The sequence below is a fragment of the Chenopodium album genome, chromosome 24 (genome assembly GCF_948465745.1).
Source record: "Chenopodium album chromosome 24, dcCheAlbu1.1, whole genome shotgun sequence".
Taxonomy (NCBI): domain Eukaryota; kingdom Viridiplantae; phylum Streptophyta; class Magnoliopsida; order Caryophyllales; family Amaranthaceae; genus Chenopodium; species Chenopodium album.
Window position 1 is genome coordinate 24401944 of NC_137857.1, and position 72089 is coordinate 24474032.

At 34.3% G+C, this 72089-nt stretch overlaps 3 protein-coding genes and 1 non-coding gene across 5 annotated transcripts; 2 read left to right on the top strand and 2 right to left on the bottom strand.

Annotated features, from left to right (window-relative positions):
• Positions 1-1578: 1578 nt before the first annotated feature.
• LOC145611676 (putative 3-hydroxyisobutyrate dehydrogenase, mitochondrial) lies at positions 1579-20628 on the bottom strand. 2 transcript variants are annotated; one of them, XM_081667025.1, is made up of 11 exons: positions 20468-20628; positions 18587-18609; positions 17806-17894; positions 17022-17136; positions 15921-16071; positions 13111-13193; positions 12010-12105; positions 10896-11038; positions 7832-7916; positions 7548-7627; positions 1579-2058 (listed from the first exon to the last, which is right to left on the bottom strand). In XM_081667025.1, the coding sequence occupies exons 1-11, from the start codon at positions 20580-20582 to the stop codon at positions 1962-1964; spliced, it is 1077 nt and encodes a 358-aa protein (XP_081523151.1). In that variant the 5' UTR covers positions 20583-20628; the 3' UTR covers positions 1579-1961. The 2 variants fall into 2 exon arrangements, with proteins under 2 accessions (XP_081523151.1, XP_081523152.1); XM_081667026.1 differs by lacking the exon at positions 18587-18609 and having other exon boundaries at positions 1580-2058; positions 20468-20610.
• Positions 20629-37304: 16676 nt separating this feature from the next.
• LOC145610682 (protein FAR1-RELATED SEQUENCE 5-like) lies at positions 37305-38420 on the bottom strand. Its single transcript, XM_081665982.1, has 2 exons — positions 38381-38420; positions 37305-37681 (listed from the first exon to the last, which is right to left on the bottom strand). Exons 1-2 carry the CDS (start codon positions 38418-38420, stop codon positions 37305-37307), a joined length of 417 nt encoding a protein of 138 aa, XP_081522108.1.
• Positions 38421-56096: 17676 nt separating this feature from the next.
• On the top strand, positions 56097-56203 carry LOC145612792 (small nucleolar RNA R71). The gene has a single exon (XR_014106715.1). It is a non-coding gene; the product is annotated as a small nucleolar RNA R71 (small nucleolar RNA).
• Positions 56204-67576: 11373 nt separating this feature from the next.
• LOC145611306 (uncharacterized) lies at positions 67577-71123 on the top strand. Its single transcript, XM_081666625.1, has 2 exons — positions 67577-68139; positions 69184-71123. Exons 1-2 carry the CDS (start codon positions 67740-67742, stop codon positions 70779-70781), a joined length of 1998 nt encoding a protein of 665 aa, XP_081522751.1. The 5' UTR covers positions 67577-67739; the 3' UTR covers positions 70782-71123.
• Positions 71124-72089: the final 966 nt, after the last annotated feature.

Consider the following 72089-nt stretch of genomic DNA (forward strand, 5'->3'; position numbering starts at 1 on the left):
TTAGCCTCCCCGCCCTAGTTGATCGGTTGATCCCTACTTTTTGGTCTAAAATCCGCCAAATTAGTTAACAACCAATTTTCCACATTTGTTACTTTTCCTACCCGTGGGTTATATTACTCCGTAAGCAAGTTAATCAACAACAATCATAAACTTACCGTAAATTAATGGTTTTCATTAAAACTAGCAAAAGCTGAAGTCCTACATACATGTTTAATTTCATAATGAAAATAATAATTGAACCAATTTTATAATATAAAAACAAAATCAAATCAAAGCTGTTATTCAGATATGGTTGTTATCTAAAAAGTTAGTACAATAAGCTGATAATCAGAAGTTTCTTTACTATCTAAACACCATAAAGTGGGACAAACACTAACAATAAGCAGTTTTGATATTGGAGCTTTTTGTGCAACATTATACACTTGTATTTGTATCTTTATTAAGCAGCAATCTTGTCCATAGAAAAAATATACCAAACTTAATTAAGAAATAATTATGACATAATTTTATACAAACTTTCTGAAACATTGTATACATGTTAGGGTCCTCCCCTCATGTGAGATGTTTGTGGTCCTATTGTCTAAAGACTTAAAAGACAGAGTGGTGTCTTTTAAACTGCTATCTAAGTTATAAACATCAAGTGTTAAATAAGGTATTATTTTCAGTTAATGCTAATTGGTTGGGATTCAATTTAAAATTGTGATATAATTGCTTGCCGGTCTACAAGGACGATTTGGTACGATTTTTGTGAAGGAAATGTGTCCTTCGAATAAGTGTATTACTCAAGTAGGTTATAGGTGGTTAAGATAAGTATGGGTCTAATTACTCCATAATATTAAGTATCTTGTGTTACTAATTAGTTGGGACTTAAATTAAAAATTTATTATAATTTCTTAATAGGATAGGAGCACAATTTGGTATGATTTTTGGACTAGAATTTGGTTTAGGCGCCAATAATTTTATTTTATTTATTTATTTATTTGAAATAAGGCACCAATAATCTTTTTAAAGAACTACGAGTAGTATTTCTTCATTCTTCGTTTTTGGCTTCATATTGACAGATAACCTTTTCAATGAAACATTATTTTTTTTGTGGTTTTCATTTTTTTAGAAGTAAAATCATAAATTAGAATTAGTTTTTCTTTATTTGTTTCATCGAGAGAAAAATTACTAGTATATAGTAAAGGGAAATGGAAGCAGAAGGCCAGGGAGATGAAAGATGGGAGGATGAAAAAGTGAACATAAGGAGGACAGATAATGTGGCTTCCCTTTTTTTATTAAAAGAAAAAAGTTTTTCCAAATAGAGTTTTTCTTCACCATTAGAAACGTAAATTTAACAAACCCAATAAATGAAAACCATTAAAAATGAGAAAATCAATTTCATGTTTTACATTTTGCACCTAAAGAATAATACCTTTCTTAGTGAGAATGAGGATAGCTTAAGTGGTTAAAGCTTCCCTCCCAATTTAAAACCACACACACTTGATTTGCAAACCTTTAAATAACCCTTGAAATAGGCTTTATAGTTGGATAACCTCATACGGAGTAACCCTTTAAATAAACTTAACGACGATACATCAGTCCAATACCAAATTTTTAATAATGAGATATAGAGTAATACACTACAATCCAACCCAAAATCTAACAATCTTGAACTATTTTGAACATATCTTAATATTTACAAACGACAGTGATTCGATTCTAATTGTATTGGACAGACTTTAGTGCTTTCCAACGATAAATTATATGCCCTGCCCTAACATATGAGTTCAGGATCAAAAGTAACAAAGCAAGATTTAGGCTATACATCAATTCTAGAGTAATAATATATCGTTGGAAAGTTTTAAAGTCTGCTCTAATATATACACATAACTATAGGTGAGAGAAGTGCTGTACTTACAATTCTGAGCAAATTTACTGACATGCGATACAAATAATCACCAACAGATTCAGACTTAAGGTTACTCCTTGACTGGTTCATCCTTTCCACCATAATAATGGCGGAAGACACAGGAGAAATCCTTAGCAGAATTATTCTCACTGCACAGTTCGTGGTATCTGGAAAAACAAAAGAAAAATATATCAGCATTACAGAAGCAGGATATCTTAAACAAGCACGCCAATAGGCCAATCACTTTATACTCCACAATCATAAGTAGCTAAAGAAAGAAAAGATACGGTACAAGTATGTGAACCAAAGAATCATCGTTGTGTTTTTCATCAATCACCTCCCTTAGTCGATAAATTGATAAATGACCAGACATTGTTGAAACCACTATAACGAAATACCATCCAAAAAGGGACAGACCATGAATCTACTAATAGTAAAGTTCATCATACTAGAGTGGCTTGTGCTTAAGGACATCAGGAAGCATATGTAAATGTTATATAACAGAGCCAGGAGAAAAGAGGCAAAAACAACTTATAATAGCTCTGCCATGGGCATTACATGAATAAATCAGTACCAAAATAAAACTGGATCCGAACAATTCAGATTTCAAAAAGACAAAAATGAAATAACAAATTGTCTTACAAACTGCAACAAACTGATAGCATTGAATCTTTTGTTGATAGTTTTGAAGTTGATAATTTTGAAAATCTGAGATCTATTATGCTGCAAAATAATCTGTGTTTGCCTGAGAACTTCCTGCTGGAAAGCTTCATTGGAGGCCTTAAACCTGGTCTCAGACCCTTTGACAGAGCTTTCAAACCCCAGACTATTGCAGCAGCTATTGAGTATACCAAGTTGCAAGATGAGTCAATCCTAGCTAACTCACAAAAAACCTACAAATCGAACACAACATACCAGAAGCCTTACCAAACTCCTAGCCATACTTCCAAACAACCACACTTACTGCTTACACCTCCAACCCCACTCTTTTCCTTTCCCAAACCCAACTCTAAATTTTACCAGAAGCCAGAGTATGTCCCTGCTGATATTAGAACTGAAAAGATAGCCAAGGGTTTGTGCTACTATTGTGATGCCCCATATGATAGAAATCATTAATGCCAATTTAAGGAACCCCAGCTGTTTACTGTTGAGATTCCTGGTTTGGATGAGGTGGATGCTGTTGTAGTGCAGTGAGAAGAACAGGAGGTGGAGCAGGAGATTGATCCCTGTATTTCTTGCAGTGCTTTTAGTGGTGGTCAAAGTTTTCATACCATGAGGGTTAAATCCATGGTGGGTGGAACTCCCCTACATACCTTGATTGATTCCAGGAGTACACACAATTTTTTGGACATTCACTTGGCTGATAAGCTTGGGTGTAAGAGTGAACCAATAGAGGGTCAAGCTATCATGATTGCTGATGGTAATTATGTAAGTCTATATGCAGAGAGTTTACTTGGTCTATTGGAGGGCATGATTATGTTGTTGATGTTATGCTCATTCCTCTTGTGATATGGTTCTTGGTATTCAGTGGTTAAGCACTCTAGGTTCCATCCTTGGAACTTCAAACAGCTTACCATGAAGTTTCAGATGAATGATGATGATATTGAACTTCAGGGAATTCCTACCAAGAAGCTAAAGGTTTTGACCATGAAAGCTAAAGGTTTTGACAGCCGGTCCGTCACAGGAATTATTAACTGTGCTTCTCAGATTTGTTTTGATACATGTCTCTGATGTTTCCATGCCTATCAGCTCTTGTATAGTGTAGGTGTATAATGAGAATATTGAACACTTTGAGTTGCATAATGAGAATATCGAACACTTTGAGTTGCAGAACTTAAAGCACAAATTAACCGGAAGGATGTAGGGGTGTCTTTGATCATAGAATTTACATAGAACAAGGAGTGGGAGCAGTGAACATCGGCCATATAGATATCCATTGAAGCAAAAGGATATCATTGAGCAATTGGTGTAGGAAATGTTGGATAGAGGAATTATTCAAATTAGCACCAGTCCATTTGTTTCTCCTTTTTTTTTATGGGAAAGAAATATGGCACTTGGAGACTCTGTGTGGACTACAGGGAATTGAACAAAAGAACTGTTAAGAGCAAGATTCCTATTCCTGTATTAGAGGAGCTAATTGATGAATTATATGGGGCAGTGGTCTTCAGCAAACTGAATATAAGAGCAGGATACCACCAGTTAAGAATACATCCAAATGATGTGTTCAAAACTGCTTTCAAAACTCATGAAGGGCCTTATGAGTTCTTAGTTATGCCCTTGGCTTAACTAATGCCCCTTCCTCTTTTCAAAACTGGATGAATGCTGTGTAACTGTGTTCAAGCCCTTATTGAGGAAATGTGTGCTAGTTTTCTTTGATGACATCCTTACTTACAGCAAAAGTATGGCAAGGCAGCACTTGGAACAAGTCTTCAATTTGATGACTGAACATTATTCGTATGCAAAACTAAGCAAGTGTGCTTTTGCAACAACAAGGGTAGAATACTTGGGACACTTTATCTCTGAAAGGGGAGAAACTAATCGAAGCAAAATTGATGTTGTTCGTTCTTGGCCATGTCCTAAATCTGTCAAAGAACTCAAAAGTTTTTTTTTGTGGGATTAGATGGTTATTACAGGAAGTTAAGGGGTTATGCTAATCTGAGTAAGCCTCTCACTGATTTGCTAAAAAAGGTGCATTTGAATGGAATAACCAGGCCCAAATTGCCTTTAAGCAATTGAAAACTGTTTTGGTCAATGTTAGTTTGTGGTGGAAACTAATGCCTCCAAAACAGGTATAGGAGCAGTTTTCATTAGCAGGAATTTAGGAAATGGCAGAAGCTCCCAGTCTATGAGAAAGAACTCTTAGCCATGGTTTTTGCTGTGCAAAAATAGGAACAATATTTGATAGGTGCCCCTTTTATTGTCAGAACTGATCAAAAGAGTCTAATGGCTATTACAACAAAAGATCTCAACCCCATTTCAGCAATTCTGGCTTTCAAAACTCATGGGTTTCACTTATGAAATTCAATTTAAGGCAGGCAAAGACAATTCTTCTGCAGAACCTGATGCACTAAGGTTTAGAAATTTTGCTTATGGCAATTTCAGTAATCGACTCTGATCTTAGTCATATTATCAGTTAGTTATGATAAGGATGACCATACTAAATCCTTGTTTCAGAAATTCAGCCAAGGTGATGATGTTACTGATTTCAGTTTGGTGGATGGCCCGATTGGAAGGCATGGGAAGATTGTGATTGGACCTGATATTGGTCTTAAGTGCAAGCTGATATCCTGGGATCATGCTTCTATGAAAGGAGGGCATTCTGGCACAGACAAAACAGTCAAGAGAATGCAAGGATTGTTCTATTGGAAAAAATGGCTAGAGACATTAGTTAGTTTGTTAGGAAGTGTGGTGTGTCAAGCTTCTAAATATGACACTTCAGCTAAACATATCTGGACTGATATATCTATGGATTTCATCACTGATTTGCCCATGTCTATGGGAATGGATGTCATCTTTGTTAAATAGAGCAAATATGCTCATTTCATGGCACTTGGGCACCCTTTCAATGCAATAGAGGTAGCGCAAGTCTATCTTGATTATGTCTTTAAGCTCCATGGCGCCTAGAAGCATTGTCAGTGATAGGGATTCAATCTTTCTAAGTCAATTCTAGAAGGGTTATTTACTCTACAAGGGACAAAATTTATGCTTTCTTCTGCTTACCATCCAAAAACTGATGGCGGCCAAACTGAGGTGGTCAATAGGTACCTTGAGACTTATTTAAGGTGCATGACTAGTGATAGGCCTAAGGACTGGTGTAAGTACCTTCCTATGGCTGAGTGGTGGTATAATACTCACTTTCACTCTGCAGCAGGGATGTCGCCCTAAGCTGTGTACCTCATTTGCCTGGAGAGTCAAGTAATGCAATGGTGGATTGTTGTAATGCAGCAGGGGAATTGGTGTTGAAAATACTCAAGGATAACCTGGTCAAGGCACAAAATCGAATGAAAATGCAGGCTGATAAGAGAAGGTCAGAAAGGCAATTTGCTGTGAATGATTGTGTTTGGCTAAAACTACATAACTATAGGCAGCATTCTGTCTCTTACAGAAGTAACAACAAGCTGGTAGCCAAGTATTTTGGGCCATTCAAGGTTACTGCAGTCATTGGGAAAGTGGCGTATAAGTTGCAGCTACCAAGTTCTGCAAAGATACACAATGTTTTTTTCATGTGTCTCAGGGGTGTTGCCTGCTACTTCTGTGGTTCCACCTGATACACCTCAAGATGTTCACGCTCCTTTCCTTCTGCTGCCATCCTTGACACCAGAACTAGAACTATCCAGCTGGCTGGCGCAACTCAGGATCAAGTCTTGTTTCAATGGCAGAATAAACCTGCTCATGAAGCTTCTTGGTTGGAGAAGAGTGATTTTGAAGCTTGTTTTTCCACTTTCTCTTCCATTTTGCCTTGAGGACAAGCCTTTTGAAGGGGGAGGGTATGATACAGGATAGAATTCATACTCTAGATTTGGCGGGAAAGTTTGTTAGACAATTTGTTATTTCATTTTTACAGCTGGATTAGGGAATCTTTCTGTTAAGTAAGCATGCTTTATTAATGCACATTTGGTTGTAATTTGGGGGTTATGCAATGAATTACAACTTCTCTCTCTAATCTTCTCTCTCTTCTCTTTCTCTCTCTATTCTGTTATTTTCTCTGTTCTTCTTCTTCTATCACCTTCGTCTGGAATTTCTGGAGCTAAATTCTTAGCTCAGTCAGGTGTATAAGGTTTATATCTTATCAATTGCCAATACTTCAAACATGAAAGAAGAGGGTATTAAAAACTGAGTATTTGAAAATCAGTTTACAGTACATTGGGTGCTTATGTAAGCAAGCACAGAATGAACACATTGCTAACTGGAAAGTTGAAATAAACAGATAAAAACTAAGAATACTATAGAGTAAGAGACCAAGGAATATATTCATGGTATAGATCCCGTCTAGATTAAATAAAAAAACAATAAAAATAAATAAAATAAAAAAAGGAATCTCCAACAAGCATAGCACCAATCCAGGAAATAATTACTTCAAAAATTTAGCATAGCCATCTTAAAATTACATAAAGGCATTGATACACATAAAGACAGGGAGTAATAAATTCTGCTGAGTAAGAAGAAAGATAACATTAAGGCAGTGACAATTTAGAAAAAAAGCTTTTCTAACTTATTAATCCCATGAATTACACAGGCAAACACACAGAGAATACTCACTCTACTTTCACCTTAACAATTCTTTCTCCACTTCAGGATATAAATCAGCTTAAAAATGTTCATGACCACTTAAAAAGGAAAACCATAGCTTACATTAAAGAATGTGACGCCTTAAGGACAGCATTTTTTGGGGTCAGTCATTTCTGAAATAGTGTCTTGAAAGAAAAATATCTTACTAAGAGAGCAGAAAAAAGACCAGAAATATAACTACAGAATAGCATTATTTTATGGTTTTTTATGCAGAGAAAATAGCACAATTTAGATATTCATTGTTGGGAAATATAAACAGAAGATCCAGCAAAACCCAAATTATATTGCAAACTAAGAACTTGATCACTGCTTTTGTCATATGAGCAACATAAGAACTGAAGCTAACACAAGTTATAATAAGACATACATTTCTTGTGCTTGGATAGTCAATGGATGTTTGACACCTGCCTCTTTTGCTGAAACAGCGGCAAGATCCAAGTCCTTTGCCTGCAATAATAGTCAAAATTTTACCACCTCTTTAAGCAATCTATAAAATGATTAGGGATTCAATAATAAGTCCATTTGGTCAATGATTGTGCACAAGTTTATTTTTGCACATGAAAATCATATGGATCGCTCAATAAGAACAAAGAACATAATTAAAGATTGAGAACGTAATGTAGAACAATTAGCTTATCTATATCTACATACCATGAGCTTAGATGCAAAACCCCCTTGATAATTTCTCGACGAAGGTACCCCATCCATCACCCCGGGCACTGGGTTGTAAGTATCACTGTAAATAGCCCATGTTAGCCATATTGTATGTGAAGACGTGACGTCTTTTGCCAATTTAAACTTAAGATTACAATTGAATCTAACATTATGGGGTTTGAAGATGCTTGAAAAGGATCGGAAACATGAATTCATATTACAAAACTAAGCATCAATCAATAGCTAATTACAATAACATCACACATGAAACAATAAAACAGAAGCTTAAAATATTCTATGATTCATATAAGAAAATTACTTAAGTATTTTAATCAAAAAGTTTCAGGGATTACCAGAAAGGAAAAATATTTCTCACATAGTGAATAGAAACTTATTCAGATACTCAACAAAGCCAAGTAAATTTTATTCTTCTAAGTTCATACGTACAAGCCTTTAAGAAATATGAAACCCCACTTACACCACGTCCACTTCTTTAAAAACTAAACTCGACAGCTAAGATAACATGAAAGACAACAACGCGGTGAGAGTAGTGTGCTAGTGCAGAGAATATAATATAAGTACTGCTAAATGTAGGATTTCCGCAAGGCAGTGCATTCATGCACTGTGCACCTGTGCAAGGTGTGTTATCTGCTGCCGGAAATCTGATTTGTGGGTCTGCACAGGTCTAAAGTTCTTCAGTTGCAGCAGTTAAAGGCATAGAAGGGATGCACCTTGCTGATCCATTATTGGTAAAAATCTATTCAAAGTTTAAGAGAAGCTCGATGCTATAATATTTCTTATTAAGACATCAAGAACTATGTTTCTTTCCATAGAATTCAATTCAAAACAATTGTGAGAATAGTTATGTGGGATGGCTGAGAGGAAATCCCGATTATTTCTATAACCAAACAATTGGCCACTACGATGGAACAGACACGGATTTTCTCATTACCATGCAAAGCACAACAAAAGAAGTTGGAAAGTCGAAAATTATCGCCACTAGTGAATCTATTTGAGGAAATTCAAGAAAGAAAAAAAAAAGAGAGAGAGAGAGATAGATTGAGTCATGGATCTACCTGAATTTAGATTGAGTCATGGATCTACCTGAATTTGATGGAAAAAGGTATTTGACTTATAATTTATACTTATGTTGTATAAAAGTTGTCAAGGTAAGCATCTTACTAGCATGAGTGTTGTCTAAGGTAAAGAGATAGAGAAAATAAAGGTAGGGTTAAACCTTGTACTGAATAAAAGAATAAATTGCAAAATAGATTGTTCCGCAGACTAATAAATAACAATTGTTCATATATCATATTTCATGCAAATAGATAGTTTATCTAAGTCTAACAAAGATAACATTGGGGGATTTGAAAATTATACATGGCTTGTGGTTGTACAGATGAGTAATAACAAATATGATCAACATATATTTCAATTATGCAACCACCCTTTTCGTTCAATGAAGCTTGTGTTCCTCGTTTTTTTACTTACAAGGAATTACACCATAGTCACAAATTATATGGTGTTTTAACACACAAATTTAGTATCAGATCTTCTTCTGCCTTAGAATCCCAAATGCATACCCAAATGAATAATTGAGTGTCATATAGGCTTCCTAGGCTTTATGTTCACTAGAATCCTAAATTATTCAAACAAAAAAAATAATGTTTTGAGGCGAGAGCTCCAAGCACATGGTACCCTCGTGTGCACTATCTAAAATGTGAATGCTGATGAGTGCAGAGGGATATGAGGAATTGAAAAAATTAAGTATGGATTAAGGAAGGGGATAAGTTTCTTTCCCTTTCATGAAAAACCCAAACCAAATGGCCCCTCAACAGTTATTAGTAAAGCATGAGTATCAAGAAAGAATTTATTGGAAGCTCTCGCATCTCCAAACGGCTATCCCTAGGCTAGATTTAGACACTACGGCGCAGTGGAGGATATGGCTGAGAGAGTGCTGGCATAGTGGGTATGGAAACCTTGAGAGAAGGCAGACCCAAGATGTAAAAAACAAGTTGGCATAATGACACTGCAATTAGCCAAGGACTAGGAATGTTGGAGGGGCATTCTTCAATCTGGATTTGATGTGGGAATTATGACACAGCAATCAGCTAAGGACTAGGAATGTTGGAGTGGCAACCTTTAACTGTATTTAATGTGGCAATTCCATGATATGCCAGACTTTTTTTCTTGAAGTGTGTGGAAACTTCTGCCTAGACAGATACAAGTGACAATCTGTGCCACAACCGGAAACGAAATGATTATTTTTTTTCTTTCAGAACACACCTTTTTCAATCACCAACCAAAACAGTTTCCCACAGGGATATGCAGAAAAACTTCAGTAGTTTGCATGCAAGTCTACCTCTGAATTATTTCGCACTAACATAGTTCTAAAGCATCAGTCCATTGACATAAGATGAAGGATTCAGGCAGCAATTTTGTAATGAACTGTGTTCGGTCACCCAGTAAAGATCAATATAACAGCATGAAATTCTGATTTTAACTAGAAAATTAATAAAGGTGAAAGCTTTAAATTGATTGATAATGGTGGAAGAGTTACAAACGATAATTTAATAGCTTAAGGCTATCAATCTTCGTTAGTGAGTTTAGCTCACAGCTCTCCAATAATGGCTTTAGGCCATAACTCTCCAAAAGGTTCTCACCAAATTTCTGCCTACCTATTTCCTTCCCTTCCCTCTCTATTTATACTAAGGACTATTAACCCTAATAAACTAATATTACTAAAATACCTATACTACCCCTCCAAGCTAGTCTATTACAAATTTGTCTAGTCATTATAGTGCTCACTGCTCAGATGATTGGAAAATAAATATATAATTAATAGAGGTATCACTGAAGTTGAGGGTTTTACTTTTACACAAAACAGTAACAAGAAATACAATAATTGTCAATTCATTTAAACATCAATTGGAAAAATCCTACATTGGTTATTTATCTTCCTGCATTTGAAAATTATACAACACAAACAATTAAGAGATATTTATTATGGACCTATACTTGTTAGTAGCCATGACCAATACACATTCAAGAGATTTAATACCTGCTCCAGCAACGAGCACTTGAACAGTTGAATATACTCGACAGAGTACTCGCAGCAATTCCCTGAGACTGACCAATGGCAAGGGCTTCTGACACTCCAATCATGCTAATAGCCATTGCGAGGTTATTGCATATCTTTGCGACCTATTAAGAAATGGGATTAATATTTTTTTTATTTTTATATTGTGTATGAACACTAAGCCGAAAAAGAGTAATGCTGTAGAGGGAATCGATAGATGTATTAATTGATGTTATGAAGTCACCAATGATGAATACGACTTATGTAGAGAGAGAATCAAAATACAGAACACTTAAGAGTCAATATTACACTTTCCTACAACTTCCTCATTTATAGGACCAGCTCAGACAATTCAGAATACTCCCCTCACATAAATGTAATTCCTCACTCCTTGCCCAAGGCATCCTTCCCTAAATTTTGCAGACACTTTATGCTGCAATCTAAAAAATTTCCTTCTTACGCCTGGCATATATCATTCTCACATGTGGATTAAGTAGATAATCTGGTGCATTACATTATAGTGTAACACCCCAAAATTTTGTAAAATAATTTTAGATTTTAAATGACAATGTAATATAAAACAGCAGAAGTACAAGAAGTGTAATGCCATACTCGAGAGAGTACAAGCCATGTACAAATCATCCAAAATAGAGTTTGCAAAAAAAAAAACGTTTAATTTAAAAAGGATACAAATAAGTTTTCGTAAAAAAAAAAAATAGTTAAATGAAATCAGAATGATAGATAAAATCACCAAAGACAGTTCTAACTATGGTGTTATCCCCATCATGCATCATCATTCATATCAGTCTCATAATTACTTGTGGAAGACGTGAAAACAAATAGTGAGCAACTGATCAGTGAAAGATTACTCTAGCACGTAAAATATAGTTATTTAAAATGGTTTAATTCAAATAAACTTATTTTGTCACAAAAATAAAACAATATATGTCACGATCTAAACACCACATTCACACATAAATTGTTTAATCCCTAAATATTAGCATAACGAAGATCAAAGAGATACTCCAAAGAAGAGGAGGAGACATTGTGCCAATAAAAAATAGACTAAAGGAGAAGAGCTTATAAAAGAACCTACTGAACCATTTCCTGCTCCACCACAATAGATTGAGGCTCTGCCCATGGAATGAAACAATGGTTCTGCTGCCAGGTAGGCTTCCTCAGTGCCTCCTACCTGAATCCATTTTCTATACTTCGTCAATATAATGAAAGAAAAAATTATCAACAAGTTTACCAAGAAAATGAAAGCTATTGTAGCTTGAGTGAAAAAACCAATCGCTGAAGCTGCTAAAAGCCTAAAATAAATTATGAAGAAAAGGAAATAGAATTGTGATGTAGAGCATTTTTGGTACAGTGTCACAAGTGATGGGAATGGTGTAAGAGGCAGGGTAACACACTTTGATACCAAGGGCAACCATTACCAACCACACATTACTTGTCCTAACAAAATTGCTAGCCTCATCAATCACCAATATGATACAAGGAATTCCTTTCCTTAATTGTAACAAACAATTAATACTGGTAGCAGTTAACATCGCCCTAACCCTCACTATTTCCGTTGCAGAAATCATACCAAACATGAACCTAATATGATCAAGATGAAAACCTTAATTAACAGTTCAAACTTAATCCTTTCCTTGCTTATTTTGTACTGTTTTTATTACTTATCAATATGCATGCAAGAAGTTTGTCAGCAAAGCGTGATATTCAGGCTCCTTTTTTACTACTTGTATATATGATTGATTTAATCTTGTCTTCTATTGCTATATGTTGAAAATAGGTTTTTGTGCCATCCGGCTTCTACTATATATATTGTTGAAAAGAAAAACAACCCTAATCACTGCCTTAAACCCTTAAACAGGAGATAGGAAAGAAACACATCATTCCCCCAACCCTAAACCCCTACACAAGAACATAATCCTTAACCGGTAGTAAGGATAGACTGCACAGGGAAGAAATGATGCCACATGAACTAATAACCAAAACCTTTACCAGATAGCGGATTGAACAACAATGACAATAAAACAAGATCATGTTCTCAAGTCCAGGAAATACAAAGAGATTCAACTACTCAAGGACCAAAAGGCCCAAATCATGAGGCCATTAAAGCTCCTTTACCAAGATTTTCAGCAGCACCCATAGCAAATGAAGCATAGATGTTGGTAGGAAGTAAATTTACCATGAAGGTCAATGATCCAGCTTCTGCAGCAAGTATACCACCAGAAACAGGTGCATCTAACATAAATGGCTTCTCCTGGCAACCTACAATAAATTGAAGGAATAACGACAACCGGACACAAGAACACAGAATTACAAACATCCAAACGTAATTAATAAGGAATATTAAGCCACTTATATAGATTGGCATCATCTTATACCAAATTGAATAAATTTATACGGAGTTCATAGTCTTTGACCATAAGCTCAACTTTTTTTTTATTTCCTAGTAATAGAATAAGCTAAACTTATCAGCGTAATTGCATAATACATAAATCAGGCAGACCATGTCATTTTATTCCAAAATAATTTGGAGAAAATGAAAGGAATTAGTATTACTCTAAGAACACTACATAAAGCAACAAAAGTCCAAAAGCCTAATTGACCCAACAAAGTACAACTTTAGATAATCTCAACTTACTTATTTTAAATAAAACCTCTTTTTATTACAGACTACATAAAAAGAATTTAACCAATGAACAGTAAGATCTCTAGTTCTGCCAAAAAGGGCAGCAAGATATGAGGAAGCTGTTGCATGGAAATATGCCAAGATAGCCAATGATAAAGTTAAATTTGCCTAAGGTTATAGTTAGATAAGAGCAGCTTCAATACGAGAATACACCATATTTATGCAGACATGACGGAGATCAAGAAAAAACAAATATTGTTACATTCAGAAATTATTTGTTTAATCATTATCATTACATGTATCTACCATGCTGCTTTGGTTAGTTGTCAAAAGGAGAAATATCATCGGGGGGCATTCTTCTTAAATGCTCAGAAGTCTCACCAAAAATTACGCCCTACCTGAGGTTTAATTAAGGGATGGAAACAGAATACTCTTTAGGAAGACGTTTCGACAGGAGTGTGGTGTGGTTCCAGCATAAATTGATACTTTAATTAGAGAGGAATTAAAATAAAACCTTGGAACTTTTGACAATAAAAGAGACGAGATTTTAGTGGTTTATCAGCTCTTTTCATCAATGGATTAACAATGGATGACAGAGAAGCATTAGGTGTCTATCAAAGAAAAAAAAAAATTGATAATTTAGAGCATAATATAAAGATAAAAGCAATACATGAAAAATATAGTACTACCTCTGTTTCATAAAATCTGCAACAAAGGGCCTTGCACAATTCCCAAGGCAAAATTTCTTAAGCAAAGATTAGTAAACAAAAGGGCATGTGATTAATTGGATGAGAGAGAAAATAACCCCACCACAACCACCCAAAACCCAACCAGCACACCACCACCAGACCACTGCACCAGACCACCAACACCACAACAGACCACCAACACCACCAGACCACCAACGCACAAACCAACCTCACCACCACCAATCACCTCACATAACCACCCAAAACCCATCCAACCGACTTGCACCACCACAAACAACCCACCCAACCACCAACGAACCAAGACCCCAACTCACCACCAAAGAACCAAAACCCCCACTTACCACCACCAACGAACCCATCCAACCAAATTGCAAACCCCCTAATCGCAAACTAATCGCAGACCCCCCCCCAAATCGCAGACCTCCGAATCGCAACCTAATCGCAGGCCCCCAAATCGCAGACCTCCCTAATCGCACGACCCCCAAATCGCCTCGAACTGGCAGGATGACGCGAAAGGGGTGAACAACGACAACTTTGAACGGGGAAACAGAGGCAGCGGTTTCGTGGTGGTGGTGGTTTCGTGGTTGTGAGTGAAGAGAGAGACTTGAACTGAGTGGTGGTGTCGTGCTGTTGGTGGTGGTGTCGTGCTGTTGGTGGTGGTTCATAGGGAGGAGAGAGAAAAAATGGTGACGTTGGTGGTGGATGTGGTTGTGAGGGTGGAGAGAGAATGTGGGTTAGGGTTTTAATTAAGGATAAATTAATTTGGGTTAAAGAGTTAATATGTTATTTATTGTAGTTAAGTATAATTTAGTAAGGGTATGGTGGTAATTTTACACAAAAAAATTTACTAACAGGGGAAACTTTTGGTTTGTTGCACATAATGTGTAGTTTCCGTTTTAGGAAATTGTTGCAGATTTTATGAAACGGAGGTAGTATTACATACAGTAATAGGATGATACTATGACACTGACAAACTAAGTATTTCTTAGTGCTTTGCTGCAGCTACCTTAATATATGTATAATACCAAAGGAAGGTAAGGGATGAGTAAAAAGAGGATTGTATGATGAAAGCTGTAAGAGAAACATTTTGTTTTTCTACAATTACAATTAAGAACGGTTTTATTAACATCTTTTAAACTTATAATTAATGTTCCTGTGTTTTACTATTTATACTATGTGTGTTTCCTATTTTGTGCATAGCTCACAAGATGTATGGAGCTTTTCCCAAAAAAAGACGTACAAAAAAGTCTGCACCTACCACTTAAATGAAGGAGGAATACAGAAAAGTTACAAGTGAAGTGACTATGAGAGAATGAAATTAAAAAAGGAATGCTTTTATCCTTGATATTTGACTTAATAGGGAAAAAATAAATACTACATAATATTCTGAAAGTCAGACACCATTCCCCCCCCCCCTTCCTTTTTGATGGTCCACACCAAAGAGACCATAGGAGAATAAAGAGTTCAGGGAAGAAACGCAAGACTGAAGATGTATGAGTCATAGAAGATAACTAGAAACAAACAGGTCGACCAAAATCCTAAGACCTGAATGTTACTTTCATAAGTATTCATTAAGTCTTCAAAACCCTTATATCTACACAAGTTTATATAAAATGTTTTTTAAGAATTATATAATAGTTTAACTTAAAGTACCTAACTTTTCCTTCAAGGCACAGCCAGAAACAGACAGGGAGAGTTTTCTTGATGTCAGCGGATCAATTGTAGAGGAATCAATAAATAACCAAGGTCGTAGGGAACTGCTACTATGAAGCAAGCCATTTGGCCCCGTATAAACATCCATAACCTGAACAAGGCATAGAATAACCTTGGTAAATTTCCAATGTATGCACATAAAGATTATTTGGACACAAAAAAGTTGGAGATTGGGAAAAACAAAAATTTTGCTACAATTTAGAGCAAGAAGGAATTTATACCGTCAAAAATTTAGTGAAATCAGAGTCATGATTAGCATGAACACAGATGGGTGTAAAAATGAAAACAAACTCAAATATTTCTCAAATTGTGATGACGATCTCCAAAATGAATTAAGAATTAATGGTAAGCCATTCAACCCATCATACAGGTGAGATAAATTAATATCATGTTTGGGTATGCTCTGCAGGAAAACAATGTGCACCTTTCCTAACGCCTTGATATCCACCTCACTTACTCCCTAATTTTAGTTGAAAATACTATGTTGATCCTTCAGACCAAGGAAGGCACAATTAATCTCAGCAGCAACAGCAGCAGCAGCAGCAGCAGCGTAGTAGTAGTAGTAGTAGTAGAGGATTAACTACATTGCTAAATCAATCCATTGTCAAAAAAGTAACATCGGCTTAAAACTTCAGTTAGAAATTATTCATAGTATTAAATAGAAGAATGGCTGCGATGAAAAAAGACATCAAATATCTTTGAAATCAACAAGATAATTAACAAAGACATTTTTCTGCCTTTTAAGCAAGTAAATCGATTAATAATAAAGCAAGATTACATGGGACAGGGTTCGAGATAGAACTCATAGAAGCAACACAAGCAACCTTTGAAAATTGAGATGAGGAAGAGCAGTTTGAAGTGTCATGCTAGTGAAACAATAAAGAATCACGTAGACTAAAATAGTGTAATCTATAGTCGTTAGCAACTACCTTAAGCCTAGTATTAAATAATCCCTACTTGTTCACCAGAAATAATTGTATTAAAGAAGAAGAAAAAATACTCATAGTAACGAATACCACATTAGTCAGAGTAGTCACTCACATGAGTGGATGAAGGAAGCATCGTAATTACAACATCACTTGCTTCCGCAATTTCCATAGGTGTTTCCTTCACAGGAACTCCCCTATCCAAGAATGGCTGAACTGCAGCTCGATTGCTAAAGACAAGAATGCTAACAAAATTAGTACAGATATCAACATAAAATATGTTTCTCTATACAATTTGTTCTTCACATTCAGTATTCAACAAGGTGCCTCAAGTTGATAGTTTCAGTACTTAACTAGATAACTATATAACGTAAAACGCTCTTATCCAGAAATATTAATCTACAATTCTAGTAACAAAATTACAACTCTATCCTGTAGATCAATTTATTTATAGAGTGGAGGTATTTACTAGCACATCAAAAGGAAATTTTCTTTGATCACTTCAAACAAAAATAGTGACAAAGTTAGAGCCAGCAACTGAGGTAAGAGGTTGTGTTGGTGTATATTATATCATGTTGATGTATGAAACAGAAGGTAATTAAAAATGTATAATACGACCTCCGTTTCACATTATTTGCAACTTTGGAATATTTTTATACCTTACAGATAATACACCAAAGTTCCATTTAATATGAAATGGAGGTAGTATAATTAATAGGTCAAATTATATCTGGCTATATTTGATTTGTGTTAATGCTGTGTGAGGTTTTCAGGATCTCTCAGCCACTTCATATCGCGTTAAGGTCATGTTATCATGGCCAATCTATGATCGCAAGTTTTGAGCAACACTTCACGCAGCCACGAAGAAAAACACTACACACACAGTCGCAGACACTTACATGTCATGGACAGAAACTCTGAATCCTGATTTGAAAAGGTTCATAGCCATGTGAGATCCCATATTACCCATTCCAATGAAACCAACAGCCTATACAACATTCAGATAATCAAAGTCAAATTAATCTTCTACCAGAAATTGTGTCTAAGATGTAAACTTGCAAGAAAATATATAAATATGAAAGAAAGCTTGCACTAATTAAATTAAAAGAAAAAAGCTTCTCACATCTCCTAAACTTCATAAATAATTTTCAGATACAACACCATATTATTAGGCACCCACACTATAATAAAATCTCATCTAGCCTGTGAAATTGAGCTGCATTTTATAGGTAATATATCTTGGTGTCGTTTAGATCTTGATAGAGAACAATGTGACAGCTAGATAACATTTACATTGTTTGTATTCACCCTCCAGGCCAGTTATTTTAAAATCGGACATTAGTACATTACCCCCTCTGTTCCCAATTAAAAGCTTCTCTTTGCACTTGTTTTAGTAAGTTGAATTTAAAGAGTTTTTTTTTTAAGAAAAAATAAATAAAGACGGTGAATAAGCATTCTCATTACCATAAGGGTAGTAAAAAAGTAATGTAGAAAAATTCTAGAAAAATATTATAGAATTTAAGTGCAAACTTATAAGTTATAATTATTACCATGAGACTTTATTATAACTCTTTTAATTTATGATTGTAAATCTATCTTTAGTTGAATTTGATGAACAATTATCTAAAAAATATATCAAACAATCATAATTATCTATATATTGAGCATGAAGAACCTTACCCAATTGATATCCATAGACGAACCTTCACAAAGACATGCATAAAGGAAACAACTTATAATTAATCCATAATTCAATAAATGTAGATCAATTTTAACCAAGAATATTATAATGATTAACCCATAAATCAAAGTAAACATATTATGACTAATCTTATAACTAATCTTAAGATCTCTTGTTTTTCTCTTTTCCAAATTTCATTTAATCTTAAGCATTTTCCCATTCTCAAATTTTGCAGCTCATATTCTTTAGAGCAAGATTAGCACTAGCTCTTAAGATTCTAGATGACATCATCATTTTCTAATTTTGCGGTCTTAAAACGAGACTTTATTATTTTTAAGCATTTATGAAGTTTGGTCTTAATAAAATCTAAAGTGGAGTCTTGAAAATCAAAACTCAACTTCGGACTCAATTTAACACTCAATTAATTTTTTTTTTTAAAAAAAAACTTTTATAATTTAATTTATAAGTAAAAAAATGAGTATGAGCAATTGAAGACATAAAGTTTATCGAGTCTTAAGGAGTTTCAACATAAATATAAATTAGAAAAAAAAAATTAATCTAAAAAGCTGATGTGGCAATGGATTAAAGTCTTAAGATGAGACTGCGCTAATCTTGCTCTTAGGTATTCCGTATAGTTCTTAAATCGTTCATATCAACTTTCTATAACAATCATCTCAAATTTTTTAACCCCTTTTAATTTCATCAAGGACACTTTCACATACAAATAAATAAATTGCAGCGTGGGTAGGGTATAATTAAATTGAAAAACCCAAATTTTAAATAAAAATTTTAAAAACAATAACCAAAAAAGGACTACAAAATAATGAAAAGGTTATAAAGTTCAATTGCGCCTTCAATTCCTTATATAGCAAAGTGTTTACTTAGAGCCATGTTCAATCGCCTACAGCACCAATGCAAACCTATTGTAAGCTAAAGGAGATAGAACTTATAGTCTTATACAAGCATACCAGTCACCTCTTCTACTAAAAAAAAAAAAAAGAGAATGCAAAGCCCTACTCAGCTTATGCATACATTAAAAAGTTTAAAAAAAATGTAGCCCCGTAAATACCAATATATTGGAAACCAGGTTGACTACAAAAATTTACAGTTTTAAACCGGGTTCCAAACCTTACTAAGCTTAAACATTTACACCAGAGTTTTTATAAACAACCTCATCAAATCAAATTCAATTGCTAGAGATATGCTACGATATAGTCATGAAAAAATGGTGCTTAAGGTTGCAACATTTTAGATGAATTAGCCTTGCCACAGCAAAGTTTCAGGTAATTCCCATAGAAAACATTTGTTGTCCACCATCATCCTTCCCTTAAACCTCAAATTATTTCCCCGACAACCTAAAAAAGGCATATAATTCTCTGCAAAAAAACTGTAAAGGGACTGCACCTTATGTAAGATGTTTGTATTTTTATTACTAAGATGATATTCGGCTTCTCGAAAGTCAAGCTAAAAAAACTAAGATCACCACAGTTCAAAAGTTAACTAAAATCTTAGAAGACCTTAAGTCATTGCCATGGTTGTGCAACTAATTATTCCAAGCTATGTAATTTTCTCCCATTAAAATGCCTCTTTAGCCTCTTATTCAAAAAATTAACAAATAAAACAAAATTGATCAACACTTTTTTTTCCCAGGAAATAGATATTATACAAACGAAAATTAATTGAAACCCCCAATTCTATCAAAATTATAAACCTTAAATGCTTAAGCTAAGTAAAATGAAAACCGTAGTTGATTAAAATTAAAAAATCAAAAATGAATATAATTGCGATTAAATGTATAAATATCAGAAAATGGTATTCAAAACAAAAAATGGCGAATTTGAAGGTGAAATCTGTAAAAGGAAGGGAAGAGAGAAAGTTACGAGCAACGTCATTGTGGGCGGAAGAAGAGAAGGAGCGTTTGACGAGATCGGAGGAACGGGCGCCGCGGATGGCGGACTGAACGCCGGTTCTGAGTTTAGCAAGAGTCGTTGCCATTCTTGCTTTTTTTTTTTTTTGGTGAAGGTTGTTTGCTTCACTCTACTTCCTATTGAAAAAATAGTAAAATACAAGGGGCTTCCGCGTCGATTTCAGAGAATTTAGGGATCGATTTTTATCATTTACCCTTTTTAGAGTGATTTTTCTAAAATAATATTGTGAAAATTTATACGGTTATTTCACAAAATGTTACTGAGTATTTTAATGATTAATCAATTGTCACTAAGCACTTTAATAGTTAATCAAAAACCATCAGAGTTTTCAAAATTCACCAAATGCCACCGACTTTTTAAGAAATTCACCAAATGCCATTAATGACTAACGATCGTTAATCCGTTAGTCATTAGGATTAAATCATAACACATGTCATAATGTGATTGATTTGGGGGTAATTTTCTCGATTTTTGTGACGAAAATTATTTGGGGAAAGTTTTTGTGGGGTTATATTGATCCTTTATGGGAACAAATTAAGCTCTTTATGGGTTCAAATTAAGCTCGGAATTGGCAAAAAATTAACATAACCCTATTTTGTGTGTTGAGAAATATCTCAATTTGCGTATCAGTTTTTTTTAACTATATAAATTTTCCAGGTTAGGTTTTGACGGTCATTTAGGCCCTTTATGGGTCAAAAATCAGAATTGGAAAAAATATGTAAGAGCCCTGTTTTGCATGTAAAGATCATAATTTTTTTTACCGTAAAAATTGCAAAACGGGGCATTTACGTTAATTTTATGCTGAATATAAGCTTAAAAATAACCCCAAAAACCTTACCCCGGTCAATTTTAATGGTTAAAAATGACACTCTAATCGAGATATTTCTTGACACACAAAACGCGGCATTTACGCTATTATTTTACCGAGCTAATTTGAATCCATTTAGGGTCAAAATTACCTCCAAAACCTTACCCGATCAATTTTCATGGTTAAAAATTAATGACATGTTAATCTACATATTTTTTGACATACAAAACGGGGCATTTACGTTATTGTTTTGTTAATTCTGAGCTCAATTTGGACCCATACAAGGTCAAAATAACCCCTAAAAATTTACCAAACAATTTTCGTCACGAAATCGAGAAAAATTACCCTAAAATCAATAATGTCATAACATGTGTCATGGTTTAATCCTAATGACTAACAGGGTTAACTGTAACACCCTGTAAATTCATTTCCTTTAAATACCCATTTTACTCTTTAAAATACGATTTAGGAACATCTAAGACATTACCGCCACCGTGAAAACGGCTAAGGCAATTATCAAAGATACACAGCGGAAGACTTAAAATTAAAAACTGTTTAAACAAGTCAACTATAAGTTAACCAAACGAAAGTAAAGTTTAAAACCAAAACAAAAAAAGTCAATTAAAATCAAACTACAACTTAGAACCATTAAAGGCCTTATTCAAAACCGTTCCAAAACCAAACCTTTGCGTTAGTCCACACAGAATATGTCATAAATAAATAAAGCATTAAACACATTGTAAACTAATGGAAACTAGCATGATTCACTCTTCACTCATGCCCCGTCATGAATATGCTTCAATACCTGGAAAGTTTATCTCTACTTGTCCCCACTACTCTCCATTAAAAATGGGTCATCATAGGGCCAAGATAAAGACATGGTCAAACACACAAACACACACAATCAGCAAAGCTGAGTACATAAGCGTAATTAAACACGCTAACATGCTTTCACCTATCAACACACACTTACCTCAATGCACCTGTTTACAAGCACACACGACAATCAACAAGACACTTTAACTAGACACTAAATAATTCATTTAGCGTTGATTACGCATCGAACGAGTTTCCTACTATACCTCCCTCAAATAAATCGAGGTTAACTGACATGAGAGCTAACCGTGCCAGAGACAAAACCACTCAAAGGTGGCGGAATTCCAACGCATAATAATAAATAAAAAGGAATGTACAGCGTCCTGTACTCCATTAGAAATTATGGTTAAATATAAAACCCCATATCTCCCCCCCATTGTTCATACTCAAGGTATATACATTCCAAGAGTTTTGATGTGTAATCTCTTTCACTTTACATTATTTACATGTTATTGGACTTGGTGATGACTCTCAAAGCATAAGAAATCAAATCAACAATAATTATTCAATCAACCAAACATACCAATTTAATTCTTGAATAATTAGTGACCACATATTATTTAATGTTGAACCCTTTTTAATTCTATCTCAGTGTCAAAGACACCTTAAACGCATAAAGCGCCAAAAAATCCTATCACTCAGTGTTAAAAACACCTTACGTGCACCAACATATAATTTATTCCTCGTGTACATGGACACTTATATAGCTCATTTCTCATGCTTAAAGAGCATCAATAAAATTTATTTGAACCATAATTAAATTCCTTTTCAATATTCCAAACATAATTAAACATGTAGTTCAAACAAAAGTGTGGTTCAAACACAACATGCCAAACATTAATTTTCCAACCATTAATCCATCCCAAATAAATCATGCTTTCTAATTTAATCACCAATATCAATAATCCACAATTTCCAATCATAAATATGCTAAGTACGCGAACGTACCTTGAGTACGACCTTAAAATCGCCACGACTAATACAAATTGCTTACTTCGAAGTCTCCTACTGTAACACCCCAATAATTCTCTCTTTAAACCTTTGAGGACCCTGAACAATATTCAAGAGAATTACTGGCGTGCTACCGCCACGTGTTCAAACGTTAAGGCTTTATCAGAAAATAGCAGCGGAAAAACTAAATCAGTTATAAATAAGTTTCAAAACCAACGAATGAAACCAAATTAAGTCATACAACTTGGAACCATTAAGGCCCTTATTCAAAACCCAATAAAAGTAGTAAGTGATTAAATTCAGTGTTCAAATAAATTCAAACCCAAAAGAAATAGTGTCAAATAAAATCGAGTTAAATAAAATCAAACTTGCAAGAAAAGCGAAAACAAGCAACCAACTCTCTACTCAAGATCCCACAACCCTGATGAATGCTGCATGTGAGAGAACCTGTGGTTATTCTGCTCCCCAATATTACAAGTGTAAAAATTGGATCGTCACAGGGTCATTGAAAGGCGAAGGCCATGACCAAAGAAAGACACACAAAGCACGCAATCAGCAAAGCTGAGTACATACAAGCTGCAAAATAAATTAAGAATTCCATAACATGCTACTAATAATCAATCATCACGCATCATTAAATTATAGACTCAACACACGACTCAACTATTTATATTACTAAGACTCCATTAATTAATAATAGGTAAATCATTATTTTTATTCATTGGATTACGCAATAGACAAGGTTGTCCAACCCATGCTCCATTTGGAACATCAATAAAAGAAAAACCCCATGCCTCCTTTCGGAAACATCAATAAACATCCAACGACCACGGGCGCGACTCCGTGACCGTAGTTAGTATGAGATCTCACCTAACTCCTAGTTTTGAAAAATATTTGAAATAAGAGACTCGTAGATCAGACGGCCTCGAGAAAAGTACACGGCTAATACCCCATGTACCCCAACCCCTGATTGTCATTACTCCAGAAGTGCACCAATCCAGAGTTTTATTGCTCATCCATCTTGCACTTTACGTGATTTACAGGTTTAGACTTGGTGATGACTCATATGCATAACAATACAATCAATCCAATATCAATTCAATCAAGTAAAGCAACTTTTCAATTTCAATTCTTGATTTATTAGTGGCAAGCAACATTTATTATTTATTCCTTTACTACCTCGGTGTATAAACACCTTGAGTGCATAAGGCACCCCAAACTCTTAACCTTGTCTTATAAGACATGAACCATTCCTTTACTCATCCTATTTCATTAAATCATGAATGAGTAATAATTAAGTCATTTCACCAATTACATACCTTTGCCTCTAAGCGCACCTTGCATAATTAGAACATAACCAATAATTACAATAAGGAATAGTGCACGTCAAAGGAAATTCACAATGTATAACCAAACAATTTAACCCAGTCATCCCTAGACATGATACTAAGTTCTCGATCCGTCCTTAAACATGCACCTAAAAGCAAGGTTTTGTAACTTGTACGTACCTTGAGCAAACGAATTAGTATGCCACTTTACTAACTAGAAATCACCTTCAATAAACTCCTCTCCTAAGCCAAATAATAACATCTCAATCAATACCCAATCAATCAAATTTACAGCAATACTAACTTACTTTAAAACCTTCAAAATCCAAATCAAACAACACTTTAAAATCTTCCTTTTAGTTAAAATTAAAGGCTTATATATAGTTCTTTAAATTTTCTTCGTAAAAACCTTAAAATACACTCTTATACATGAAATTACAGCAAGTTCAAAGTCTAATAAAAATCTAAAAATTATATAAAAACCCCTAAAATCTCTCTTTTTAATGGGTGATTAAACCCTCTTTATAAAACATCAAAAGTAGTACTTAGAAACTATTTCCAACACTTGAAACTTCAATAAAAACATATATTTATGCTTAATTAACTTTAAACATAATTAATTTTATTAATAAAACTCAAGGATAATATTTTAAGTATGTAAAAACTTCGTTAAAATCAAAAACTGCCCGAAAATCATATTTAGAGGCTGAATTTGGCCTCGAAAGGGTGGTGCTCACTACCAAAGGTAGTGAGTCTTTCTTAAAACGTGGTTTCCACATGGAAAACACTACTTTTTTGTCAAAATCGGATGAGTTTAGAACCTGGTCGGGATTAAAACGGGATTAATATTAACGAACGGAAATCTAAAAATTAAAACACGAATCTATGTGTTCAAAATAATCTGGAATTAAGTTAAACTAATCAGTAGTTATAATCACCAAAATTTCAAAACATCATTACTATAAAAGCCCTAAATCAATTGTTCATAAAAACCCTAAAATCATGATTTTCAATAAATTGAAACCCTAGGTTTATAATTCATAAAATATGAAATTTATAACATAAATATAATCTGAAATTTATAATCTTTATACCATTAAAATATAATTTGATACTAAAAATATAATCTTTATACTAAAATCAAAACCCAAAACAATTAAATTAACATTAAGCAAAATAAAGAAACAAAGGAGGATGAAAATAAGACTAACCTTTTTGTGTGGGAAATTTTTGAAGATTCATGGGATATTTATAGGAGAGAATTATTGTAGGGTAAAAAGAAAGATTGGGCCTCATAAAAATAATGGGTCGATTAAGTAAACAAATGGGTTAGGCTTGTATGATTGGACATAAATTGTAGAATAAAGGTGCATAAAATAATTTGTTCAAATAATTTTCGACCCAGATTAATAATTTGAAACTTTTGAAATTAAATTATGAAAGATAACAAATAAATATTATAAATAAAATAAATTTTCATTTATAAAATATTTAAAAATACGGGGGATTACACCTACACATTAAAATCATAATATAGTATTAAAATCCACTCTAACAAATTTCCAGCAATATAGACTATTTCAAAACCCCTCATAATTTAATTAAAGTAAGCTGAAATTATATTTAAAACACCATAATTAAGCCACAATTAATGGGTAATTAAAATTCCTTCAAGAAACATAATATTAAGTGTTCTACATAAAATTCAAGCACTTTATTTTAATTAAAACTTGCTGTAATTAAGCTTTAAAACACTTAAAACAAATATCTAAACCAATATACATCATAACCCTTCAATAATTCATAAATCAAGAACCTAGGGTTTCAAAAATTGGGGCTTTTTTAATTATAATCAAATCTGAAAATTAATCAACATAATAATTATAATCAAACATCAAAATCAAATCCCAAACTTCATAATTTACAATTCGATTTAAGCATAGATTAAATTAAAATAATAAAGTTAAGTTTTTTTTTAATACATGCTCGAAAAAGGGGGAAGGGGAAAACGGCAGCCACTTGCTGCCAACGGTTGACGCTACTGGCAGCGGTGGGGGAACAAGAGCAGTAGAAAAAAAAAGAAATGGGAAGGGGAAGGGGAAAAGAAAAGGAAAGAAAAATAAGGAGAGAGAGAGAAGTTTACCTTGGGTTTTCTCCACTCTGGGCAAAGTTAATTTGCCTCATAAGTAGGATATTTATACCCCTTCTCAACCAATCCCTCTTTCCCTAAACTTTTCTCTTTTAGTTTTTCCTAATCCCTTCCCTAATAAAACTTGTTAAATTAAACGTTTTTTAAATAAAACCCCAACTTTTTTAAATAAAAAAATTAAATAAACTTTCCTTTTATAAAAATATTAGTTAAAATACCATAATTAAGATATCAAAATTATTCAAATACTTTATAAAATACATATTTTAAATAAAATATGTATAAAAATACGGGATATTAATTACAGTCTACCCCCCTTAAAAAGTTTTGTCCCGAAACTTGGGAAACGAAATTCAAACCTTTTTCCTTTTTATGTATAGTATTGCTGTACTTTTTGACATTCCTTTACTCCCTTGTGTCTCTTTGAGAGCCAAAAACTCAAAATACTTAATAAAATTTGTGCAAAAAGCACAAAAATAAGTGAAATATAGGGAAAAAGCGCAAAATTCTACCGCATTATACCCCCCTTAAAGAAAACGAGTTACGCCCCCGTAACTCAATGTAATACCCCGTATTTTTAATGTATTTTATAAATTATTTATTTAATTATAAAATATATTTTGGGTCAAACCATTTTAATTATTGGATTATAGATAAAGCAAGTATTTATATTTGGGTCAACAAGTATTTAATCCAAATGTAGCCCATCATTCTTATGAACCCAATCCAATTGGTCTTGTAGTGCAGCCAAGATGGCTGCAACAACGTGCGGCCCAATACTCGCGGCCCAAACCAAACAGCAGCTTCTACCCAAATGCACAGCCCACCCGACGCAATTTCAATTTCAGAAAAAAAAACCGTCATATTCAACCGCCATTAATTCCAATTTCTAAACATTTACTTCCTCACTTCAAATTATTTTCTCTCTCTTCATTCTTTAATTTTCTCTCTCCTTTCTCTTGATTTCTCTCTCTAAAAAATTGAAAATCCATGGCAAGCAAGCTTCTACCATCTCCGAAAAAAGGGTAAATTCAAAATTAGCATAATTTATGTTGAAATTCCTTCGTTTTCCTCTCGAATTCTGTGAATATTGTTCTTATTTTTTAGAGTTTACAAGTTTTTATTATTTTTGTCGAAAATTTTGAAGTATTTGTTCGTTTTTTTTATTATGTAGAAAACCCAAAGAAGATACAACTAGTTCAGATGATGAAGATCATGCGTAAGAATCATAAATTCGTTGTTATTCATTCTTATATTTATGTTATATGAATTTTGATTTTGCACTAAAAGCCCTAAATTTCTAAAACAGAACTCTTTATCAATTATTTGGAAAGAAAAAGAAGGAAGGAGTAAAAAGTCCAATATAATTGTTGATCAAAAAATTTTAAAGGACTTGGAAAGAGAAGTTCAAACTGAGGATGAAAAAAGTACAAATGACAAGTGTGTTCGCTTTGTTAAGTTCATGTTTATTGTACTTAAGTTCATTTTCATTATTCTTATATTCACTTCTTATGTTAATCTTTGTTGTACTTAAGTTCATTTTCGTTGTTCTTATATTCACTATATGCAATAGAAAAATGATTATTGTATATTTCAATTTACATTTCAATTTATGACAGAGAAAATGAACGATGTTCAAATCCTTCTGAACAAACAAAAGAAATTTCTGAACAACAAACTTTTGGAACTTGTAACACAAAAACTGTTGAAATTTCGGACCACATAAATGATGAACGGTATGAAATATCCTTAATTTTTGTTAAAATTCATTTTTGTTCACTTGTTGTTACTTTTTACATAGTTTTTTTACATAGTTTTTGTTCACTTGTTGTTACTTTTTACATAGTTTATGATATAGATTTAGTAACTTTGTATTCTAATTTATATACAGAGATTATGAAGTTGGACAGCCTAGTGTTGATCAACCTTCTGTTGAAACTAGGAAACAAGTGTAAGCATTTTATTTTATATTTGATAAACTTCATTTATGTTTATTTGATATTCAGTTTTTATAGATGTTGTTCAGTTTTCATAATAAAAATATTCAATTTACACTTCCAATTTAGTTATGTATTGCCTTAAACTTGTGCAATCTTAATTTATGAATTTATTGTATTTTTTTTGTTATGCATATTTTAATCTTTTGTGTGCACTATTTTGGACTTGCAAGGCAATAATATATATAATAACTAATTTATTATTGGACACAGCAATGAAAATGTACCTTGTGATCAACCAAAACCATCAGAACTGAAGCCAACTAGTTCTGAACATAGATCAATACCATCTGAACTGAATCGCACTTTTTCTGAAGAAGGTGATAATCAAGGTTATGAAGACCAAGGAAATTCTTCTAAACAACCTACTGAAAAAGAAGCACAGTAAGAAAAAAAATTATTAGACAATGTTCATATTAATATAACATTTATTCATTTTATTTATTTTGATATTCATTCTTATATTCACAGAAATATGCCTCTGAATCGACTTCAAGAACTTGCTATAGCTTCTGAACATGAATCTCTTTCAATGGTTGCTGCTAAGTAAGAAAACCTTCAATTTTGGTCTATATTCACTAAATGGTTATTTATGTTCATTTTGTGTAATGATTTTATTCATATTTTTTGTAGAACTCAAATGAGAAGGAAACATGTTGCTGTCAAAAACAAATAAGGAGAAAGTGGTAAAAAGGAGAAGGTAAAAGGAAATGCAGAGAAATCTCCTAGTAAGAAACAGGAACAAAGGAATTTGAAAGAGAAAGATTTAACAAAGAAGAAGATGAAAGGAAAAGATGAAGGACAAAGTTCAAAAAAATCAAAAGCAATTCCAATGAAAAAGGAGTTGAAGGAGAAGAAGTTAAAGGAGAATGAGTTGAAGGAATTGAAAAAAGAGTTGAAGATGTTGAAGGAGGAAAAAGTTGAGGAGAAGAAAAAACAGATAAAAAAAAGAAAGAGAGAAACAGAAACTGATGATGATGAAGTTGAAGTGGTGAATTTAGATGATGATGATGATGATCAGAATATATTGGTTGATGAAAAGGACAGATTAGGTGTTAGAGTTGGACACTTCAAATTATGACTTTTGTGAAACATTTGAGTCCAGCTCAAAGAGAAGCTGTTGTTCAAATGGGGTTTGGAGCTATTCTTGATGTTAATCTGCCACAAAATGACCAAAAATTTTGTGCTTGGTTGGTGAAGAATTTTGAAGAAAACAGTTGCACACTGTTTTTGCCTTTCAACAAATCTATTGAGATTTGTGAAGATGATGTAGAAGTGGTATATGGATTACCAAGAGGAGAAAAAGTTGTGAAAGAAGTTGAAGAAATAGCTGACTCTGATGAGGAGGAAGAGCAAGAAAGTCTGTTAACAAGGTTAAATATGTTCAGTTCTTTAATAATCAATATCTATACACTGATGTTCATTATTAATTTAAGTTTATTCATTATTCTGAAATTTTTCACTATAAACACTGATGTTCATTATTCAATATAAATACAATGATGTTCATTATTAATTTAAGTATATTCATTATTTTGAAGGTGGAGAAATGCATACAGCATCAGTTCTGGAAGCCCAAAAACTCACTTGATTTTGGGAAAGTATGCACCTGAAGAACAAGAAGAAGAGCATGGCAACAAAAAGAGGAAGAAGAAGGCTGAAAAATCACCTGCTATTCAACAAGACTCGGGTGAAGTAGATGAAATTTTCATCATTGATTTCATTGTACTTGCTGTAAATTGTTTGATGAAAAGCAGCCAGAGCATCACTTGTCATTATAAGTTCCTATATTCATTCAAAGATTGCAATGAAATCAAGGAGTACAATTGGTGTAAGTATGTACTTAGAAGCTTGATAGATACTACTTCTGATTGGAAAAACAACAAGAAAGGGTTCTATAAGGGACCATTGCCTTTCTTAATGGTATTACTCTAATTCATTTATTCATTACGTTTATTCATATATTTAAATTAGTTATTCATAATATAGTTAATTGCTCCTATTTTTATATAAATTATTCTATGTTTGCTCAGTTGACTTACTTTGATCGATTGCAAAGAAAGGGTATTGACACACCAAGAACTCCACCACTGATTTCTGTTTGGAACAAAGAGATGGTGATTGAAAGAATGAAGTTGGAGAAGAAGGATTATGGATTAGGAACAGTGTTACCAAGAATCCAAATCAAAAAGGCTGTTATAGATGTACCAGAGAAAACAGATACGGTTTGTTTACTTCTATGTTTGATAATTTTGTTCATAATATTAAAATTTATATTCATAATTTTTTTTTTTCAATTCAAAGTATTAAGTTCTATTTTTATATTAAAAAAGTATTGGGTTCATTTTTTTACTGTATTTGTCTTTACTAGGATACTGAATGTTCATATTCTCTATATATTATGTTAATTTTGTAGGATCAATTCATGGAAGAGTTTATTGATCTGGCTAAAACTCTTGGTGGATATCTGTCAAAGATGGCAGCAAAACTCAACCGTGCCAAGGAACTTTTCCCGAACAATGTCCTTTACAAAACAATGGGGGAGTTCATTGAAAAGAAGTTAAAGGAACCTTCAATCTTGAGTCAAGATGAAGAAGTGTTTGGATCATATTCCTTTCTGCATGCATTGGATGAAGTTGAGAGAGAGAACTTGCAAAGAGTGGCAGAGAGATTAGCAGCAGAAAAAAAAAGAAGCAGAAAAGAAAGCAGCAGCAGCAGCTAAGCAAAAAGGGAAAGCTACATTTGACCCGAACAATCCTTTTGACTTGAGGATTAATGCAAGTCCTTCCCCAAGCCCCCAAGAAGCTGTTATTGCAAGTGGATCAAAAATCGACTTGAATCTCGGATTAGGAATGTCAACACTTGATGCAGAAGAGATTCCGATATTTGATCCATCAGAATTTGGAGATATGTTGAACAACCCCGATACAATTCTGGCAGATATTTTTGAACAGCCACAGTCAAGAAACTTCCCGTTTAATGAAGGGTAAAGTAACTCTAAACTGGACATTAGTTTTTGTGTTGGACATATAATAGATGAAGTGCTAGGATCTAGTATGAAGATGAAATTTTTTGGTCAAGTACTGGATGAAGAACTATGAAATTTTTTTGATCAAGTACTAAGATGAAGTACTGTGAATTTTTTGGACAAAATGTAATTGAAATGAATTAGTATTAGAATGAAGTACTTTTGTATTGTAAATATGTTGGGAAAACTTATGTGATTATGATGGTATAGTATTATCTATAATTTATGGTTAAGTTTTCTATACTTGTTCAGTTTATCTATATTAATGTTCATTTTAAAATACATAATGTGTTGTTCTCAGATATAAAGAAGCAGCACCAAGTGAGGAACCAAAAAATCCAGAAACTGAACAACGGTAAAAGAAATTTTTTTCATATAACATGTTTATTCATACAAATTTGACTAATGTTCAATTGAATAAATTATTTACTCAACGAAATTTAATCAGGGAGACAAAATTGCAAAATGAGCCAGAAAAGAGTCCAACATAAAAACAAGAGAGGTATTATTATTTAAGAAAAAAAAAAAAACTGAAGTTCATAAACTTTCCCTTTTTATTCAAATATATAATTTAATTGTTCATAAATCAGGGAGAAGAACTCTGAGCAAAAAATGCAAATTGAGGCAGAAAAAACCCCAACAGATAAACAAGAAAGGTATAATCATTATTCATTTCTGAAAAGTTTTTAATGTTCATAATCTAAATATTGTTGTTCATATATATACTTTAATCCTTCATATATCCTTCAAATAACATAATGTTTTTTCAATTTGACCAAAGGATGTGGAGGTAAAGAAAAGACCAAGAAGAGAAATTAAAAGACTGCCTCCTTGTCTTAAATCCCCTTTCATGATAAAATACAAAGATCTGTTCAAGGATGTCAACGCAATGTATGCAACCATTTCTGATTATGCATTCAGTGAAGGTCCTAATGAGTAAGTTTATCTGTGAATTTCATTGTTCATAAGTTGATACTATACTATTCAAAAACTAATAAGTATTGTTCATTCTTATAAGTTTTAAATTTTTTTGTTTGTTTTGGTAGTGAGGTTCTGTACCATGATGGAGAAAACAGTGTCAACAGAGGTGAAATGAAGACACTTGGAACTGATTCTGAAGTCGACAGCGCCGTTATTGATGCTTGGGCACATATTCTCAACAACAAGGGCAAAAAACATTGCCTTTACTTCTCCACAATGCCATACGTAAGAAGATATATACTTTAATTTACAATTCATCTTATTTATTATTGTCTTAATGTATATTTGAAATGCAGTTGATAGTATGCACAGACAAAGGTGCAACTCCAAACACTACAAAAGAACAGAGATTTGCAAAGTTTGCACAAAGATTGCACTATGAAATGAGAAACAGTGGCATTGGACCAAAGACTTTATGCAATTCTTTTTTCCTGTGGTTGCATATAAGCATTATTACTTAATGTGCATCAACATGTACAATGGCACAATTGACTTAATCGACAACAGAAAGCTACCAATGAATGTAAAAGCAAGAACAAAATATGAAGACAATCCAGAAAAAATGGTAAATTACTAAATTTCCTTTGTTCAATATTTTCTGTGTTGTGTTCAATTTTGTTTGTCAATTGTTCAACATTTCAGTTTGTTTAATTTCATATTTCAGCTTGAAGCTTTTGCACACTTTCTAAAAATTAAAGGTTACAAAGAAGCTGATTTCAATAAAGTAAAGAGCTTCAAAACAGATCTGATTAAGATGAAATGGAGAAGCAATTTGGATCATAAAAATTGTGCTGTTTACTTAATGAAACATATGGAGACATACACCACAGAAAATTTGGTGGAGTGGGATTGTGACTTGGTGGCTAATGATGTGAGTATTTTACCAATCTTACTCATAATTATGAGTATATTCATTTATTTTTTTTAAATGTTCGAAACATTTAAAATTATGTTCATTTTTGTGAAAACAGATTGATCAAATCCGGAAGCTCAGGGTGAAATATTGTGCTGAAATTATTCTAAGTACCAACAATAAAGAAGGATACAGAGTGAAGATGGCTGCAAGAAGAAGAATTGAAGATTGATATTGTGAATTAATTATGTTGATATTGTGAATTTGTAGTTTTTTTTAATGTGTTTGAATGATTAGTTTGAAAGACAAATGTTTTTTTAAATTTGAGACTGAAATTTTATGTTTAAATTATAGCAAACTGTTTACATTTGACTTTCTTCAAAAAAGCAAGTCTAGATATTTAGTATTTGTGCTAATTTTAAAAATAATAAACAACAATGACAAAATTGAAAAACAATGAAAAAATAGATTTATAAATTTTTTTTTTTTAGGCAAAGCGAGCGATTTATAAATTGAAAAGTAATAAAATTTGTATGTTATTACAATTTCAATGAAAAATAAGGAATAAATCTATGACTAACTTGTCTTGTCAAACATTGATAACATTTCATCATAAGGAGACACATTAGAACAGGCAGAAGCATTAGAAGATCCTTCAATCCTTGCATTGCGACCAGCATCAAAATACTAAAATTAAAAAAAAAATTAAAAAAGTAAATTTTGTTCATAAATAAAACGCACATATTCATAATTTAATATAAATAAATCACATTACCTGACACCATTTACTCTTTTCATATTGAAAACTTCTGTTGGAGTTAACTTCAGGATGTTTTCTTTTTTTAGCTTGAGATACCTACATCACATAAAAGGTGTTCAGATGTAACACAAATTTTGTTTATATTTTCAACAACAAACATTCAAAAAGGAAACTTCATATCTTACATTTGATGAAGAAGGATTAGAAGAATTTGTTGACTTGGCAAAGTTTACTCTTGGTGGTCTTGGTGGTACAAATGAATATTGAGCAGCATAGTTAGACTTATTGGACTTTTCTGTTCTTGGTGGACCATCTACACCCTGTCAATTAAAAAAAACACAAATATTCATAATCTAATATATAAAAACTCATAAAAAAATCATTAAAAGTTCAAATAGTAAAATACATTAGAGGAAGAAGGTTGAGAAGAATGTGTTGAATTATTTAAGTTTCCTCCTGCTGGTGCACATGAAGGTTGAGCATTATTTTTTGATTTATTAGTATTTCCTCTTGCTGGTGGACGGCTAACACCCTTCAAAATAGAAATCATATATATGTTCATTATCTAATAAATTAAATTCATAAAAAAAAAAAAAGTAATGTTCAAATCAGTAATTACATATGAAGAAGATGGTTGAGCAGCTGTTGTGGAAATATTACTCTTTTCAGTTGCAGATTGGACACCAATACCCTACATATAAATATATATATATATATATATATATATATATATATATATATATATATATATATATATATATATATATATATATATATATATATGTTCATATGGTTTGAATAAATTGAAAACAATATAAATAAAGTATTGAAAAATATTTAAAAATTACGTTTGTTGATGGTTGAAAATTCTTCTATTTTGGAAGGACATTAAGATTTGAACCTGGTTCTGTTGGGTGTGAATAAATCATAGGATCACCATCATCATCCAAAACCTACAATTAAAAACAACATTTTAGTACTATTCATTTATTAAAATCTGATATTCACATAAATTTAAATTATATTCAGATATACCTGGAAAAACTTTTCAGCAGTAGCTTTGACTTCATCCTTATATCTATCAACCTTTTTCTTCCACCCCTTGGATTTATTGTATGCTTTTTCAACAGTACTTTTTGGCCTATCATTTCTCTCACCCTTTTTTCTTTTTATTTTGGGATTTTGAATAGGCTCACCTTCTTTAGAAACCTCTTGAACCTCCTTTTCTCCATCATAAAAAAGTATTGGTCCTCTAACACTCTCCACCTTTTCCCTTAGCATATCAAAAGTATATTCAATTTCAGCCCTTGCTTCTACATAATCTTGACAAGATGTCACCAATTGAACAAACTTTCTTGTCATTTGAGCCCTCCAAACAGAAGATGCCACTACATTCTCATCTATAGTTTCTTCATCAACCACATGACTACACATAGCAGTTTTGGTCCATCTCTTTACTATTTACTCTTCAGGAATTTTTTGAACACAATGGATATTGTAAATACGAAGAGAATGTGAACACAATAAACCCATTTCACTCCAATACTTACATGTACATTTGATTACCCTAGTAAATTTGTTCAAAATAACCTCATGCCTAATTATATCCTTGTTAGGCCTCCATACCAAGTAAGAAATTGTCTCATCATTTTCAAACTTTCTCTCTTGACAACAAGAAATGGCTTTAGCAAATTGATCTTCAAAGACAATATACACCGAAATAGTATACACCTCTCTAGCATGAATAAGAAGACTTACATTAGCAACCGCCAAGTGTCGATACCTCTCAAAAATCGAAAGTCTTGTTTGCTTTCCCTACTCCTCCACTCAGCCACAACATCAAGAAAAGTCTGATAAAAATCACACATACCATCTGTTTTCCTCAACCTATGAGAAACCGAACGGTTTGTAGTTTCACTCCTCTGTGAACTCAAAACTCCTCCAGAATAATAGTCCTTCGAATAAGCTGGACACCATCTTTCTTTGATCGAGTACAAATGATTCAACCAAGCATTATCATGACAGTCGTACTTATCCATCATCCTATTACAAAAAACAGATTCAAACTTTAATCTGTTCATAATTTACAAAACTAAGTTCAAAAAATAAAACAATATGTTCAAATAGTAAGTAAAGTCAAGCTCGTAAAGCAGTGATACTTAAGTTCACAATATATAAGTTCACACATAAACATACATATTCATTACTTAATATACAGTATTCATAAAGACAAATTAATAGTAGTGGACAAAATAATAATAGCCAAAAACATATTCAATTGGTAGTATACAAAGTTCATTTTTATGTAAAAAGAGTTCATATAAAGGTACCTTGGCCAATAATGTTCGAATTCTGCAGCAGTTTCACAATACTTCATCAGAAAATCAAACATGTCTGTGAACCCCTTCATAGCTCTAAATTTTCCAATATTTGTTTTTGAGTTCTCCCCAAGGTGCCATGTGCACAATCGATGCCTAGAACTTGGGAATATTGTCCGAATAGCAGCAACAATAGATGGTGCTTGATCTGTCATTATAGTAATTGGATGACGCCCACCTCCCATTGATCTCATAAATGATTCAAACAACCATATAAAACTACCTGTTTTTTCATCAAGAACAAACCCCATGCCAAACATAACATTGTTATAATGGTGGTTCATCCCAACAAATGGGGCACATATCATGCCATACTTATTCGCTCTATAAGTGGTATCAAAAACCATCAAATCCCCAAAAAATTCATAATCTCTTTTCATCCTTCCATCTCTCCCAAAGACACAAGTAAGAGAGTTAGCTTCATCTACCTCAAAATCATAATAAAAATCTGTTTCCTTGGCTTGTCTTTGAGCAAAATACTTGATCAATTGATTACAATCCGAACCATCAAGCCTATTTGACTTTTCAACATCCAAAGCATTGTATACATCCTTCTTAATACACCCAAGGTTTGGTGAACCACCAACTTCTTTACTAATAACACGAAGAGAATCACTAACCCGAACACCACTAGCCTTCATAACACTAATCACCTTCAAATGTTCTTTATTCACTTTTCTTTAAGACCTAAGCAAATGTCTTTTATCAATTGGAATCATAGGATGATTATGCTCCATTAAATGCTGCACAACAATCCATACACCACGATCAATAAGGAACTCAACAAGCGCACCACAATTTGTTCGAAAATCCAACCTCTCATACCTCCTAACATCCTTCTTAGAATCATCCTTCAAACCAGCATTTGAACATACATATTTCCTACTTCGCCATATGTTAGTGTTATAAATTGTTCGCACATTGCTCCTTCTTATACTAAAACCCATCTTAAAGGCATAATCATTGTACAAATCAAATGCTTCCTGCTCACTTCCAACTTCTTTGAACATTAATTCAGATACTTCAGCTTCCTTAAACACAACAAAATTTGTATTTTCTGAAATAATAAAAATAACAAAGTGTTCATAATTTGTACAAAAACTGTTCATAAAATGGAATAAAATGTTCACAATTACTATACATAATAAAATAACAATTCATTCTTTGGAAAATTGTACATTTCACACTTGTAGAGAATTAATGTTCATAGTATAGGAATGGAATATTCAGATTAAACATATACATATTCAAAATATAAATGATGAACGTATACAATGCTAATTATACATACGACGAACTCAAAAACAAATTCAATTTAAAAAAAAAATCATAACGAAAAAATCAATTCAAGATTTCATAAATTTTTCAAGTAATCAATACCAATTGTAAATTGAAATAGTTCAATCAACGACAATCACTAAATAGAACTTGAATAAATTCATGAAATAAAACACAAAATTCACTAATTATAAAATCACAAAATCAATCATAACAATGCAGCACAAAATTATAATTGAAATTCATCGAATTCAATGTCGTAAAACTCGATAAATCAATAATAAATTGAAATAATCACAAAATTAAGCAAAATTCATGAAATAAATCACAAAATTCAGCAAAATTCATCAAATTCATCGAATTCAATGTCGTCAAACTCAATTAATCAATAATAAATTGAAAATCATCATATTCATAAATATAAAATCAGAAATCAATTAATAAATAACCTAATTAATAATAAACAACAAAAACTAACCTGCATTGACGATTTCGTCAGGAATAACGATCACCTCCATTGTTAAGTAAAGAACAGAGGAGGAAGGAGAAAATCTTGATTAAAAGCGAAGAACAATACAGCGAAGAAGAATGGAGTAAAAAAAGAGGAGAGAAATAATTGCAATCAAATGTGTAATTGAATGAGAAGAGAATCGAATCAAATAAACCAAATAAGGAAAGAGAAAATTTAGGAAAGTTCTAGCGGGAAACTTGAAGCAGAAATAGAATGTGGAAGCTTTTAGTAATGGCTGCGTTTCATAGTTTGTTTGCTGCAGTTTGGCTGGATGCAGCCAGCTTGGCTGCATTAGAGTGCAGCCAAGAATTTGTAGAACCCAATCATCCTATTTTTACTTTTGGGCCACCTATATCATCATTTAAAGTCCATTATTTTTATGAAGCCCAAACTTACCTTAACCTACTCTACACTATAAATACTCCATTTATCCCCAAAAATTTCCCACACAAAAAGGTTAGTCTTATTTTCAATCTCCTCTTGTTTGAATTATTGTTCTAACAATTCATAATTTGGGTTTTTGATTTTAATTGTTTAAATAAGATTAGTATGTTTGGTAATTGTATTTTAATGATTAAAGATTGTAAATTTTAAATAATGAAGTGTTTTATTTTCAGATTTCATAAAATTATAAGTTAGGTTTTAAAATTATTAACGACATGATTTTTAGCGTTTTTATGAACAATTGATTTAGGGCTTTTATAGTAATGATATTTTTGAAGTTTTCGTGATTATAACTACTAATTAGTTTAACTTAATTCCAGATTATTTTGAATACGTAGATTCGTGTTTTAATTTTTAGATTTCCGTTCGTTAATAATAATCCCGTATTAATCCCGATCAGGTTCATCCGATTTTGACAAAAAGGTAGTGTTTTCCATGTGGAAACAACGTTTTAAGAAAGTATTACTACCTTTGGTAATGAGCACCACCCTCTCGTGGCCAAATTCAGCCTCTAAGTATGCTTTTCGGGCAGTTTTTGGTTTTTAACGAAGTTTTTTTAAAATTTTATCCTTGAGTTTAAAGGGTGATAGATAATTTAATTTTTCTATGGAAAATTTAAGTATAAAAAGATGTATTTTGATGGAGTTTTAAAGGGGTTCTTGATTAGTTTAAAATGCTGGAATTTTATTTAAAGTAGTATGACTGTGATTTTAATAAAAGGGTGTGATTACCTATCAAAAAGGAGTTTAATTAGGAGTTTTTAAATAATTTTCAGATTATTTTAAATGGTTTAAAGTGAGTTTAAGTTGATGGAAATTGTGTATACAAGGGTAATTAATTTAGTATTATTGTCCCTTTATATAGGAGACTTGATTCGGAAATTGTTGTAGTATTTTCGGCTACTTTATGGACTTAATCGAGGTACGTTCGCGTACTTAGCATATTTTGATGATGTAGAAGCATGCTAGGGTTGGTTTCAATCAATTACAAGTAGTATCATGCTAAGGTTTATGTATAAAATTGTGAATTATTGGTGTTGGAAATTGAATTGTGAAGCATGAATTATTTGTGATGGTTTATGGATTGGAAAATTATATTTTGGCATGATTATATGGACTACACTTTTATTTATGGCAAGTTAGAATGCATGATTAATTAAACTACATGTTTAATTTGGTTTGGAATATTGAAAAGGAATTTTATTATGGTTCATATAATTTTTATTGATGCTTTAAGCATGAGGAAGGAGCTATATAAGTGTCTATGTACACAAGGAATAAATAGTATGTTGGTGCCTTTGTGCACTTAAGGTGTTTTTAACACCGAGGGATAGGATTTTTGGCGCTTTATGCGTTTAAGGTGTCTTTGACACTAAGGTAGAATTAAAAAGGGTTCAACATTAAATAATATGTGGTCACTAATTATTCAAGAATTAAATTGGTATGTTTGGTTGATTGAATAATTATTGTTGATTGATTTATTATGCTTTGAGAGTCATCACCAAGTCCAATAACATGTAAATAACGTAAAGTGAAAGAGATTACGCACCAAAACTCTTGGAACGTATATACCTTGAGTATGAACAATGGGGGGAGTTATGGGGTTTTATATTTAACCATAACTTCTAATGGAGTACAGGACGCTGTACATTCCTTTTTATTTATTATTATGCGCAGGAATTCCGCCACCTTTGAGTGGTTTTGTCGCTGGCACGATTAGCTCCCGTGTCAGTTAACCTCAATTTATTAGGGGAGGTATAGTGGGAAACCCGTTCGATGCGTAATCAACGCTAAATGAATTATTTAGTGTCTAGTTAAAGTGTCTTGTTGATTGTTGGGTGTGCTTGTAAACAGGTACATTGAGGTAAGTGTGTGTTGATAGGTAAAAGCATGTTAGTGTGTTTAATTACGCTTATGTACTCAGCTTTGCTGATTGTGTGTGTGTTTGTGTGTTTGGCCATGTCTTTATCTTGGCCCTATGATGACCCATTTTTAATGGAGAGTAGTGGGGGCAAGTGGAGATAATTTTTTTAGGTGTCGAACCATATTCATGACGGGGCATGAGTGAAGAGCGAATCATGCTAGTTTCTATTAGTTAAGATGTGGTTTATTGCTTTCAAATATTATATTATGTTATGCTTATGAGACTAACGCAAAGGTTTTCGTAATTTAATTGGTTTTGATAAGGGCCTTAAATGGTTCCAAGTTGTAGGTTGATTTTATTTAACTTCGTTTGACTTTGGTTTTAACTTTACTTTAGTTTGGTTGATTTTTAAGTTGACTCGTTTTGAATGGTTTTGATTTAAGTCTTCCGTTGTGTGTGATAATTGCCTTAGCCGTTCTCACGGTGGCGGTAATGTCTTAGATATTCCTAAATCGCATTTTAAAGAGTAAAATAGGTATTTTTAAAGGAAAGGAATTTCTAGGGTGTTACACTTAACATACCTGAAACAACTCTAGGTATTTCTTTTTCATTTCATCCTCTGCCACCCAAGTGGCTTCCTCATATTCTTGGTTAGACCAAAGTGTTGGGGTTTGGTGAGTCCGACTCACCGCGGAAACAACCCCGACCCGAGGCACCACTCGCAATTAATAAAATCATAAAGCATAAATAAATAATCACAAGGAAAGGAGAACGAATCTTACCCTCGAAGCGAGCTTCGCCCTTACAAAACCGAGGCTCTTACTTGAAAGCCACGAGCACGTCAAGCGCCGTGCCTCCGACGGTATCCACCCACAAAAAGGCGAACACAACTTTAAGGTCCGCTACCTTGGAGTTAGCAAGGTCCGACCAAAACCCGAGTGTTATATGAGTTTAAGAGTTTTCCCAAAAATATGGAATGCTCTTTCTAACTCCCACTTAAGCATCATTCCCAATGCCCATACTTGGGTATTTATAGGAAATGCTGGGAGTATCATTTACTCTCCCATCAATGTGGGATAGTATGATTTTTCCATTTTATTTTAAAGCTAAAATAAAATTAATAATCAAGCTAGTAATAAATCAACAAGTGGCAAGCTCATGTGAGTGGTTAGGTGAGGACCACTTGGTGAAGGGGGGGGGGACCAAACTTGCTCCCCACTCCCTCTCCCATAACCGTCCACCTCACTCCACACACACTCAAGGACCACAAGCCACATGGCACCCACCCTTGGGTACCAAGGCAGCCAAGGTGGGCTGCCATGTGCTGCTGTCCGTGGTAGCCACGCCCAGCAGGCCCAGCACTCGCATGCGGGCTGCCAAGCGCTGCTGGCCAGCAAGCCCAACATGCTTGTGCGGGCTGCTGCTGGCTTTGTGCCTTGGCCAGCGCTGCTAGGCAGCAAGCAATGGCCTAGCCATGCTGTTGCTAGCTGTGGCGAGCTGGCGCGCCTAGCGTGCTAGCTGCTGCAGCTTGTTGCGGCATGGCTTGCTAGCCATTGCGTGCACAAGGCTGTGCCTAGCATGCTAGCACGCACTAGGCAGCGCCTAGCCATGTGATGCTAGCATGGGTGCGCTAGCACGCACCATCCAGCCTAGGCTTGGCTTGGTGCGCTGACAGGGTAAAGTCGTATCCCCTAATCAAAAGAATTACCTAAGTCCTCTAACTAATGCAGATAGGGAAGTAGGGTCGAGTCCACAGGGAAACAAGTCTTTCTACTCCTAATTAATTATTATAATCTAAATTATCAGGGTAACCAATGTTGTTGTGATTAAAAATTATACAACGAAGAATATGAGTAAGGAAAATAAAGTAGGGAGAAAACAAATATTAAAAGGCCTAGGGCATAGGTTCACCAATAAATAATATTTCAGGGTAAAACATAATAATCAATCATCAATGTATCAATTAATCAGATCATAAAGGGCTTTCGCTACGTATTACAATCACAGAGTTAATTACCGGTATTAAATCTCATCTCTCGAATCTCGACTTAACCATTTATAAATTAAATTGCCTATTGAAACTAGGCCTTAATATTAATTCTCATCTCTCGAATCTCGACTTAACCATTTATAAATTAAATTGCCTATTGAAACTAGGCCTTAATATTAATTCTCATCTCTCGAATCTCGAATCAATATTGCGTAACTCATACAATTAAACCAGCGCTAATCTAATTGCATAGTATTAAATCAATCAATAGGAAATTAATTAAACATTAACAATAACAATAATAAATTACCCCTTCATATTATTTATGGATCCCCACAAACCCTAGAATTAAACTACTCGTGCATAATTAAAATTAAACTAATGAAAGCAATTAAAATAAGCATATTTAAAGCAATAATATTAAAACTAGTACTCCGTATGAAAGAAACAAAAGCAATAATAATTAAGTTTAAATAAAAACATTCAACGAGCAACTTGAAGGAACGTAATAACTAATAAGAACGTAATAATCATAATTCCCATCATAAAACTTCAGAGCTAATAATCAAAGCTTAAAATAAGAAGGAAAAAGAAAAGAAAGCTGCGTGAACTAATCCTAAAGTCAACTAATACTCAAAAAATCAATTACAAGTTGTTCTCCTAAAACTATTCTAAAAGCTCCGTAAAAGAAAACAAAGAAAAATATCAAAAGCCGACCCCTGGTTGTTTCGAACTTCGGTTTATATAGCAAACCGCCAAACCGACTTAATGCAACAAACACTCGCCCGATCGGGCCATTAGTCCATCCGATCGGGCCCGTCAATTTCGCCCAAGTTGGCAGCAACAAGTATGCTTCTTGGGTTATATAAATTGGGCTTCATACGAATTGACCCGATATCCTTTGTCTTGATATCCGGTATTGGACTTGTAATAAAATTAGTACTCTGACGAACCGAGCCCTTAATCACCGAACCAAATTTCTTTAACTCGGTCTTGAGCTTTAAATATACGGTCATAAAATACGATTTAACTCCAATATCTTTGTAGTGGCTCAATAAGCTCGGGAATTGTCATAAATCTGCAAATTCCTACAAAATAATACCAACTCTACAAAAACACTAGAAAACGTATATTAATAATAAAAATAGTTCTGTAGAGCTCAAATAAGCACAAATATGACCATGGGACGGGGAATAAATATATATATATAATAGACTCATCAAACTCCCCCAAGCCAAACCTTTGCTTGTCCCTAAGCAAAGCAATGAATAAATAAATCAATACTTCACCCCAAATACATTTTAAATCCATAAATATAATTCAAGGTAAATCTGACAAATAAGTATCAAAGTCAATCAATCAAATCCATCCAACTACCAATCTTCCCTAACAATTGTCAAATAGAGCAAACCACGAGAGCATATAGAATTCAAGACTAGTGCTCACACACTCAACTCTCATATATGTGGTGAGTAAAAGATGTACTCGATCGCTCTCCATCCAACCCCTTTAATGTGAACAATGCCCTCCCAAACTCACACACTCGTGTGTTTAAAAAGACATACACTCAACCTAATAGTCGACTCGGGATATGTCAAGTCATAACTTGCATTGATAAACAACACTTTCACATTTACACAACTCTGCACAAGGTCAAAAGGTCTTTAAAGCTTGTAATGTAAGACTAGGGTAAAGGGTAGGATAAATTCGGGGAAATGTGAGAGAAAAGCTATGCATTAAGGGAGCCAAATCCTAATAAACCCATGATCAAACATCTCCAACAACATAACTAACTCCAACAAAAACCACCAAATACAACTCCAATCATAATAATCAATCCCAATACTTACAAAATTCACTCATAAAAAATATAATAATAATGAACTAGAGTGAATAACAAACTTTGAACTCATGACTTGAAATTTCTCATTGAAACTCAACTTTTTTCTTCTTTTCTTTTGATCAACCTTCACTTAGAACATTTGAACATCAAACACTTTTTTTTCTTTTTGCTCTTTTTTTTTTTATTAGAAGTTCACTTTTTTTTTTTTATTTTTTTTATTTTCTCACTTTTTTTTTCTTTGAACTTCTTTTTTTTCTTTTTTCATCACACTTTTATTTCTTCTCAAATATATACACTATAAAACTAACTCATTGTAGGGAATATTTCAAGCAATATGACAACCCCAAACTTGAACCCCACTGTGATCATACACTAAAGTACGGTGGCGTTCCAAAGGGAAAGACAAAGAGCAAAAAGAGTCGCCAACAAGTTTTAGGAACTTGTAAACCTAAAAGACAATCCAAAAGGACCATCAACTACTCCATAAGGTCTTGAACCAAATAGGGTCCGGGGATGAGGGTACGAATCCAATCTACAAAAGAAAGGACCAGCCCTATAAAATAGGCCTCTACTTTGTTCTGCTCGTATTCATGTGCGCTTTTCGAATAACATACAAACATTATATTAAACCTACCCTGTTTATCTATGTTGGTTGAAATTAATGCACAAATAATTCTATTATTGGCGATCACTTGAATTAAAATCACATTAGCCTAAACCAAATTATTAATTATCTTATTAAGCGTGATTTCAAGTACGAATTCCCTTTAACAATCATAAAAGGTGTGATCAAGCAATAACAATAAAATATAACAAGCAACATAATAATAAATAATATAATCATAACGATAATAGCATGATAAGGCATAATAAAGCTTAATAGTAATAGCAAGATCCTAGACATGATACTAACAAGATTAATAACAAATCCTAGCATGTCACTAAACAATAAAGATCAAAGCTTTAAACCTAACATGGTACTAACATGATATTAGAAAAGATTAAAGGCACCTTAAACATGATACTAGAAAGCATAAAATAACATCCTAACATGATACTAGGAATATTAAACATCCTAACATGATACTAGGAATCATAAACAATAATAAGCATGCTTTCTACATTGTGAAAGAAATAGGAAGTAAGCTAATCTACTTACTTTGAAGCCTCGTACCTCTTTCTAATAACAAAATACACAAGTTAGTAAACTTCAACGAAAATCAATAAACAATAATTAAAGAATTAAATTGAAATCAAATTAAACAAAGTTTTGACTAGTTTTGGACCAAACCCTCAGAAATTATCAACCTTTCACGGCTAGGGCGAAGGCAACTTCGAACTTGGTTAGATGATTCTAAATCTTGTGAATGCGGAATATTGTTTAAAAAAAGCTAGTTTAGAAAAAGAGGGAGAAATAAAGCATATATTGCTCAAGAGAGAAAAGAGAGAATTAAGAAAGATTAATGAGAATTGATAGTAATTAATTGATGAGAGTTGATTATGAAAATAGGGATTCGGACGCTATTTATAATGAAAACAGTCCGGAAAATCATAGAATTTGATAAGGAATAAAACTCCACTCTGTCGCTAATCAAACCGAACTTGTCGCCAAAGATTTATCTTGTCGCCAGGCGACAAGTCTGTCGCGAGGCGACAAAACTGTCGTTTGGCGACAGAAACAGTTTCTGCGGATTTTGTTTTAATCATATCTTTTGATCTAGAAGTCTAAATAAGTCATATAATATGTCGTTGGAAAGCTCTTGAAGTCTAATTTCTAATGCAATTGGAATCAGATTAAAATCTTTTGTAGATAAAAAGATATGGACGAAATAGTAGGACGGTGTCAGTTTTGGATAGAGTTTCGTATATCTTTAATATCTTTTTCGTTATAGCTCGGAATTGTTATTATAATATATCATTGGAAAGATAATTTCAAGATATATCCAACCATATAAAATTTGGATAAAAAATATGAGGCACGAAAATAATATCTGACTATCTTTGAACATCTTTAAATCCGAATAGAATTAGGAAAGTTTTAAAAAAGGAAAGTTTATATTTAAATCAAATTCTATGATCTTATCTTTTCAAAAAAGGATAATTAAGATATTTTAGAAACTTATAGAAGATTCTAATCAATCCTAATTAGTTTAGGAATAGGATTAAACCTTTGGACCCTCCTCATGATCATTGGGTCGTAGGTAAAATCCGGTTTGGGCCCAGTTTAGTATTTTGGCCATAACTTCCTCATTATTCATCGGAATTGGGCTTATAATATATCGTTGGAAAGGTCTTTTAAATCCCCATCCAACTACACCATTTTTGGACCCTTATCATGGACCAAAATAAACTGAATTGGACGTTTTCATAAAATAGAAATGGTTTTCGAAAACAGAAAGAAGGATTTTAATAAAAACTAACCGCAACACTTGACTTTTCACACTTTCACCTCATTCGATTATGGTTCGACGTGAAAGGTATTCATCACTGGGTTTGGTTTTGGGGAGACACAAATGGGTGTCTACAGAAGCCCCCACTTTGACTGAGTTTGAAGAAACTTGTGTTTCGAAAACGAAAGTCAAAGTAGCGATAGGGACGGAGAATGATTCAAAACGTTTTGCGATTCCAAATCATTCTTATAACGCCAATACCTGCAAACTAATCATTAGTTAAAACAGATAAAAGAGTTAAGAAACGCGTATCTTGCACCGTCGAGCACACGTCTCTGAACGTAATCATTTTGCTGTTGCATTTGTTGTTGTTTGTGACAACCTCCACTGTGCCTCGTGAACGCCATCGTTGAAGATAACCATATGTCGTCGTCTTCAATATTGGTGACAATCCTCCACAGTATTTCGGGAACATCGTCGAAAATAACTGTATGTCGTCATCTTCTAGGTTGTGGCCGTACATCGCCACGGTAGTGCATCGCCGCTATAGACAATCTCTTTTTTACCTTGAGGGACCGTCGAAGGTAAACTTACTTTGCCATCTCCAAGATTTTTGACAACTCTCCACATCCTAGGGAACGCTGTCTATCATTGCTGCTACATCTCGAGCTTTTCCTTGAATCATGGTGACAACTTTCACAATCTTAGCGAATGTCGTCGAAGACCGCCTCATCACGAACCGCTCTTCTCAAATCTAGGTGACAACCTCCACAATCTTAGCGAATGTTGTCGAAGACTGCCTCATCACGAACCGCTCTTCTCAAATATAGGTGACAACTTCCACAATCTTAGCGAAGGTCGTCGAAGATCGCCCATCTCGTGCTATCTTCTCAAATCTTGATGACAACTTCCACAATCTTAGCGAAGGTCGTCGAAGATCGCTCATCTCGTGCTATCTTCTCCAAATCAAGTGATAACTTCCTCAATCTTAGCGAAAGCTATCAAAGACCGCTTCATCTTGAATCGTTCTTCTCAAATCTAGTAATAACCTCCCCAATCATAGTGAAAGCTATTGAAGGCCGCTTCATCTCAAACCGTCCTTCTTAAATCCAAGTAATAGACTCTTTTCAATTTTAAGCCCCCTGTTGAAGGCTCCGTCATCTCGAATCTTCAAATCTTCTTCCATCTTAGGAATTGAAATCGTTGTGAACCGTTATTTTGGTGCTTGCGATGAGCCAATACTTAGGCGCTTTAAGCTAAGTGAGACGATCTTTTGTCAGGTCGATCACTCATTGTGATTGTAATCGAGCCGACTACGAAATCATGTCAAATTGCTTAGAGGGGCTAACTGGCGTACCAAGGAACCCAAACTGCTAAAATAGGTCCATAAAGTCATTATGTGGGGCACAACATCTTTTGCAAATTAAGGCTCTTCACCTATGATTTATTGATCCATATAATTTTTGCTCAAACTCCTCTCATCTTGGAAGAATCTCATATATCTATATTCGCGGTTTTTCGAAAAAATCCGGGAATTCGAAAAAATCCGGGAATATTCTTGCTCGCTGGAATGTACCTGCATCTATATTTCAGACTATAGGACTTTGCTCATCTTTTATTATCTTAGGGTTGACCTAAGGCTTAGTGTTGCTTGACTCATTGATTTGACATGACTTAACTCAAATCGTTTGACACATGTGTTAGACTCAACTCGATGTGATATGACACAACATGACTCAATGTATGAACTTTGACTTAATGATGACTCAACTGCGTGTGACTCGTGTGTGCACTCGACTCGATGTGTACATGACTCAAAAACAAAAAATTTCCGTCATTTTTGTGGAGGGTACCGACTTTCTCCCAAAAAAAGAAAGACGCGAAAAAGAATCGAAGTGTTAAATGGTGCATGTTGAATGAGCTTAATCAAGTATATGCATTTGATATTATCCCTCAAGGTATAAGGATTAATTCATCCTAAACTATCTTAGTTGACTCAATTATGAAAGTATTTAGGTAACTTAGGCGCGGAGGCTAAGTACTTCATACTTTGATACAATGATGATTATAAGTGATGAGTGATGTGTGATATGACAAAACATGCTTCAACGTTATGTTAAGAATTCATGACAAAAGGTTCCTAATTGGAAGTCTATTTGGTCATGTATCTGTGATGTGTGTGAAAGTGACACTAAAGTTAAGCTGCAAAGGCTAAGTGTATGGAAAAGTATTATTTGATAAGAGTCAAATAATGATGACTCTTAGGCTAGGTAGGCTAATGATGTAAGGATCAAGCCCCCCAAGTCTAGCTCTAAGTAAATAGGGATGAGCATTGGAAATCCCTTGATATGATCATAGTGTAAGTGTGTGAATGTGAAAATGAATGCATTTTTATTATGGCCGCACCTCAATGTGAGATTGTCTACGTATCCGTTAGGAATCAGGCCAAACGTAGCTCTAGCCGAACCTCGCACAAGTGTGTGTATACCTCAAAAAGGTCTTTTTAAGGGTTATAACGTGGTTAAACTAAAGGTTGAAGAAGAAAGGGATAAAGGCTCAAGACCCTGAATAAGCCCCCCAAGGTGTGCAACCTTACTTTTGAATCTTTGTATTTTTTTTATTTTTTTTTTTATTTTTTTTTTATGCTTGAGTTTTCTCATTTTTGAGCTCTCTCTTATTTTTATTATTTTTTTTATTTGCTCTTCTTTTTTTTTTGCTTTTTCATTTTTTATTTTTATAAGTGTGGGCAATCCCGATCATGCGGTCCATCACTCACTTGGCATTCATGTTTCTCAGGCACGGTACCGAGCACTCGATAAGAAACGCAATCTGAGACATGTTCTTATCAAAGATATTTTTATATCCAAGACATTGGAACACTTGCCCTTTTGTACACTTTTATTTATTATTATTTTTTTTGTATCATTTTTTTATTTTGAGATCACTCAATCTTTTCATATTTGAAACTTGCATAAGTTACACACCATCCCATCCCAAGGTTAAGTAGATGTGGGTTGAAAAATGAAAGGTCTATCGTTAGACGAGGCTCAAAGTGGTTTATCAAGAAAAGGATTATATATTTAAAGGGTGAGAGATATGATATGGCTACAAGGGGTGCCTTAAATCATTGGTATACCTTGTGCTTAATTCGACCTTAATTTTTTTTATTTGTTTTTTATTTAATGCAATGCAATGCAATGATCATATATGAGGGAAGAAACGCTCATTTTATTAAGGGGAAAAAATAAAAAAAAAAACCTATGTAATAAATCTAAGGAAGAAAAAAGGTGCCTATGCTAGACTTATGGGGGAAAGGTCTAAAAAAAAAGAAGAAGAAAGCATGAAATCTTGGTGAGAAGCTTGCCTTGTATTTTGTCTCATCATTACTCTTTTTTTTATTATTATTATTGTCAATCACATGACTCAAACTCGATTCAACATGCATAGATGGGAAAAGATCATGAAAGAATGAAGGGAATGATATGTATGGAGAAAGTATGTGGAATGTAGGAAGAAGATGTAGATAAAGAAATATGGAAGAATTAGGAAAAGAGTGGACCCCCAACTTAAATGACGGAAAAACGACTCATGCATGAACCTAAGACATGGTCATGGTGACATGTACAAAGTGTGTGCTAAGATTAATGAGTGTAGGTGACATGTTAAGACTTGTGTCATGTGACATGTTAAGACTTGTGTCATGACCATGTGGCTAGACTATGTGACTAGACTCAAGTAAAGACTAAGTTAAGACTTCACGTATGTGCATTAAACTGGACAGGCTGTAGTATTTTAGTCATAACTTTTAATCCATGACTCTAATTGGGACGAAACCAACGCCAAATTAAAGATAAAACTCGGGGCTACAGATCCATAGGTTGTACGACTCATGGTTCTTCTTATAACTCCGGCTATGACCAAAACAAATTGACGCATATGCAGTATACGGGAATAAAAAATCCGGGTTGACTTAATGGAACTATGACTTGATTTTAGGCTTGTTCATTAGTTCAAATTAATTAATGAATTAATTAAATAAAGTCTTTGACTCTTAGTGTATGAGCATTGGACTTTAAGTGTCTAAACTCAATTAAAGACTTAAACATGGTTTGAACCATTAATAAACTGATTAGTAGACTGTTAATTAGACTCATTGTGATGACTCGAGCAAGAAAACTGGACTGTCGCTAAAACAACAGGACTGTCGCCACTGTTTAGAGCCTGTCGCCAGACGACAAAATTGTCGCCAGGCGACAGACACTAAACTGCAGCGCCACAGTCCAAATTTCTGTGCCATTGCTGGAACATTAATCTGGACTGTTTCCAGTAATTTTACTCTAAATGGACATGCCTAAAGTCGTACTAAGTCGAATTGATTAATTTATTAGCCTTTAATTAATTCAAGATTAATTAATTAATTAGACAAAGTCCTTTTAGTCATTAGTCAATTTTATTTAGTCTTTAACACAAGTCAAACAAACGGTTAACACATATATAATATATACAAGCAAGGGTGCACAAGTAGTTCACATAGTCACAATATGATGAGTTTGCAACCTAACCATGGCTCTAGTTCTCTAAAGTTCGAGGATATGGGTTAAGTCAAAAAGGTCCATGGTTAAGAATCCATATGCATTGCATACAAGCCTACCGGGAGGGTTGGAGCGAATGGACAAGATTCCGCGAGTTCGTGATGAAATCGAACTCGACTCCATGGTTTGGTGGATTCACAAACTTTGCACGTACCCAAATCTGAACTTTGCACATGATAGTGGGATATTCCCTTGGGCAGGTGAAGCAGGAACCCCCAGAGGGTTATTTCCATATGTAGAACACATATGGGGTTCAGAAAAGTGAGAAAATGACTCAATCAATAAGCAAAATCAAGCCAACATTGCTAGAAATGGTCAAAGCAAGAAGGCAGACCCCTGGCTCGGTATTGGAAGAACTTAGCGCCAGACTACAGGGATTGTCGCCGCAAAAAAGCTCCTGTCGCCAAGCGACAGAAACTTTTTACGGGCGACAAGCCCTGTTTTCTAGACGCTAGTTCCTACATGCCTTGGCAAGTTTCTGTGTTCTTCGAATTTTCCAGATTTCGCATCATCTTTTCGATCTAGTCATGAAAGATATTTCTCAAATTTCCTACGTGTAAAATTCCTATGGATTGACTCATGGGGTGCTCCCATGAGGACCTTTTAATGCATATGACAATAATGTTAATCAAATCACGCACATGAAATACTTAGAATTTTTCGAGTCTCATCCGCTCATTCTAAATAATTGCCAAAATTAAATAAATTTCAGGAATATAAATAGAAATCCTCCCCAGTGGAGTCGCCAAAAACTGTAGGGAATATTTCAAGCAATATGACAACCCCAAACTTGAACCCCACTGTGATCATACACTAAAGTACGGTGGCGTTCCAAAGGGAAAGACAAAGAGCAAAAAGAGTCGCCAACAAGTTTTAGGAACTTGTAAACCTAAAAGACAATCCAAAAGGACCATCAACTACTCCATAAGGTCTTGAACCAAATAGGGTCCGGGGATGAGGGTACGAATCCAATCTACAAAAGAAAGGACCAGCCCTATAAAATAGGCCTCTACTTTGTTCTGCTCGTATTCATGTGCGCTTTTCGAATAACATACAAACATTATATTAAACCTACCCTGTTTATCTATGTTGGTTGAAATTAATGCACAAATAATTCTATTATTGGCGATCACTTGAATTAAAATCACATTAGCCTAAACCAAATTATTAATTATCTTATTAAGCGTGATTTCAAGTACGAATTCCCTTTAACAATCATAAAAGGTGTGATCAAGCAATAACAATAAAATATAACAAGCAACATAATAATAAATAATATAATCATAACGATAATAGCATGATAAGGCATAATAAAGCTTAATAGTAATAGCAAGATCCTAGACATGATACTAACAAGATTAATAACAAATCCTAGCATGTCACTAAACAATAAAGATCAAAGCTTTAAACCTAACATGGTACTAACATGATATTAGAAAAGATTAAAGGCACCTTAAACATGATACTAGAAAGCATAAAATAACATCCTAACATGATACTAGGAATATTAAACATCCTAACATGATACTAGGAATCATAAACAATAATAAGCATGCTTTCTACATTGTGAAAGAAATAGGAAGTAAGCTAATCTACTTACTTTGAAGCCTCGTACCTCTTTCTAATAACAAAATACACAAGTTAGTAAACTTCAACGAAAATCAATAAACAATAATTAAAGAATTAAATTGAAATCAAATTAAACAAAGTTTTGACTAGTTTTGGACCAAACCCTCAGAAATTATCAACCTTTCACGGCTAGGGCGAAGACAACTACGAACTTGGCTAGATGATTCTAAATCTTGTGAATGCGGAATATTGTTTAAAAAAAGCTAGTTTAGAAAAAGAGGGAGAAAGAAAGCATATATTGCTCAAGAGAGAAAAGAGAGAATTAAGAAAGATTAATGAGAATTGATAGTAATTAATTGATGAGAGTTGATTCTGAAAACAGGGATTCGGACGCTATTTATAATGAAAACAGTCCGGAAAATCATAGAATTTGATAAGGAATAAAACTCCACTCTGTCGCTAATCAAACCGACCTTGTCGCCAAAGATTTTTTTTTAATTTTTTCATTTTTTTTTTTTTGTATTTTTCTCATATAGGAAAGCAATAAATCTATACTAAGAAAGCATTAAAAACTAAACTAAACACACCAAAGAAAAATAAAAAGAAAAAGGAAAGAAAGAGTACCTAAATATACAAGAAATCCCCCCCAAGCTAAATCAGACAATGTCCTCATTGGCTTAAAGGGAAGCTTGTAATCCAAGTGACTACCCTTCATCATCAAACTTGTCTCCACCACCATCACAAACATTGCAATGCATCACCTTGGTACAATTTTGGACAAAATAGAAACAAAGTGTTAGTAAGAGAAGAGGCAAAAACGAGTCAGGTCCACTATTTTGCTCATAACTTTTTTTTATACAAATGATAATGACGTGATTCTAATTGCATTGGAAAGTATACTTGAAGATCTTTCCAATGATAGGTCACACGCAAAATTTCGTTAAGAAACGCAAAAGTTATGGTTGTTTGAAGTTGGCCAGTTTTGCTGCCGCGGTCTCGCGCCCGACCGGGCCCGCCTCTAGAGTCTGAACTGGCGTCTTCTTCTTGCTTGCTGCTCGACATTTATTTTTACACTTGATTTTCTTCGTTTTTCCACAAGATTGAGCATCTATCACCCGATCGAGTGGGACTTTCACCACGCGCTCAACTTTTGCAATGTGTTCCTCTTTCTCTACTTGTTCATCCTCAAACCCAAGTCCTACACAATTTTGAGCTCTTTCTATAGCATCCATATCATCTTTCCAAGTATTAAGATGCAACACAAAATACCGCCTCCAAGGGATCTCTAACGAGAGCTTGGGGCTTATTAGAAAATTTTTTTGCATCAACCACATCAACACTATAGCACTTTTCCTCTAACGAACATGGGGCTTTTAGGGACATTATTCAGATTAAAAGTAATATTATCATCCCCTACACATAATGTAAGCTTACCACTTTTTACATCTATTATTGCCCCTGCAGTATGAAGGAATGGTCTACCCAAAATAATCGGAATTTGCAAATCTTCCTCCATATCAAGAACAACAAAATCAACAGGTATATAAAATTTACCTACTCTAATAGGAACATCCTCTAAAATACCTAAAGGATATTTAACAGAACGATCGGCCATTTGCAGAGTAATATTAGTAGATTTTAATTTACCCATATTTAATTTAGAGCTCACAAATAATGGCATAACACTTACACTAGCACCCAAATCACATAAAGCTTTATCAATCATCAGATTACCAATATGACATGGAATAGAAAAACTACCCGGATCTTTTAGTTTAGGTGGAGATTTATTCTGTAAAATAGCACTACATTCTGCAGTAAAAGCAACTGTCTCTACCTCACTAATAGATCTTTTTCTAGTTAAAATTTCTTTCATAAATTTAGAATATGCAGGAACTTGAGTAATTAAATATGTGAAAGGAACCGTTACCTGCAAATTTTTCACAACCTCCAAAAACTTACCAAACTGCTTATCCAACTTACTCTTTAAATGCCTATTAGGGAATGGAAGTTTGATAACTGGTTTCTGTACATCTCCACTCTTGTCATGGAGTCTACCCTGCAAAGAATTATCAGAAATATTAGTGCTACCCTGGAGCCCTGTAGGGCTATTAACAACATCATTTGGTATAACGGAATCAGGATTAGCAATTTTTGTTATAACAGGTTCATCATCTTTGGGCATAGGAGGCCCATCATAGTGTGAACCACTCCTCAGGGTAATTGCATTCATTCTGTAGGTTGTACTGACTGTGATGGTAGGGCTCCCTACAGGCGAGTTTGCAGAGTAGCCGAAAGTTGCGCAATCTGAGTATCTATCATTTTATTATGTGCTATCAATGAGTCAATTTGCGCATCTCTACTCTGCATCTGCTTCTGCATAGTACCTAACATCGTTTTGATTTCTGATAGGTCAGAATCAAATGGAGGAGTAACAACCTGTTGTGGTCTCTGATGTGGAGGTTGGTAGTACCTCTGTTGTGGTTGTTGTACCTGTGGTGGGGGGTTAGGCACATTCGTACTATTGTACGACATATTTTGGTTATTTTTCAACCCTGCATTGTAGGTGTTGGAGTATGGACTAATTTGCTTATATGCCTGAAAAACATTAACCTTCTCAAGTGAGCTCCTACAATTCTACGCCCAATGACCTACAAGACCACAATTTTCACAAAATATTACAGGGTTAGTACCAATAGCAGAAACATTAGCAACAGAAGATGAATTAGAATTATTAATATTGTCTAATTTCTGGCTAATAGAAGTCAATTGTGCTTGCAAAAAGGATATAGAATCGACTTGATGTTTTCCCTTATTTGCAAATCCTCTGGGATTCCCATATTGGGAATTATGAATAGCCATCTCTTCGACAACATTACTCGATATATTCACATCCAAATTCATAAATCTTCTGTTAGCTGCAGATTCCAAAATCATTCTTGAATTATATCCAAGCCCATTGTAGAAAGCTTGGATTATCTGCCACTGTTCTAGTTTATGATGGGGACATTCTCTCTGCAAATCCTTAAATCTTTCCCAAGCTTCATATAAAGATTCATCCGCTTCTTGGGAAAAATTTAGGATTGAACTCCTTAACAAAGCTGTCCTCTCTGTAGGGTAATATTTATTATAGAAATTCAAAACAAGAGTATCCCAGTGAGTAATACCAAGTGCAGTTCTATTCAATCCATTATACCATAATTTAGCCTTACCACACAAAGAAGAAGGAAAAAGAATCTCCCTGATTTGGTCTTGTGTGACCCCAGCTTATCTAATGGTGTTGCAATATTGACAGAAATCTGCAATATGAAGATTTGGGTCTTCACCCTTAGCTCCGCTAAATTGCTTTCTTTCAATCATAGTAATAAACTGGGGTTTGATCTCGAATTGCACTCCCTCGAGATTTGGTGTAGGAGAAAGATGTGGAAAATCCGTCAGGGACGGCTGCGAATAATCGCTAAGCTTGCGAGGTGGAGGTGGTGGCGGTGGATTCATGCTTGATTCCTGATCTGTACTAAACAAACAAATATGAGAAACTATCTCAAAGAACTTGCGTTCTCTGAGACGAGAAAAAAATAAAATAAAATAAAAATAAAAATAATAATCTAAACTACAAAAATAATCAGAAATAAAAATAAAACCGTTTCCCCGGCAACGGCGCCAAAATTTTGACAGGGTAAAGTCGTATCCCCTAATCAAAAGAATTACCTAAGTCCTCTAACTAATGCAGATAGAGAAGTAAGGTCGAGTCCACAGGGAAACAAGTCTTTCTACTCCTAATTAATTATTATAATCTAAATTATCAGGGTAACCAATGTTGTTGTGATTAAAGATTATACTACGAAGAATATGAGTAAGGAAAATAAAGTAGGGAGAAAACAAATATTAAAAGGCCTAGGGCATAGGTTCACCAATAAATAATATTTCAGGGTAAAACATAATAATCAATCATTAATGTATCAATTAATCAGATCAAAAAGGGCTTTCGCTACGTATTACAATCACAGAGTTAATTTACCGGTATTAAATCTCATCTCTCGAATCTCGACTTAACCATTTATAAATTAAATTGCCTATTGAAACTAGGCCTTAATATTAATTCTCATCTCTCGAATCTCGAATCAATATTGCGTAACTCATACAATTAAACCAGCGCTAATCTAATTGCATAGTATTAAATCAATCAATAGGAAATTAATTAAACATTAACAATTAAGAATAATAAATTACCCCTTCATATTATTTATGGATCCCCACAAACCCTAGAATTAAACTACTCGTGCATAATTAAAATTAAACTAATGAAAGCAATTAAAATAAGCATATTTAAAGCAATAATATTAAAACTAGTACTCCGTATGAAAGAAACAAAAGCAATAATAATTAAGTTTAAATAAAAACATTCAACGAGCAACTTGAAAGAACGTAATAACTAATAAGAACGTAATAATTAGGGGTGAGCAAAAATTCCGGGTACCCGGAATTGGAACCGGAACCGGTTAGGAACCGGCGGGTCCGGAACCGAGATTGGACCCGGTGGTTCCAATTCCGGGTAATAAATTAAGGACCCGGTTATAACCAATTCCAATTCCAATTCTCAACTTTTTGGACCCAGAACTGGTTGGATACCCGGTTATCCAATATATCCTAAACTAAATAAATTTTAAATAATAAAAATATGTTAAATGTATCTAATTTGTACAATAAAAAAAGTACTATTAATACCTAACATGAATACAAATAGCTTAATGCATATATAAATATAAGTATTAAACACTAATAAATGATACTAACTAAAATAAGAATTATAATTTGTATTATATTTTAACAATTACATACATAAGTGGGTACCCGGAACCGGAACCGGTACCCGGTGGTTCCAATTCCAATTCCTAAAATTTAGGACCCGGTTAAACCAATTCCAATTCCGGTTCCGAATTTTAGGACCCGGTTCCAACCAATTCCAAGTCTGGGTCCTAAAATTTTGACCGGGTACCCGGTTTGCTCACCCCTAGTAATAATCATAATTCCCATCATAAAACTCAGAGCTAATAATCAAAGCTTAAAATAAGAAGGAAAAAGAAAAGAAAGATGCTGAACTAATCCTAAAGTCAACTAATACTCAAAAAATCAATTATAAGTTGTTCTCCTAAAACTATTCTAAAAGCTCCGTAAAAGAAAACAAAGAAAAATATCAAAATCCGACCCCTGGTTGTTTCGAACTTCGGTTTATATAGCAAACCGCCAAACCGACTTAATGCAACAAACACTCGCCCGATCGGGCCATTAGTCCATCCGATCGGGCCCATCAATTTCGCCCAAGTTGGCAGCAACAAGTATGCTTCTTGGGTTATATAAATTGGGCTTCATACGAATTGACCCGATATCCTTTGTCTTGATATCCGGTATTGGACTTGTAATAAAATTAGTACTCTGACGAACCGAGCCTTTAATCACCGAACCAAATTTCTTTAACTCGGTCTTGAGCTTTAAATATACGGTCATAAAATATGATTTAACTCCAATATCTTTGTAGTGGCTCAATAATCTCGGGAATTGTCATAAATCTGCAAATTCCTACAAAATAATACCAACTCTACAAAAACACTAGAAAACGTATATTAATAATAAAAATAGCTCTGTAGAGCTCAAATAAGCACAAATATGACCATGGGATGGGGAATAAATGTATATATAAAATAGACTCATCATGCGCATGCTAGCCACCATGCTAGGCCATACGCCCTTAGCACTCGGTTTGCTAGGGCATTCCGATGCTAGGGGTATTTTGGTTTTTTGTTGATTTATTACTATTTCTCGTCTCGTCTTTCATTATTTTTCGACTCGACTTCCGACGCTCTAAGCTCGAATTACCGACGTCCAAATATTTAACACTCGGGCGACGAATTAATTTCTGCCGAATTAATTCGTCGACTTGGTTCGTATATTTTGCTTAGGTGTGACCTGAAGGGTTCAGTCAAGATTAAGCTGTAATATTAATTATATTAATATTACTGATCGGAAGCGGCCTCCACCCAGGCATTCCAATCACTTGACCTTGCTGAAAATATTAGCTTTCTAATAATTCTGAACCCGCTATCAGAATAATACACTTGTTCGAAGGACACCATTCCTTTCAATCTCCCACTTGTCCTTCCGGACAAGTGTGCATTTAGTGTATAGCCCTTTTCTTATGTCTCTTCATGTCTCTTTATGAACTACAGAGTAAGATTACCCGTCATCTCTCTTACGTCCAGAAGTGTTTCTCAAAACCCGAGTTTGATTGTCAATAAGCAGATGATTTCTAAAATCCATCTGAGCACGGCCATGCATTTTCACAGTCTTGCTCTTTGAGAGGCCTTGTAAACAACAAGACATGTTCCCTATTGTTAGTAGGGGGACATTTCCAGTCTTGTAATGTAGCTTCTCTTACTAAGATGACTCACCTGCCTGATATCTGTCTTTATAATCCCCAGTTACGGTAGACGTTTGGCGGATACCAAAGCAGACCAGTACTCAAACAAGAGATCTCCCACTACTCATGGTCAAAGGAAAAGAGTTCCGATAGTAATAATGAGAAAATACTTATGACGATTTTTAAATCTCTTGAAGTATCCTCATAGGTCAATCCAGTATGGTTCTAAACCAATACCTGTGCAAATGATTTATATCCTCATAACACAAGAAACGGTGCTATAAATCATTCTACACACTAATCTCGGATGGTCATCAATCGTCCACAAAATATGACCTTGATTAGGGATAATTTTCGATTAAAATATTCAATGTTCACTTAATAGGTGTTTCTTTATCCAAGCCATTGACTTGATACCCTATTTTGAATATTTATGAAAATCGAATGGACTCATTATTTAATTCTAAACCACAATTAAATAGAGACGGAGTGATTTAAATTGCATGAAAATTTTAATTACTCCAAAACTGAATGGTTCATCATGGTGCTTTACATCAACATTGTCCAAAATTTGATTAAAACACTATAATATGGAATTCAAAGCCAGTTCACGACATGCTTGATTCCCATTGCCTCAATGTGTTTGTTGTGCTTCACTTGAGACAAAGGTTTAGTAAGTGGATCGGCTACATTGTCATCCGTTCCAACTTTGCAAATTCTGATTTCACCCTCTGACTTCCATTCTCGAATCATATGAAATCGCCTCTGGACATGTTTGACTTTCTGATGTTCTCGTGGCTCTCTAGCCTGAGCAATAGCTCCATTGTTGTCACAATAGAGGTCTATTGGACCCTTGATGGAGTGTACAACACCAAGTTCATCAATGAACTTGCGAATCCAAACTGCCTCCTTGGCTGCCTCAAATGCTGCCAAGTACTCGGCTTCAGTTGTAAAATCAGCGGTTGTGCTTTGCTTTGCACTCTTCCAACTAAACGCTCTTCCATTGAGACAAAATATGTATCCTGATTGTGACTTGAAGTCGTCTCTGTCTGTTTGGAAGCTTGCGTCGGTATATCCCTCAACAACCAATTCATCTTTACCACCATAGACCAGAAATTTATTCTTGTTCCTTTTCAGGTACTTTAGAATATTCTTGGCAGCAATCCAATGCGCCTTTCCTGGGTCTGATTGGTATCGGCTCGTAGCACTCAAGGCATACGATACATCTGGCCTAGTACATATCATGACATACATGATCGATCCAATAAGCGAAGCATACGGAATACGACTCATCCTTTCTCGCTCATCAGGTGTCTTTGGACACTGCTTCTTACTTAAGGTTATGCCATGTGACATGGGTAGGTGCCCTCTCTTGGCTCCTTCCATTTGGAATCAAGCCAGTACCTTATCGATGTAAGTACTCTGACTCATTCCTATCATCCTTTTTGATCTATCCCTATAGATCTTGATGTCTAATATGTACTGAGCCTCTCCCAAGTCTTTCATTGAAAAACATTTCCCGAGCCAAGCCTTTACAGACTCTAGCAATGGAATGCTATTTCCAATGAGCAAAATTTCATTCCCAACCCGAAACTGTTTGAACCAAGATAAAAACCATTTACACTGAACCGTTAACAAACCGCAACCCGTCTGCACCGAACCGTTTACTACCCAAACTGTTTACAACCCGAACCAAATTAAAACCGCTCAAGAATAAACCGAAACCGAATCAAACCGATAACTATTTTAACCAAACTGAAACCGACCGGCGAAACAGTTAAACCAATTTCAAACCGACCCGATTTTAATACCGAACCGATTTCAAACCAAACCGAACCCGAAATGTCAAACCGTTTTGACAGTGCTACTAATAACAAATCCTGGCATGTCACTAAACAATAAAAATTAAAGCTTTATCCCTAACATGATACTAAAATGATAAAATAAATAGGAGGCACCCTAAACATGATTCTAGAAAGCAATAAAGAACATCATAACATGATACTAGGAATTAAAATAATTTAAGCATGCTTTCTAAAAGAAATAGAGTAGCTGAATTACTCACTTTGTTGCTTCGTATCTCTTTCTATCAAAAGAATACACACGTTAGTAAACTTCAATAAAATTATTAAATCAAACATTTTTTTTAATAATTGAAATAGGGATTTGGGACCAAACCCTCAGGAATTAGCAACCGTTCACGTTGAGGGCGAAGGCAACTTCGAGCTTGGCTAGGTGTACTGTGTCTAAGTCTCGTGATGGACGTATGATGTGTTTTGATGAAAAGGCTAGGCTTAGAAATCAAGATAGAGAAAAAGAAAGAATAAGCTTCAGCTTAAATAGAGAAGAGAGTTGGTGATTATTGGCAATTGAAAACGGGGAATAACAACTCTATTTATAGAGAAAAATGACTGTAAACGGTCAGAAAAGAGTCAAAATTTGACTTAGAGTAAAACTGTTTCATCGCGACGCGAAAGAGCTATCGCGACGCGATGGCTCTATCGCGCGGTGATAGGCCTATCGCGACGCGATGGACCTGTCGCAGCGCGATAGTTGCTGTATAAAAATCCGTACGGAGTTCTTCTCTCCATTGAAATTGGCTAAGTAGTGTCCGTATTTATCTTTTATTAAATCAGATTTTAATCCTTGTGAAAACACACTTGTGATATTCCAAATAAAATTATTTATCTTTTCAAAATCAAATAAAATATAATTATTAATCCTAATCCCTTTAGAACTTAAAAGAACCTTCTAGATTATTCTAGAAGACTAAGAAAAATTTTAATGATATTTAGACTAATAATTAATAAACAGACCCTCCACATGATCATCAGGCCGTACATAAAATTCGGTTTTAGGTCCAGTTTAATATTTTGGCCATTAATTCCTCATTATACTCGGAATTGGGCTTATATTATATCGTTAGAAAGCTATTTTCAAGCCCTATCCAACTACACAACTATTGGACCCATATAATGGAACAAACTAAACTAGATTGGACGTTTTTCACAAATAGGGTACGAAAAGAAAGATTTTCGAAAACAAAAAGAAATATTTTTATTAAAAACATTTTTAGAAAACAAAGGAATTCACGAGACTCTTCCACATTTCACCTCGTTCGATATATAACAAGTTTTTCTACTCCTAATTAATTACTATAATCTAAATTATCAAGGTAACCAATATTGTTGTGATTAAAAGTCGATACTACAAGGAATATGATCAGGGAGAATAAAGTAGGGAGAAATCAAATATTAAAAGGCTTAGAGCACAGGTTCACTAATAAACAATATTCCAGGGTAAAGCATAACAATCTATCATCAATGCATTAACTAATCAGATCATAAAAGGCTTTCGCTAGGTATTACAATCACAGAGTTAATTTACCAGTATTAAATCTCATCTCTCGAATCTCGACCTAACCATTTATAAATTAGTCTGCCTATTGAAACTAAGCCTAAACATCAATTCTCATCTCTCGAATATCAAATCAATATTGCTAAATTCATACAATTAAACCTGGCTAAATCTAATTTCATAGCATTAAAACAATCAATAGGAAATTAATTAAGCACTGACAATCAACAACTATAAATTACCCCTTCATATTATTTATTAGATCCCCATAAACCCTAGAAAGTAAACTGCTCAGACATAATTAAAAATAAACTAAACAAAGCAATTAAACAAGTCATAAAGTATTAAAGGAATAAAATTATTGAAATTAATAAAGAAGAAATCGTTATCGAAGCGACAGAATTACAAAGTGGAGTCAAGAACAAAAGTAAGAGTTTGAGAGAAATCTAGAGAGAGAAAATAATCCAAGTAGAGAGATAATAAGAAGTAAAGAGTGTGTAAAAAGAAGTACTAAACTTGCTTAACAAAATCGTATTTATACTAAGCAAGAAATCCTAAGCTAAAACAACTTAATCTAGAGCTAAAACTCATAGTAGGGACACGCGCCCGATCGGGCGCCACACCGCCCGGCCGGGCCCGTCTTTTTTCTCGGGGCTCCCCTTCTCGCGCCCGGTCAGGCGCGCCTCCGGGCGAAGCATGCTGCTACGCTTATCCACCCCGCCCGGCTGGGCACGCCTCCGGGCGAAGCATGCTGCTGAACTTTGGGCATCTTTGGACTTCGATTCGATTGGGCTCCGATTCTTCGGCCCAATCTGGATTTCCTCTTCGGGTCTTTAGTACTCAGTCCATATGCCTCGGAATCTCAAGTACCAAGCCCTTAATCACCGGTTCGATAACTCTAACCGGTCTTGGGCTTCAAAGGATGGTCGTGCTCCTCCAATGCTCGTAGTCGCTCCATAAAATCTCAGGAAAATGCTCCAAAAGTGCAATTCCCTACAAAACCCAACCAAAACTACGAAAACACTAGAAAACACCAAATTAGTAATAAAAGTGGCTCTAAAGAGCCAAAACACTACTAATTATGACCATGGGACGGGGGTAAAACACCATATAAATTAGACATATCAGTATGTTGTCAGAACTTATCAATTAGGGTAATATGTAAATATAAACTTTTTACCTGCTCAATTGCATTTGACATTGCTTGGTCCTGGTCAGTGAATATTGAGGTTGGTGTTTTATCCTCCATAGCTTTCTTGAAAGTTTATAGTAACCACACAAATGATTATATTTTTTCATCCCCAATAAAAGCGCATGCAAACATACAATTATGGCAGTGATTGTTAATGCCAACAAAAGGAGCACATATAAGATAATATCAGTTGGTTCTGTATGTTGTATAAAAGACAAGAACATCTCCGTATATCCTATAGTCTTCTAGCATCATTGAATCTCTCCAAAAGATATTGGAAATTCTTCCTTCATTGTCAAACTTCACTCTTAAAAAGAAGTTTGGATCATCTGATTGTTCCTCATTTAAATTGTTCACTAAAGTTTGAGCATCTCCAGCCTCAATTTGCTCCATTCTTAATCTTGAGCAAAAATTCAAGTGATTTGTAACACTATGCCCTACATTTTGTATTCCCCCAGCTTCTGTAGACATGTAATTATAAGTGTCCATTGTACTCAGACATGAAGATTTCATTGTTTTGATTGCTTCAGCTTTTTCTTTTGTCATCTTCCTTTCAAAATGATGCAAATAATGCCAATGTGACCTTGTTAGCTGGTGGTTATGTTGTAATACATGTGCCATCACCTTAACATGTCCTTCCTTATTTACTTTTCTCTTATGCATGCCTTGCAATCAGATCGTGTAATGGCTACTTATCTTGGCTTTCTTATTTTCTCAATTACATTCTCTTCATCAACCATTTCAACTAATTTTGTTTTCTTGTCACCTGAATTTTCTTTCCTTCTGTAGAACATACATAATTTTTCTCTTGGACTATCTTTGTGTGTGTGACGTATCTTGTTGTATGCTTTCTTTTTGAAAATCCCAGTATAGCAACATGTTTTTCAAACAATTCCAAAATTTCTGCAAAAGTTTCTCTTACCACACTAACAAATGATCCTCTAAGATCTAAACCAGAGGCGTCAATTGGATTTGCATCTGTGATTTAACATATAAGTATATGTTTTAGCATAATATTCACACAACATTCATACCAAAGGATTAATACAGACATATCAGACAACCAGAGGCACCATGTCATTCTGTTTATAAATCAAAGTGAAGGGGAGTAATACTATGTTTTATATGAGTCGCTTTTTATGCAAGAAAAAAAGGGTAATATTTGGGCATACAAAGAGTAACTTTTTTGGCATACAAAAGGGTAACATTTACGCATACAAAGGGCCACTTTTATGCATAAAAAAGGTAACATAGTGCATACAAAGGGTAACTTTTTTTGCATACAACCTGAATTTTCTCAAGAGTAATTCGTGGATTAGTAATTCGTGGTAACTTTTATCAATGTTGCATTCATACAGGTAACATAAGTTCATATCAAAAATAACATTTATGGATCACTTATTCAACTAATTTGGTTACTCAACAATTAAAATAAAACAATATGAATTTTGATTAATTAGAAGGTTGATTGTATAAAAATTACCTTCCCTTGCATTTGATTTGAATGTTTGTACTGAATTTGAGTCAATTGATTTATGTGGGATAACCAAATTTTCTCTCTCTTCTGCATTGTCTGCTTCTTCTGGATTGCTATTATCGCTAAAAATTTAATTACCTCCAAACTCAGTGTTAGGATTGCTATTATCTCCAAAAATTTGATTACCTCCAAATTCAAAGAACAAATTCATCTCCAAAACTCTTTGTTTCTTCTTCTATAATTGAACAATTTAAATCGATTTCAATAAAAGAATTCGTGTTCGTTTCAATTGTGGATTAGAATACTGCAATTTCAGGTATGGAAGTTTGCTGATGAATTCTTTATTGATGATCGAAGCTTTAAGGTATGAATTTTCGCGTTTTCTCTCCTCCATTTTTGTTCTGCGTTTCTTTGAGGTATGAATTTTCGTGTGTTTTATTTTTGGAATTAAAAAAAAACTCTGCCAGCCGCCGAATTTACATTAAAGTGTAAAACTTTTTGTATATTTAATTCTCTCTTTAAAATATCTATTCGATGATTATAGTTTTATAGAGGAAATTTTTTTTTCATCATGTACTCGTTAAATTCGAATTTATTTTATAAATGTTGCATGATTTTTTTATCAAAGATTTTAATCATCTAAAAATTTATTAATTTTTTTTATATAGGAAATATTATTAATAAAATAAAATTGTAAAATTCAGAGTAAATTATAATAATTAATTTCTTATATGATGCACTTAGGGCATGTTCTCTTCAGCTTAATGTTAGTTCAATTCAGTTCAGTTCCTAATTTCCTTCTCTCATAAACAATTTACTTCATCTCAGTTAATAAATCAGAACATGCCCTTAGCTTTTTTTATTTGTTTACTTTCTTTTTTTTGTTTTTTTGCCGGGAGCTTAGCTTGTTGTTAATAAAAACAAGTAATAACACCTCAAGTGATAAGCAACTTGATGTCGCTTAAGGGAGATCTCGGGTTCGATCCTCACGTATGTAGAAACACTTGTTGGGAGACTCGCCCATCATAAGCTAGGTGTGCTACCTAGGTTGGATCCGGATGTTGCTGGAGCTAAGCTCTAGTGAAAAAAAAAACCAAGTACTAAGGGCATGTTCTCTTCAGCTTAAGTTCTAGTACAGTTTAGTTTAGCTCTATTAAGTTCAGTTCATCTTTATATCTAATGATATAGCTAGTGATAATTTAAGCCAAATTTCTTACTTTTTAGCATATATTACAACAACGATGCGATTCCAATTTTAGGGTTCGGGATACCCTTGTTGATATTTGCTATCGATGAAGGATTTCAGCTAGAAAGGAGGTGGACATTGGGTTATCTGGAGGGAACGACGGGGCTCTCAAACCTGCAGATGTGTTACTTTATTCATGGAATCGTGGTCACGATGTATGTGTTGACTTGACACGGTCTTCTCAATTAACACAATCTAGGCTTACTGACTTTGTTCTTGGACGGGTAGTGACTGATGTTGCTTATCGGAAGCGGGTCAAGTACGAATCCAGTTGTCGAGCAATTGGATATGGCTTCCTTCCTTTCTCTTTCTCTTCTCTTGGGGAGTTAGAATAGGAGGTTGTTGCATTGCTGAAATGGATCTAGAAGTTTTAGAAGACTCAGGACATTGGGGCGCGTGATGCTACTCATATCTTTACTAGGATCTGCTTTTCTATAGCAAGAGCAGTGGGCCGGCCCAGATTGTATTTCGGCTTTCCATTATTTTCTATAGATTGTGAGATGATGATAATAATAATAATAATAATAATAATAATAATAATAACATTTTTCATAAATATTTAAATATGTATTTTGTATATACACTTATATTTATAATAATATATATAATCAAAGATCATAAATCCGTATTTAAAAAACAAATAGTTCAGTTCAGCTTTAATAAGCTCAGTTCGGTTCAATTCAGTTCAGCTATAATAAATCAGTTTAATTCAATTCATTTTAGCTCAGTTCACAAAATCAGATTAGGGCCTAACACCTCGTTAAAAACAAAACAAAAAAAATAATAAATAAATAAATAAACAAGTACTACTCCGTAGAGAGTAACAGAAATCCAAAACTTCAATTACTAGTCTTCTTCCACCGCTATTCAACCTCTAAATTAGGGTTTATACTTTACTTTATTCTTGAAATCAATTAATTCCATTGCCAAACTCCCAATCACCCTCTAATGGCTACATCAACCGTAAATTCAGGGTCAGCAAACAGTAGCAGTGGATCAAAACACTTAATCACAGAACAAGAGAAGATAATTGAAGGAGAATTGGAAGTAGCAGCAGAAGAAGTTTTGGAAGAACCCATTGAAAATTTTGATCAAAATGTCAAGGTGAATGAAATTGCGCCGGAATATCGAAAGGCAAAGACGTCGGTGTGGTGGGATATTGAGAATTGTCCGGTGCCCAAGAATTGTGATCCTAATTTGATTGCGCAAAATATCGCCTCTGCCCTCCTTAAATTGGATTACGGTGGTTGTGTTTCGATATCGGCTTACGGCGATACTCACCGTATTTCTTCCGCTGTTCAGCACGCCCTTTCGTCCACTGGCATCTCCCTCAACCACGTCCCTGCTGGTATTTGATTTTAACTTATTTCGGGTTTTATTGATTTGATTATGAGATATTGTTGGTTTATTTTCTTGGGTTTTACTGTTTTTGTATGATTAATTTTTAGTTTTAGATATTGATTAATGAAATTATGTTGTTTGTGATTGCACAAGATTCCGACTTTCGTACTATTGTCAAGGTTTCTTTTTGCCTGTGATACTTAGCCTGTGCGATAATAATTGATGGTGCTGGGTTTGGGTGAGGGTTGTGGAAATCCCGCTTTAGATTTAATCACATCCGTGAGCGAGTGATTACCAAAGTATAAAAAAGCTCAAGGCACACTAAAGTGAGAGGGGTTCTGCAGCGCCTAGGTGCGCTTCTTTGAAGTGAGGCGCATTATATGGCCAGTTTAAAAATTTTGACTGAAGTTTGGTTCAGGTGCGCCTAACCAAAAATGCCTTGATTGGACCAAGTTAAGCGCATGCCCCTCATTGCCTTGCGCCTAGGTGTACTTTTTAATACGCTGGTAATAACTCGGCTTGTGTGTTAAATCATTGCCGGTGCTAGGCAACTAATAAGACTTGATAAGAAGGACAATAATGTAGATGAAATTTGATCCCAAGTTTGAGTCCCACACTCCCACACCTCATCCCCATAAGACTTTAACTTAGTTGATTGGATTACTAGGTTTGGCCGTTTGGGCTAATGTTTGCCTCAAGATAAAAAGGTTTTCGGCTAAATGTTAACAAGCCCAACTCTTGTAGATTAGGCCAATCAAATAATCTGGCTAGTTTAACTGACTAGTCGACTACAGCGCTCACTATTTAAAAACCTCCTCATTTCAACCTAATACAGCAAATTTGTCGAGTTTTCCAGGAAGAATAGAAGAATCCTGGGTGAGGGTTGTGTCTGGTGACATCCCACATAAAACTTAGTCACACCCATGAGCCAGTGCATGAATCCAATAGTTGTTAATTCTGTTTTGATATAATAGTAGGAGTATTATGCTTATCGGTGTACATGTTCTCTTTACCCTTTCTCTTAAAGCCCTGATGCCCCCACTTTGATCAGGTGTTAAGGATGCCAGTGACAAGAAGATTCTAGTTGATATGTTGTTTTGGGCTGTTGATAACCCTGCCCCGGCTAATTACCTTCTAATTTCCGGGGATCGTGATTTTGCAAATGCCCTTCATCAATTGCGTATGAGAAGATACAATATTCTTCTTGCCCATCCTTTTCAAGCCTCTGCTGTCCTTGTTGCCGCAGCCAAAAGTGTGTGGCTTTGGACCAGTCTGGTCAGCGGCTGCCCCCCTCTTACGGGTAATGAGCCACCACAACCTGAAATTGGTAATATCTGTAATGATGATGCAAGTACTGTACAGGAGGTATCTAGAGTTCAACAGGGGGAAAACAAAAATACTGGAAAGAAGAGAAAAAAAGAAGGGGATATTAATACCCCAAATTGCCAGCTTTCTAACAAGAAGCTTAAGGTGAATTTCCAGACCAATGGTGGAGGTAAAATGAAAAATGGAGCCGGTAATTTAAGAAGTAATGCTGGGGGACGAAGGCAAAACCTACAGACTCAGGGAGGTAATTCTAAGAAATCTCGTAGTTGTGGGAACTGTAACATGAACCATGTAGGTAGAGACTGCCAAGGGAATCTAATTCAGTGTTTTAAGTGCTTGAAATTTGGACATAAAGCCAATAATTGTCATATCAAACCTATGAACCATCAGACTAAGAACTCTCCAGCAAATAAGAGCAAGTCTAATAAGGACAATGAAGTCAGTAGTACCCCCATTGCTATTGGGAACAACACTGTTGAAATCTCAAGCTTCAGTGAAAATAATGGCCTATGTGATGGCCAAAATTTTGAAGGTAATCTTGCACTGGTAGGTAACCTTGAAAAAATACAAGTGATGATAGCTACCAATACAATTCAAGGAGAAGCAAACAGTGACATCAATCAAGTAGGTGGTCCTGCCATGGTGATGAATCAAGCTCAGTCCAGCCTTCATGCACTGGTTGGACAAGAAGGCGGTATTGCAGATACACCAATGGCAATAGCTACTAACAATGTGACTCAGGGAAAAGTAAATAACAACAACAACAAAAAAGCCTCTAAACCATTCAATAAGAAACCTCGTAGTTGTAAGAAGTGTGGTGCAACCCACCCGGGAAGAGACTGCCTAGGGAATATATACCAGTGTTTTAACTGCCAAAGATTTGGACATAGGTCCTATGAATGCTATAGTAAGCCTATGAACCATCAAAATCAGCATTTTCCTACAAATAACAGCATGTTTAGCAATAGTCAAGCCAACAATATTCCCACTTCTAGTGAGACCAGCTTTGGAGGAAACTCAAACTTTAGTTTAATTTATGGCCAAGGTGGTGGTGAAAACTTCAAGGCTAATCAAGCACCGGTGAAACAAGGTGGTAACCTTGATAAAATACCATTGACGATGGCTCCCCACAGCGCAACTCTAGGAGAAACAGGCAACAACAATCAAGTAGGTTGTCATACCAGTGATACCACAGTGATAAACAAACCTCAAGCCAGTACAAGTGGAACATGTTTGAGCAGTGGATTATTGCAACATGCACAGTTTCTGTATCAAACTTTGCAACGGGCAACAAAAACAGTTACAAAAGTTGCAACAGAATAAATAACTGTAGCAAAAAACTGAAACATACTTATTGCACCCAATTGCATTGTATACTGCATCAACTTCGTTTTGGTGGTCTGAATAAAACTTAGAACATTTACTCACAAATTTTTAATTTCTTTTTTTTTTTTTTATAATAAAGAATATCTTCTGCAGTATGTTTTGCTCCTCAGTGCCCATTTTGCCCAATCTCCTCAGTGGAAAATTCTCTTTGTTATGGCTCATTTACTTTGTTTGAAATTCTTTGGTGTTTATTTTGCCGTTGAATTTATTACAGTGATTACATGTTGAAGTTCATTCATGTCTTCTACCTTATTTGGTTTACATATGATGTTCATTCTCACACACATCTCTAATTCTTTTTTTTTTTTTCTATACATCATTTCTTTGTTCTTCTAAAAATGTAATCACTGGCCAAATTCACAGTTCAATATAGAAGAACCAGCCAAATAGTGTATTAAACAGTTTAATTGCTAAGTGTTTAATACACTATTTGGCTGGTTCTTCTCAATTGAACTGTGAATTTGGCCAGAATTTACTTAGCTGTAGTCTGTAATTCCTTCAGTTAAGGTGATTTACGATATTGACTGTCAATTTGTTGAGATCATGTGTATGTTGTTGATGGGAAAAGATAGTTGCTTATTATGTGTATTTATCGGAAGGTGTAGCAGACAACTCTCTATTCTGACTTTCCTTGAGAAACTTGCTTAACTTGTGTGAAGGTGCTGCATATCATGGACATTAGCCAAAGATGAGAGACGAGGATTAGCTTCGTAGGAACATAAAATAGTATTTCTTTTAAAACTTAGTCATGACATATATTTCATTGTTAATTGTAATAGTGTTACAACTAAATTGGCCTGGAAACTGCAAGTAACATCCCACGAAGGATGGCTGAGTTACTTTTCTAAAGACGGTGGTGTGTTTTTATATCTAGCTGACTGTTCTTAACTCATTGGCAACAGTAGATGTAAGTTGCTAGTAGTTCTGCACATGTTGTATTTGTAGCTTTTGTGCGTCATGCCTTCATACCTTTCGTTTTTAATTTCTAGTTTTTTCTTTCGTTATCATGACTCCCTTACTCTTAGTATCTGATGATTGTATGGAACTATATATTTAATGATTGTATGGTTTTTCGAAGAATTGCTTGAATGTTCTTAGTATACTAAGAATTCCTAGCTCACATGCCTTTGTTCTTAGTATACTAAGAATATCCTAGCTCACATGCCTTTGCTTGCAGCTCTTAAACAGCTGTTTACATTATGTCACTTCTTTTTTTAGACTTTGTCTACCATCTAACAGTTATTG

Coding starts and splice junctions, on each gene's coding strand:
- LOC145611676 (XM_081667025.1), bottom strand. CDS start 20,582: ATGGCAACGACTCTTGCTAAACTCAGAACCGGCGTTCAGTCCGCCATC. Junction 13,194..15,920: donor TGCCTTGAAGGAAAAGTTAG/GTACTTTAAGTT, acceptor AATTTATTGTAG/GTTGCCAGGAGAAGCCATTT. Junction 11,039..12,009: donor GTGGAGCAGGAAATGGTTCA/GTAGGTTCTTTT, acceptor ATTTCTTAATAG/GTCGCAAAGATATGCAATAA.
- LOC145610682 (XM_081665982.1), bottom strand. CDS start 38,420: ATGGAGGTGATCGTTATTCCTGACGAAATCGTCAATGCAG. Junction 37,682..38,380: donor TGACGAAATCGTCAATGCAG/GTTAGTTTTTGT, acceptor TTATTATTTCAG/AAAATACAAATTTTGTTGTG.
- LOC145611306 (XM_081666625.1), top strand. CDS start 67,740: ATGGCTACATCAACCGTAAATTCAGGGTCAGCAAACAGTAGCAGTGGA. Junction 68,140..69,183: donor CCTCAACCACGTCCCTGCTG/GTATTTGATTTT, acceptor CACTTTGATCAG/GTGTTAAGGATGCCAGTGAC.